Raw genomic sequence first — 72,089 nt, 5'->3', positions numbered from 1 at the left:
CCCATGTCATCTCTGGGTCAACCTTTCTCGGGACGCCTTTTTTCTTAATGGGCTCTACTTCTCCTCCGGGGAGGGTTTTTGGTTTTAAAGCTTTGAAGAAGGGAGCCCCTTTGTCCGAGGCTTTCGATATGAATCGCGACAGTGCGGTTAACCTACCTGTTAGCCTTAGCACGTCTCTCTTTGTCCTCGGCTCGGGCAAATCCAACGCTGCCTGGACTTTGTCCGGGTTTGCATCGATTCCTCTTTCGCTTACCATGAATCCGAGGAACTTTCCTGACTTGACCCCGAAGACACACTTCTTCGGGTTCAGTTTTATGTTGTATTTCCTCAGATTGCCGAAGGTCTCGGCCAAGTCTTTGACATGGTCTTCTTCGTTGATGCTTTTCACTATGGAATCGTCCACATAAACTTTGACGTTCCTTCCCTTTTGATCAGCGAAGACGTGATCAACTAGCCTTTGGTAGGTTGCTCCAGCATTTTTCAAGCCGAAGGGCATCATTTTGTAGTTGAACACTCATGCACTTGTGATAAATGTTGTCTTCGCCCTGTCATTGGGGTGCATGAATACTTGATGGTACCCTCAAAAGGCGTCAATGAAGCTGAGCAGTGCATGGCCACTCGTGGAGTCTACCAATTGATCTATCCTCGGCAGGGGATAGCCGTCCTTGGGGCAGGCTGGATTCAGATCAGTGAAATCCACGCACATGCGCCATGTGCCGTTCGCTTTTTTGACCATCACCACGTTGGCTAACCACTTGGGGTACATGCATGGCTCGATGAATCCAACTTCTTGCAGCTTTTTCACCTCTTCGGCGATGGCTTTGTTTTTCTCCAAGGAGTAATTCCTCTTTTTCTGCTTGATCGGTCGAGCTTCGACGTTGACATCCAATTTGTGACAAACCATCTTCGGATCTATCCCTGGCATGTCGGCTGCCGACCATGCAAAAATTTCTTTGTGATCCCTGAGCAGTTGGATCAGATCGATTCGGAGTCCCGAGCTTAGGCCTTTGCCTATTCGGACACTCCTGTCTGAATCGTCTTCGAGGAAGATATCCTCCGTTTCCTAGTCTGGCTCGGGAGATAGGGTTTCGGGCCGAGCATCGACTTCTGCGGGTTTCACCAGACTGCCCGTGACTGCCTTTCTCCTCTTCACCTCGCTCGAGGGATCCTTCTTTCCTTCTTCATCTTCAGAGCCGTCCCCTAGCCTTGGCTTTCGGATGGAGGTGTGGCAGGTTCTTCTTGCGACCTCTTGGTCACCCTTAACCCGCTCGGCGAAGCCTGCGTCCGAGACATATATCATCATTTGGTGGTACGTGGATGGGATTGCTTGCATCTTGTGGATCATGGTTCGTCCCATGATTACATTGTATACTGAATCGCAATCCATCACTAGAAATTCATCTCGGAGGGTTCTTGCTGCTTGGCCTTTGCCAACCGTGACTGGTAGGGTGATTTTCCCTCGGGGAATCGCTGCGGATCCGATCAGGGGATAGCTGTCTTTCGTCAGCGACTATTCTGATTCTTTGAGGATCAGCTGCTCGAAGCAGTTTCTGAAGATGATGTTAACGGCGCTTCCTCCGTCAACTAGTACTCTGTGAACGTTTTGATTGTTGAGATCCATGGAGATTACCAGGGGATCATCATGCTTGTACTAGACTCCGAGGCAATCGTCGGCAGTGAAAGTCATGTTTGGAGGGTGAGGCTGGTTTTCTCCCACGACGCTGAAGTTGACTCGATGGGAGAGAGCTCTCAGGTTTTTCTTGCTGGCGTGGCCAGACTTCTGCCCTCCGAACACCACTAGGATGTCATTCTTCTTTTGCCCTGTCGCCTCGTAGACCCTTTCTTGGGGTTACTCCTGTGGTTTGCCGCTCGCGGCTTTTTCCTTTTCCTCCCTTCGGTCTAACAAGTATTATTTCAGGTAGCCTCGCCGGACGAGGTCCTCTATGTTATCCTTTAGAAAGTTGCATTCCTCGGTGTGATGGTCGAAGTCATCATGGAACTCGCACCACTTGTTCTTGTTTCTCCGATTCGGGTTAGACCGGAGCTTTCCTGGTAGCTTCCACTTTTCGTCGTTCCTATGGAGGCTGAAAATTTCTTTTTGGGGCAGATTTAGTGGGGTGTAGTTAGTGTACTTGGATTGAAGTTCACCTTTTCTCCCGTCTTTCTTCGGGCTCGCATCTCTTGCACCCACTTTCTCTTTACATGTCCTTGAGCTGCCCTCGGGCTTGCTCTGATTTGTTCTTGTGTCCCTCGGGTCCGAAGATCCTTTCAACCTTGCAGCGGCTTTGTTGAACTCCTCCGTTCTGATGAACACATCTACCATTTGGAGCACGCCAACTATTTATGAGGGGTTCTTCATTGACAGTTTATCACGGAACCTCCCCTCCTGGAGTACGTGCTTCAAGGCGAAGATTGCCACGTCAGGCTGCAGGTTTGGGATGTTGGTTGATTCCTTTATGAACCTGGCCATGAAGTCTCGTAGTCTCTCGTCTCTTTCTTGTTGGATGGAGGTCAATTCTGCGGTGGTTCGTTCGGGGCGATTATTGCTCACGAATTGCACGCAGAATCTTTTCTTCAATTTCTTCCAACTTTTGATCGATCCCTTTGGCAGCGATCTGAACCACTCTCCCGCCACTCCGGTTAGCGTGGTTGGGAAGTACTTGCACCAAAAAGCTTCAGAGTAGGGGCTCAGAAACATTTTCTTCTCGTAGGAGATGACATGATCCCTCGGATCCGTGGTCCCGTTGTATGTTAGATGCGCTGGCAGCCTAACCTTTGGGATCTCCTCCATGACCAGCTCCTCTGTGAATGGGGAAGACGTAGGGGTCATGATTCTCCTCCCTAGCCTCGCCCTGATGCCTCCACTTGTCGAGGTTCTGTTGTTAGAACGCTCGGGTGTGCATCGGGGGCTAGGGGTTCGATCACTCCTCCTATCTCTCCTTCTCGCCGATCGGCTACTGACCTCGGGTCGCTCGCCAGACCTGCTTGACTCACCTAGCCTGCCGTGAACCGACGGTCTCAATCTGCTGAGTACCGAACTTCGGATCCGAGTGTTTGGGGCGGTCGTTTTCCTTTGGAGAGCTGATGGAGTAGGTGTTGGCCTTGCAAACCAATCTGGCTGCTGCTGAGCCCTTTTTTGAGTATCCCATATGCTTTCCATCCACCTCGATGTTAGATGAGTTCCTGTCATGGAAGGAAGCTCTTGTTCGGGTCTGGAAACCTCTTCATTAGGCGGCATGTTCGGTCGTCGCCTAGTTCTCCTTTCCTCTCGGCGGTCGTTTGCCAATCCCTACTTCTTCTCGTTGAAGAGGAAGTTTTGCATGATGGTCATGGCCGCGTTGAGCTCTTTCCGGGATGGAATTGAGGGTCTTGCGATCGTGGCGGTCGTAGCCCTGCTTGGCTGTGACCTCGCCACCGACCGCGGTTGCAGCTCCGCTTTAGATTCTGAATCTGTGCGGACTATCATGTCATTATCACCGTTATTATCCATTTTCGGAGCGAAGATGGTTGATTTTTTCAAGACTTTGAAGTGTTCTTCCCCATAGACGTCGCCAAATTGTTCCGGTGTTAAAACAATGGGCTTCGTATGAAGGCCCTTTTGGTTGTGTTGAAGATCTTGCTTGCTTGAATGTGTTCTGTCCGAATTCACCTCCAGAATGACAAAGTCACTAGCCTCGGGGGTGTTTCCAAGGAAAGCCCCTCCGATGCCTAAGTAAGAACGATGCTCGGATTCTAGAGAAAAGTTCTCTACAGAGTAGTCTTAAGGCGATAAATTGGACGTACCTTGAGGTGTGAGCCTTGGCAGCTTATTTATAGTGTTTGTGTAATAAATGCCCATAGGTCATTTATTGCTATTGGGCCTTGGGCCTTTGTTGATGGCTGACCAGCCATGTTGAGTGGAAATGAGTTTGATGTTGTTGTATTGAGCCATTGGGCTTTGGACTTAGTGGCCCAATTGGTATCCAATTGGGAGCCCAAACAGTCTTTATTTTTATGTTGTTTTTAGGCGCGGTCTTTGTAATAGTGGGAAGATGTTGGTGAATATGTAAAGAATGGAAAATCAAGGTCGCTGGAGGGTTTTGTATTACGCGGTAGTGAATGTTTGTATACAATTGTTAAGTTGGACGTTTTCATTTTGTTTTCTATGGATTTAAGAAACAATTGCAAGTAGGGGAAGGTATTGAAGCATTAATTTAGAGAATACACCAAGCTACAGAAATAAAAACACTAATGACCATTTGTAAGAATATATCCAATCATTTAGCATATCCAACTCAAAATTGTAACATGGGAACTTAAAATCTTTGAAACCCTGTCTAGTGTTTGTTGTGAACAAAGACTTGAATTTTTGGTGCTGTAAAAAGGAAAAAAGAGAGTTTTTGCATTTTACTTTTGTTCTTCGATCTTCATCGATCGAAGTGAAGGAAATATGTCCTTCATCCAAGGTGCATTGAGTCTAATACCAAGGTTCAGATTAATTGCGAACAATTAATTCAGTGAGATCAAGTGATCGGAATAGCTAGCTGGAGCAATGCTTCCGATCAGTGAGTTCTAATGGATATTAAGCTCGCAACTTACTCTTGACTAAACCTACAAGGTCACACCAATGGCATGTAACAGATCACCGGATTAAATGGATCGGAAATTCATTTAATAGCTTTTCGGGAATTAGTTTTGGAAAACGTATTATACGATACGACCTTGCATCGGTATCATATATCGTATCGCGAATATTCGTAAGCTGGGCGAAACAAATAATCGTATCGTACGACGGTGATTCGTCGTATACGATACGATAAATAATGGCCTTAAGGCATTAGTCGCGAATACGAATCGCATGGGAGCTGCCGACCCGTCGAGCCAAGCGCGCAAGCGCGCAAGGCCCAACGAGCCAGCGAGCTCGCGAGCAAGGCGAGCACGCCAGCCCTTGGCGTGGCACAAGCGCACAACAGCAACAACATCGCAGCAGCGAGCACGCGAGGCCCACGGCCCAGCTGCTCGGCTGCGCGCGTTGTGGGCTTCGGCCTGCAGCGTGTGGCTGGGCGCGGGTCTGTGAGGCCGTGTGTGCAAGTGTGGCCGGTCAAGGCCTTGTCTTGGCCGGTTACACTAATATAATATTAGGTTATTATATTTTTGCACACAACCCAACACAACATTCAGTTTTCCAGAAACCCTAAACCTAATTCCAATATTACGTTCTTCAGTTTTTCTCTCTATGAGAAAAACTGTTCATCCCGAAAAGCAAAAATCTTGTGCGTTGTCTAAGCTACAATAATCAAGACGGATCTGAATGTGTCGGTAAACCAAGTAGAGGAACGACAAGTGGAGTTCTTTGTTCGTGTTCGTTTATACAATACTCGGGAAAACACGCTTCGAATGTAAGTTGGCTTAATCTGTGCTTTATACATGTTTCCTGGCTTTGGGGATTTTTCCGCACATGTTATGTATGTTTAACTGTATTCCCCTACAGTGGTATCACGAGCCTTATGTATTCAAAGCATTTTTTAGCATGATTTTATTGTTTTTGCTGTTGTTGAATTTTTGGAATTTCTGTTGATTTTTTCGGAATTATTATGAAATATTGGATTAATTGCGTAATAGATTCTGAAATAAAAAAGATTCGTATTTTTGACTTTTCTGACCCTAATCTGATTGAAAACGATTTTCTAAACTCATGTGAACGAAATTGCAAAAACAGGCCTCGAAGTTGTGTTTTTTGGGCGTTTTTGTTAATTTTCGAATTAAAAATAATAAATCTGGAAAGTTTTTCAATTAATTGATCGACCTAAACTACTTAGAATTGATTGAAATTTGACACAATGTTTCTGGGTATATTCTTGAATTATGGTAAAAATTTCAGCCGTTTTCAATAAGTATAAACCCTAATTTTGCTTTCCCCAAATTCGTAAATTTTTGATCGCTAATTGATTTTTTAAATAATTTGGATCTAGTAATTTGGGAAAGGGAATATAATTTCATGGTCAGTGGCGAACTTTAAAAATTATTGGATTAAAATTTTGAATAGTTTCGTTAATTTTAATCGACACTTAAACCAAATTGATTAAAATCTGAAATTTAAATGTTTAGAACGATTTAAAGTTTTAGATTTGATTATTTAAAAGTTCAAATTTTCAGTTGAAATCGTTCGTTCTTAAAATTTGAATAAATTAGCCTTGATTTAATAATTTTAGCGAAATTGGATTGTTGTTAAATTAATTAAATCGTAAAAATCGTTGTTTTTCGAAAATAAAAATCGTAACTTTTTATGAAAAATAACTTAAATGCAAACGTTCGTGAAATTAATTTTTTTTTTAATTAAGTTGGTTTGTAGTACGAACCAAAGGCACGAACACAAGGGTGGGGTGGACGTGTGGCTCGTCGAGCCACGCGGGCTGCCACGCCTGTGCCGAGCCTCAGTGACGCGGGCAGCAGCAAGCGTGCTGCGTGCCGCGCGCGCGCTGGGCGAGGAAAGGGCGAGCAAGGCAGGCGCCTTGGCTTACGAGAGCTGCGAGCAAGCAAGGCACCTTGCCTTGCGCAGCGTCGAGCACAACAACACATAGGGGCAGCATTGCCGTGGGTACGTGGGGTGCGGGCTGCGGGGCATGGGCTTTGCTCGTGTGCCTCGTAGGCCACAACGTGCAATGCTGGGCTGGGCGCAAGCCTAGCCCGCACATGTACACGAACGAATTCTTTTTTGTTTTCGTTGGGCTTGACTTTTATGTTTGCATTAATTTGGGCTAACGGGATAATTCATAATTATTTTATTTAATTAGGCTGGGCCGCGAGTTTTAATTTAATATTTAAATAATTAATTATCCGGAATAATTATTGGTTTGAGTGGGAGCCACTAAATGAAATAATTATTTTAATTATTTTCGTAGGTCGCATTATTTTAATTAAATTCAATTTTATTTAGAATAAAGTCTAAGGATTAATAATTTGGAAATTGATTAATCTTTTAGGACGCGTTTATGTGAACGTGAATTTTTATTAATTCATGTAAATACTTTCATAATTAACATGGGCCATTCATTTTAGCATACGAATGGGTGAATGCATAGAATGTATATTTTATGTAATGCAGGTACTCCAAGTGACTAGTATGGCCATTTAGGATAGTTAAATACGGTCTGCGAACCGTTCTATCTTTGAATGTAAAGTTTTAAATATGGTCTGCGAACCATGGAAATTTTGATGTAATTTTATTATTTTCAAGTATTTCTAAGTTTAGAACTTTAAGTTAGCATTGAATGAAGATTCAAGACGATGCCAAGCTAACAAGATGGTGAAGAAGATTGGATGCTTCAAGACAAGAGTTTTGGGCCATACTAGTTCACCAATTTATTTATGCAGTTTTATATATATTATGCTTGAATGAATGTATATTATGCATGAATAGGTTGTTTGTATGACTCGATTAGATTAAGTTCACTAAATAATCGAACCAACATAGAAACAACTAGGTCCAAAGAAATATTGAGTCCAAAAGTTGCCTTCCAAATCAAGCACTTACAAAAATCTAAGGATCTAACGTAGTAGGTTTACGCCAAAGCGAGGTGCTATATTAGTTGACTTAGATGGTCAGGCGTCCCAAAGGAGCACGTTGATTGTGGTTTCAACTCAAACAACAATGGCATTATGTTGTGGCAATGGGATAAATTAAGGTATTAATTTATTAACCAAGAGTAATTTGGAATTACTAGCAATAGGTTTGGCTTACCTAGAATCTTAAACTACTTAAGACATCCCAAAGCTGCTTAAGGATTTAGGACTTTTAGGGTCTTGGGATCGTTTCATTCTTTTTTGGACCATGTTTTATTTTTGCATGAATGAAATGTTTAATAGCTTTAATGATTGCATGAATGCTTTTATTCTAGTAATTAAAGTATGATAAATGTTTTCTTTGCTAGTTCGTCCAGTAGAATAGTAAATCTTCAACCTTATTACGTCCGGACAATAGAACTGCGATATTTCCTCGATCGATCGGTAACTAATTTTGAGAGCGATTCTCAAAGAAAAGGAGAGTGAGAGTGTATCTTGAATGCTATTTTCTTATAGTGATCTTCATGGTTGTTTTCAAACTAAAATTTGAATGGTAGACCAATTGAACCTCAAATATTCAGAATACTGGGTAGTTTTGGAATAATGAAGTATTGAGTTAAAGACTCATGTATAACCAATGATTAACAACCAATTTTCTTTTGATTCGATAAATGAAATAGACTCATTGGGTGTTATCATTCATGTGAATAAAAGAAAAGAACTTTGTAAGCATAACAAAGTAAGTAGATCAAGCAAAGAGTAAAATCTTTTGGACTATAAGAAAACGTGCTAGAAAGGATAGGAAACGGGAACAAAAGAAATGAATTTAGATATTCGATTTTTACCTTGAAGTTTATGTTAAAGAGAAACGACTTAACATATAAACTATTATGGTATTAGATTACCACTTGAGGTTCTAACTCTTGTTAAGAACTCAAATTCCAGGAGCTAAGTCTGGTTATTGACCTACAAGTGGGAAATGAAGCAAAGTTGTGCTACATTAATTGTAGGGTCATCATGTTTGTTTTAAAGTCCTTCTAAAGGCTGGAACTTAATAGTATTATGTTCCATTAATCATCATAATCAATTTCTGTTTGGACAACGGAAAGGCTCACATTCAAAGTAAACAAAAGCATTCGCCGAGTGTTTATTTGAATGAAATGGTCATTTAAGGGTTGAGTCATATGATTGATTAATAAACAAACGAATCTCTTCACACTCAAACTTTAGAAGGTTAAAATGAAACATTTTGATTTGTGTTCCACATATCTTTGGCAATGTCATACGACCATATCAACAACGCATTATTCTAAGATTCCATGGCATGGATTTCTGAAAGTTGATTAATTTAAGACACGTGGGTCTTGCTTGTTGAACATGACATAGAAATGGACTATTGTTAGAAGTTTCTAGAAAATAAAGTTCATATGCCAAAGATGGATTTTATGACTTACCTATTTCACAAGAATTTGAGAAAATATGGCTATATTTACTCAACGTGAAATATATGAAATGCTTCAATACAATTCACAAAAGAGTATAAAATAAACTTGGCAAGAATTTTGGAACATCTAGGCCGGGTCAAGGTGATGTTTGCATGAGCCAAGAAAGATTATATAGATTGTTTATATGGCATTATGACAATCGAAGCTCCATAAGAATATAGTATGTCCAAATGGAGAAATTGGAATCTATTCGATTAACGATAATCACGACTATTTTCCTATATATTTTAGCCAAGGATAAAATGTCATAAGGATTGAACTTCGGTTCATTACATCTTTTCAATACATATATTTCTAGGGTTGTCAAACCTAGTGGGAGTTAGTGTTTACATCAAACAAACTAAAGAATAGATATATGTTTCTTTATGAGCGACTCATAGAAACAAAAGGTATTGATTCTACCACAAATCTGAGAACATATGGTTGTTTCTTAAGATAATATCTTTTAGGAAACCATCATATTTCCAAAAAGGCAAGTGGGAGAAAAATGGCCTCGAATGAACTTCGAGTCAAGTAACAAAAAAATGTAGGATACTTAGGAGTCTTTGGAAAAGCTCCGTACTTAGAAGCCTTTGGAAGAGCTTCAGGAAGACTTTAGAAGTGCTTCAAGAGAATCCTAATACTCAAAGTACTTGAGTAATGTCTTTATAGACACTAACGTTTGATGTTCAATACCTAGGTAAATCGTATAAGGAATAGAATTCAACCAAGATAGATACATAGATATCTTGAGGAATGAAAACTATGAAGACTTTGGAAAGTGCTTCAAGAACATACGACTTACAGGTTAGCTACGACGAATTAAAAATTCCCAAGTATGGTTTGAGGCCATCAGAAACAACAAGTATGGTTCGAGGCCATACAAAATGGTTTGAGGCCATTTTAATCCAAAGTATCTTCATCTTAAAGAATCAAATCTATGATTTGGTTGATTTGCATAAAGGGTTCACTCCCATTGGTTGCAAACATGTTTTCTAAACATACAAGGTTGATTAGCATAAAGGGTTCACTCCCATTGGTTGCAAACATGTTTTTAAAACATACAAAGATGATATTGTATACACATACAAAAGAAAAGCTAGATTGGTGGTTAAATATTATAAACAACTTCACGACGTTGATAATGTTGAAATCTTTTTCACCAAGTCGGAATGCTTGAACTATTTTGGATAAATCTAGCAATCATTGCATATGGCTATATGGCAATTGGAAAACGAAACACCTTCTTCAATTGGACTTGTAGAAAGGAATTGTGTACATTACACAATGTAAAAGTTTTGGATGCTAGATGAAAGAGCAAGCTTAAGAAATCTATTCGTAGATTAAAGCGTGCAAGTGGGAATTTGTAGACACCTACTTTTGTCCCCATTCCCGCAAGGGAAAGGTTCGATGATGAAAGCATAAAAACTCCACTTGACAACGCATCTCCTATAAAATAAACGAATCTCGATTCCCCATTTCATTTCACCCGAAACCTGCTATTTATGGAAACCTGCTAAAAATAGTAATTACCGTAAAAGGTAGCTTCTAAAAGTGGCAAATCATAAAAGATAGAAACCTGTCAGAATTAGGTGTTGCACTCCAACGTAAACCCTAAATGAGATAGAAAACCGCGGGAATCCTATTCCTAATAGGATTCGGAAATAAGACTTACGTATTAATTAAAATCCTAACGAGCCTAGAGTTCGTAACGGGCCCAGACGCATTCCGTCATAAAATTGATACGCGCTAAAAGACCCGAATTAATCTCAAACTCTACGGATTTTAGGAATCCGAATCTGACTAAACAAAACTGCCAGACCCTATTTTCAACGCCCAGCCCTGGGCGCCGAAAATTCAAGCGCCCAGAGCTGGGCGCCGAAAGTACCTGGGACGGATTCTTTTCCTAATCCGTTTCGTATTCAAAATCCTGAAAAACTATCTTTCTACGCCACTTTTTCCTATAAATAGACCCCTAAGTTCGACGTGAAAAGAACACACAACAACACATAATATTCTGACTATTGACTCTACACCCCTTAACCTAAGCCTCTCGCTGCGAAACTGTTCACGCGTTCTGTCGCAATCGATCCATAAATCGAACAGAACGTATCCTGTCCCATAATCGAGATTCGTTAAATAAAAAGGAGAAATAGCAAAGTCAAAGTGGTTAGTTTTCTGAGAACCCTGACGCACCTCTCAAGGGTGCGTCGTAATGTGTCCCTTTTCGATTATTTAACTGCTTTCCTCGCCCTTTTTATGAACTGTTAAGCTAACCTAATATGATTGTTCTATCACGCCTAATAAATATAATATTTTTGGGAAATCGGATTATCATGCTAGGTCCCTTAATGTTATTTAAATCAGATAATCACGATCGAATTAGTATTATATGCTGCATATTGCTAAAATCAATTCAGATTAGTTTAATAGTTAACGCATGTCCCATCAATTATTTATGCTGAGCTAGTAAGGATATCCTGCCTCTGGAGTTATCGACGAGCGAATTACTCCTCTCGGTAGTTACAGTCCCCCGAACCCTCAATCTCTACCTTGCGGGTGTATATTGAGAGATCCCCACACCAGGGATCACAAGGGAACCTACGGCCGTCGTGGTCAAACATAATTGCACTCCCTTTATGTCACGATAACCGGGTTTTGTCAGTTTTTCTCATTGTCGTTAAAAACTGAATGGCGACTCCTATATTACTAGTCAATTAGGTGTACACTCACAGGAAATCCAATTACACTTGATTGAACAAAAAGAATCGTCACACCCACGAGGGACAGGTCACGCATTAGCCTCGCGCTTTTTCGACCCCCTCACAGTGGCGACTCCACTAGGGATAGTGAGGGAAATACTCGTGCTTGTAGGTAATCAAAATAGCCGAAGGGTGAAACGATCCTGCCCCGCGTTTATTTCCCCATCAAGTTGGGACGACCTGAAAATCAGCATATTAATGTGAACGGGCAGAACATCATAACGAATCTCGGCTCCCTCGGGAGTTGGGACTAAGGATACCTTTTTCGCCAATAGGGGGGTGCATACGCCGCGCATGTTTCCCACTCGGTACTTGTGCAGGTAGTACACCTATCCCGAACCCAATCGCTCGCCCATTAGGTCCCTCTCGCCTGCATGCCCCCTTGGCTTGCACTTGCGGGTTGGCCTCTTGGGCGAAATTCGTCTGTTGAAGACACTACCTCGACCGGGGCATGTGTTGGATCTACGATAGAAGCGGTACCAAGCCAGGCGCAAATACTACCCATATCAGCCTATCATAAACTACGTGACATATTTAATTTTCAAATCCATGTTTGTAATGTAGTTATGTGTAGCGAACTATGTGACTATGTTATGATTGTGTGTACGAATAATGCTATACAAATAATGCTAGAAAACCAACGACCTTAAAAATTGCCCAAACATTCATAGACTAATTTGCCAAAGAGTTATACCAAAATACGTGTTCCGTAAGCCCGAACGATCGCCACAAAAATAAGCGAAGCTCGGGATGGCCTGTAACGAATCCCACGAACGCTGCACAACGCGTAAAGGACGTTATAAGACAAGCACGCAAAATTAAAGTCGCAAAAACAAAGTATACACAAACAGAAAACGAGAACCAGCCAGGGACGCATTTTCAACGCCCCTGGCTGGGCGCCGAAATTTCTCACGCCCACTGCTGGGCGCTGAAGTTGTTGCCTGGCCTTTTGGTCAGGCACAACAGCCTCAGTGCCCGTGCATGAAAAAAATATACGTAGCAAAAAAAAAACTTTTCAAAAAAATTGCTATGAGGGCGTATGAAAAGCACTCGATTCTAAAAGCGAGTTATAAAAAATAAATAACTCTTCGTGTCGTTGTTAGGCCTCCTACGACGACAATGCTCGGCAGCAAAACCGAGCATGCTAATTAAACGACTTTGAATGTCGCATGGGAAAAGTATTCAAAAAAAATGATGTTCGAATAAAGTTTTCAAAGAAAAAATAATGTTCAAATGAAAAAAAATAAATCCGAGTCTAGACTAGGCTATGCCGAAGTACAATCTAAATCCTAAGTGTTAGTTGTCTTATCCATAGAATCGGTCCTAATACTTGGTGTTGTTCTGCAAGCTAAAAGGTTAAACCATATTGAGTCTCCCTTCCTAAACATTTAATAAGCACCCATATGTAATTGTCATCCCTTGCTAGGAATCCACGGCCTCAATACTCTCTCACCCATAAAAAGAATATGTTATGTATTTGCAAAATGGAAACGGTTACATTCTGAAAATCATTCCCACTTAGTCGCACAACCCCCAAAGTGAACCTAAGGTATCAACACCATTGGCAAAGAAAAAATTAATGGCCTCAAGGATTATAATCACATTGGGTCACGACTATCATAGTCCTCTCGAGTCACTCACTCCTTGAAATACTACTAAGTACGGACTAAAAGATTTTCCATGAATGCAACATGACCAACCATGAAAATACCCAAATCGGCATACCAAAAAGCTACCATTGGGGTAAAGCAATACACACTAAGAGAGAAGCCGCACTAATGATTCTAGTCTTGCAAAAATAAAAATTCGATCTCCCCAATTAACTACTTTGCCAACATTAAACAAAATGGCGCATGACAAATGAACACCCAAGGGTTAAAATCTAAAGTGTCAACCAACGAAAGTTATGGTCCAATTAGCCTAAATCTTAGAGTCGCTTGGTCAAGTATTATAGGCTTACGCCACGTCACTATTTTGAGTCTAGGCCACCTCCTTGTATTCATACACGGGTTATAATCAGAAAGATTAATGAAAGTTGGAGTCTAAATCGCAACTTCCAATTAAATCCCAGAAACTGGAATCTGAAAAGAAGCAAAAAAGTTATTTTCGGTGTAATTCTTTCGTTAAATTTCAATAAGGTAAAAATAACATTTTGCATCTACGCTATTTGCACATTTTAAGAAACGACTAAATACGCTTGCAAAGTAAGACAATTAAAAGGTCCACCCTAGGCCTACTAAAATTAAAGTTCCACTATAGGCCTACCAAACGAGGCTCTTTCAGTCTCGCCTCGTGACTCAAAGACCACAACCATCTACCTTTTAGCCCAAATAAAAAATTTAATGTTGAGCGGGGAAATCCCGAGCAAGAAAGAAAAAAGAGAAAGAGAAGAGGGAAAGCGAAAAGAGCCATGAAATATTTAGCCCGTACCTCCCAAAGTGCGAAATCTACCCAAGTAAACGAAGGAAAAGAATTGAGTCGACAAATCCAAATCACAAAATTCTACGATGTCTACCCTTTCCAGTCCTTATGTTCTTAGACACCTTCACTCTGGGGTCCCTGTTCAGCTCATTTAACCCATCCATGTTCCCATTGGCATGACCCAAGAAACCATTACCTCGACTCTTATTCTTGAACTCGTTGTCAACCGCAAACCACGCACGGCCATTGACACGTGCGTCTTACCCATTATTTCCAAAACCCAAAACCTGTTCTTACACCACCATTAGCATAATGACCATATAACTTGTGTGGATACATCCTGTTGATATACCCTTGAGCCGTCCCCATGCTACTCGTTGTCCTTGGTCGATGTAAGCTCATGACACTAGCTTGAGGCCGTAAAATGTGAATCCTAGCAGATATAATCCTCATGCTTGACCAACACCTATACAAATTCTCCTATCTCATTCAACCCATCTTTCAAGCCGTCTTGAGTCACAAACAAAAAAAAAGGAAACAAATGAAAAGTGCAAAAAAAATAATAAAATGTGAATAATAAAAAAGAAACTTTGCAAAGCGCCTCTAAAGTTAGTCCAAAAAGAAAAATAAAGAAGCATTTAGCGCACCAAAAAAATATCCGCCCAGAAGCCATTTTCAGCGCCCAGAGCTGGGCGCCGAAATCTTTAGCGCCCAAGCCTGGGCGCCGATTCTCTATGCTCGCCAAATTTTGTCCAGAAGTGCTCGTCATTTTATCCGCACATGCACGGAAAAATAACGAACACTTGGAGGGGTACAACACGTATTCAGATATACGTACCACCAAAAAATACATGTACTCAAAAAAAATATATATATAAAACAAATTTTTGGCTTACGGCAAAGCAACAGATTAAAATAATAAAAAACTTCACTTATTCTACCGTTTCAAATAATATGTTTCCATCTCAGAACATACTTATCGAATTCGGCATTCTAAGAAACTATTTTCTAGGCTAAGAACTACGCAAGACCTGATTCCAAATTAAATCTTAAGGCGGATACGTAGGCAATCCATGATTCGGTCCAACCAATTTGACAAAAATATTAAAGCCTATAGAAAAACAAGAATAAAAATAGAAGTCCCTTATTGAAATTTAATTACTTGCAACCCAAGTCGAAAGAAAATTTGAGTCAAAGGAAGAATCCAAGTCGTCAAGATGCCAAAATGAGCACACATCGAAGAATAATAAGGGCACGTACCCTTGCCAGAAGGAGCACTCACACTCCTAGGCACTTAGCCAAGACTCAAAAGATCGCTGCGCCTCAATTGAATGGGGGCTAGCGCAAGCGTCCATGACCTCTAAAGTACTCGACTTGACCCTCCCTAAAGCGAACTAACTCACTTAAAGACTTTCTTTCACCACTAGACATAGTCGTCCGCTTAAAGACCTTCTTTCACCACTAGACACAGTCATGATCGCCAACAAGTAGTAAGGGAAGTAAGCTTGCAATAAAGAGGATTGTTCTACGGCATCGCCCCATCGTTCCTTCGAACTCAGGGCACCCGTTCATTCAAATGCTTGCTAATCCCCTTTGAAAAAAAAAGAAACAGACATTGTGAATAGGACTTGGCACTTAACCAAGGCTCACCCTACTCAGCCATATGACACAGGGCATCTAAAATCGAAATCTAAAAGCATCATTAATGGGAAGACATAACAGCAACTGGGGGCTAAAATTTGAAATGAAAGAGCTAAGGAAAGAACTAAGTATACCTTGACCTTTTGTACAGACATACACCAAGTAAATCGAAATCAATTTGAAAACGGTTTATATTCCCGCAATTCTGGAACGGACGGCCCTAAAAGCCTAAAGCATATGCCGAACGGGCACAAGTATATCTTGACGCCTGCACCCTGGCTTCCAGCAAATCCTTAGACAGCATTCGAAAAATCGTAACAGTATTTTGATTCACTCATGTAATCTTGTACGAACCCTTCTATAAGTCAACCTACTTAGGACACCTCGGATTGTACACAGTAGGATTCGGATTTTAAATAATTTTCAAATAATTTTCAAAGACTTTCTCGAACATAATAAAGTGTCGTTGGTTTAAGCTAAGTATGCGTTTATCTCAATGTTGCAAGTGAGTCAAAAGATTTCCAAATATGATTATGGGTAAAGAAAGACACCTAACTTTTGGTCAAGGCACACTTCAACATGTGGCTACCTTGACCATGGCAATGTCGCACAATACGACATTTACAAGAAAAGTAGCAAATTACTACTCGAACGTACCTCGCACTAAAACGAGTCTGGTTCAAACTATTCATGATCCATGTCACCATGAATGCATAAAAGCGTATGCCAAGCATTATAGCACCAAGCCAATCCCGTAGCTACAGTTGGGGGCTTGAGAAAAACACTCTAAAAATACTCGAAATGATGATTTTATCGCAAATTCTCGACGCTAATGCTATACATACATCATAGGGGCACAATCCTAAGCTTTAATCATGTAAAACGAACCTTAGAATGGCTGCAACCCCTCCCAAATTCTAAGCATTACTTAGAATATATATAAAGTCGCCACACTAACAAGGGTAACTGAAAATCGCGAGTAACCAAAACTCCGATCAAGCTACTGCACATAACGCTCGCCCTACAAGCGCCCGTTACACAGTTTACCTCGTTCCAAAGCAAAAGCGAAAGAAAAAAAATCATCAAAATATACCCAGAAATCGATTTCAACGCCCAGAGCTGGGCGCCGATATCTTTAACGCCCCAGCCTGGGCGCTGAATCTTTCTGCTAGCCAAGTTTTGCCCAGATATAAAAATAAGGGAAGAAACACCTATGAATCCTCGCATCGAACGAAGTAATAAGCCGTGCAAACCCACGCAGAAGGTGCTAAACTTGTTCGAACACCTGAACGAGGCATGATGAAGTACTCCAATAATAATGTTATATCCCAACACTTGGAGGAATGTTCTAAGATACGCCGTTGGGCCACACAAGCCTACGTCGCACCATAAGATCAACCGTCCCACGGTACAAGTCTAAAATAGGAGTAAGGCATATTGCACTAATGTAGGCACGACCAAAGAGCATGTGTAAAAGAGGCAAAGACTACTTATCGCCCAAATTCAAAATGCAAGCCACACGACTTCTACATTAAGGATTAAAGGTAGCAAAACATTACCTACCACGGAAGGGATAGCTCGCACCTACACGAGCGAAACCCCAAGGCATCTTTCTCGAAAGAACCTACAAAATCGTACGCCAAAAGGAAGCATCCCAACATGCATACTTGGGGGCTCCAAGCTACTTAACAACCATAACAAAATAAAAAATCTCGAAGCAAATGTTTGAACAATCGAAAGGGCACGATGTTTGAGCCCACTTCATGAATGAGCCTGAACCCTATCAAGCTTCTAAGCAAACTATTCAAAATCAGTCGTTGCTCAAAAGAAAAAAATGAAACAATTCAAGCAATCTGATTAATGGACCGCACACAACGGCCATTCTATGAACGCTTGTTCGCACATACATATCATCATTCACGAACACGTTCAAAAAATATAAGAGCGATCAAAGTCTTACACCTCAAGGTATGTTCCTCAGGCCATATAGACTCGCCCAACTATTGCAATAACTGTACGCCTTAAGGGCAACAGTTCCTTAAAATGATCGCCCCAAAGCGACAAGCACCGTAGTCCACCAATCGGCTACGGCTCCTTAAGGAAATCATCACGTTCTAAAAATAAAGAAAAAAGAACTTCCAAGTGAAATAGACGAATGAACAAGAGGCCGACTGTGTCATCAAAAGACCAGCCCAAACAACACTTTCAACGCCCAGGCCTGGGCGCCGAAAATGAACCCAGGCTCAAAAAGGCCCTAACTTCTATTGGGCCCTGCCATATTCATTCGGCTTGAAAATTGCCGATTTCTTCACTGAAAGTCGCACCCCACGGCTTCGCTAAAGTAGCACACTACCGTAGAAGGTCGCTCGCACATACAAGCATGACCCCAAACATGATTACAAGATGCGAAAAACAACCGACGAGCCCCAGTGCTTGGGGGCTCGCAAAAAAATAGACTCCAACGAGGAGCGCGCGATCAAAATCACATTCCCGGACTGCGCCATACACCATATCATGTTTGGATATCTCAAAAAATATATTGTTAAACAAAAATATACACAGTGTGGACCCACTTATAGGACACATCTAATCAGGAAATATTACGACCCACCAACAGGTTGTAATCACAAAAGCCCTTCTACATAGGCAAAATAAGAAATTCAAAATGGGCTCGCCCACCCTCAGCGGGCGGGGTCTGCGTCACTAGCCGCGCAGGTCCTCAGTTTTCGAAAGAAATAAAAACTTCAAATTTAAAATAGGCTCGCCACCTTCAGTGGGCGGGGTCTACGTCACAAACCGCGTAGGTCCTTATTTTCAAAAAATTTCAAACAGATTCGTCCACTTCAGCGGATGGGGTGTCCACCCTCAGCGGACAAGGTTCGCCACCTTCAGCGGGCGGGGTCTACGTCACAAACCGCGTAGGTCCTTATTTTCAAAAACATCAAACAGATTCGTTCACTTCTATCGGACGGGGGGTCCCCCTCAGAGGACAGGCTCGCCCACCTTCAGCGGGCGGGGTCTGTCACTAACAGCGCAGGTCCTTAGTCGCTGCAGCGATAACTTTTACTGGATTTTCCTTCGTTTTACTTCCTATAAAAACAAGGGTACTGGATTTTCCTTCGTTTTACTTCCTATAAAAACAAGGGGGTTTTCTCGTTTAGCCAGCCCTAAAAATGAGAATCTTTAAAAACGTTTTACCTCGTGATTGGGCTTGGCCAGGCCCAATTACACTTTACATCTTTAATTTCGAAAACATCTGTAGTTACTCCCAATGACAAAGTGAGGGAGTTTCTACGCATCTTTAGATCCTTCCAATGACAAAGTGAGGAAGTTTCAATACTATCAGTTGACAAATCCCAATGACACGTGAGGGATATGTCGACAATTCAAGTGATGACCCTTAAGTCAAATGTTATCACTCGGGGGCTCATGAGACCCTCGCAAAACAGGTCACATACACCATGGCTTGTGCGACGCGCTCTGTCTAATACTTTGACCATCGTCTTACTCCAAGACTCAGTCAAAGTGGGGGCTAACTGTAGACACCTACTTTTGTCCCCATTCCCGCAAGGGAAAGGTTCGATGATAAAAGCATAAAAACTTCACTTGACAACGCATCTCCTATAAAATAAACGAATCTCGATTCCCCATTTCATTTAACCCGAAACCTGCTATTTATGGAAACCTGCTAAAAATAGTAATTGCCGTAAAAGGTAGCTTCTAAAAGTGGAAAATCATAAAAGATAGAAACCTGTCAGAATTATGTGTTGCACTCCAACGTAAACCCTAAATGAGATAGAAAACCGCGGGAATCCTATTCTTAATAGGATTCGGAAATAAGAGTTACGTATTAATTAAAATCCTAACAAGCCTAGAGTTCGTAACGGGCCCAGACGCATTCCGTCATAAAATTGATACGCGCTAAAAGACTCGAATTAATCTCAAACTCTACGGATTTTAGGAATCCGAATCTGACTAAACAAAACTGCCAGACCCTATTTTCAACGCCCAGCCCTGGGCGCCGAAAATTCAAGCGCCCAGAGCTGGGCGCCGAAAGTACCTGGGACGGATTCTTTTCCTAATCCGTCTCGTATTCAAAATCCTGAAAAACTATCTTTCTACGCCACTTTTTCCTATAAATAGACCCCTAAGTTCAACGTGAAAAGAACACACAACAACACATAATATTCTGAGTATTGACTCTAAACCCCTTAACCTAAGCCTCTCGCTGCGAAACTGTTCACGCGTTCTGTCGCAATCGATCCATAAATCGAACAGAACGTATCCTGTCCCATAATCGAGATTCGTTAAATAAAAAGGAGAAATAGCAAAGTCAAAGTGGTTAGTTTTCTTAGAACCCTGACGCACCTCTCAAGGGTGCGTCGTAATGTGTCCCTTTTCGATGATTTAACTGCTTTCCTCGCCCTTTTTATGAACTGTTAAACTAACCTAATATGATTGTTCTATCACGCCTAATAAATATAATATTTTTGGGAAATCGGATTATCATGCTAGGTCCCTTAATATTATTTAAATCAGATAATCACGATCGAATTAGTATTATATGCTGCATATTGCTAAAATCAATTCAGATTAGTTTAATAGTTAACGCATGTCCCATCAATTATTTATGCTGAGCTAGTAAGGATATCCTGCCTCTGGAGTTATCGACGAGCGAATTACTCCTCTCGGTAGTTACAGTCCCCCGAACCCTCAATCTCTACCTTGCGGGTGTATATTGAGAGATCCCCACACCAGGGATCACAAGGGAACCTACGGCCGTCGTGGTCAAACATAATTGCACTCCCTTTATGTCACGATAACCGGGTTTTGTCAGTTTTTCTCATTGTCGTTAAAAACTGAATGGCGACTCCTATATTACTAGTCAATTGGGTGTACACTCACAGGAAATCCAATTACACTTGATTGAACAAAAAGAATCGTCACACCCACGAGGGACAGGTCACGCATTAGCCTCGCGCTTTTTCGACCCCCTCACAGAATTGGACCATATTTTTCAACAAGGCTATTGAGCAATCATAGCTTTATGAAAACATGGATCATCTTGTAGATGATGAGTTTAGTGGGAGCTAAGTCAAGTTTATTGGTTCTATATATGAGATACATATCTCTCTATTGAAAATGACATTCAAACTTTAAATGATTAAATTTGAAAGTATTTGTCAATATTAGAACCATGGCGAAACTTAGAGCATACTGGGTTAAAGATCTATTTGATAGGGTCTAAAGCGTTGTTTGGATTCTGTAAAAGTAATTACTAAATCAAACAAAATTGAGAGACTCAAAAAAGACTCTCAACCCATATGAGTAAGTCTAAGTAATGAATGCTTTAACCAAAGTATAAAGCTAGGCTGTTATCACTAAAGTTAAACATGAAGGACGTTGAAGAGGTGCATTCACCTTATATCACATGGCAATGCCAAGATTTTAGCAAGATTCAGTATCTCTTGAAACAGAATAAAGCTAAAAGTTACATGGATAGATTTTAAAATGCGAATGGTTTTTGCATTACAATCAATCATGTATAATGTGATATATAGATCGCCAAGATAACTCGTGAACATTGGATCGTGACGAGTTTATACCAATCTCTATTGATCTAGATCAAAGATCATTGGAATAGTATCAAGAACATCCAATACATTTGGATATGTAGGATGAGCACTTGATAAGAGGAAGTGAAGATAACTAAAGTTTTGATGCTACATGCATTTGCCTAAGCAAAAGTTGAATCTTGTTGTTAGGCAAACCACAAACAAATACAGGCAATTAGGCGTCGTGATTAAAAGGTGGTTACATAGGTTCTAAACCATATGTGATGCATGGGAAACTGAATCAATGATTAGTTTCCAAGTTCTCAGTTGAAAGATGTATCTCCCACATCTTTGTGAACTGGTTGGAGCATTCCAAAAGGGAAGCATCATTTGAAATTCTACATAATGAAATGAATTCATTGGTTCCTAAGAAGCAATAAAAGGGAATTGTTTTTAGTGGGAGTTCTTCAATGAACTCAGGTTGATCAGAAGTCTGCTATCTAGATAATTTTCTATTTTGAATATGAGAATCATTCTAACAACAATGAAAGACTAGATCATTCTATAAACATATTCAAAGATCTTTTCATCTTACATTGAAAGGCTTTTGATAGAAAGGATGCTAAGCTAAACCTCTGCATTGAATGAGACACAAAATTCATATGCAGAAATGTAATTAAGTTTGAGTTCCATGAATGTTTTAAGTATTGGGTGAAAGGCCTATATCTGTAAAACATTAAATGCTTGATATTGGGGTAGAGGCCCACAAATTGGTAAGCATTTGGTTTGAACATTTATCATTTATGAAATTACATTTCATAGATCATTTAATCTTGGTTTAGTATTAAATGATGAAGTCCAAGTGATTCAAAACATTCAAATGGGATGTCAAGATGGATTCTTCGACAAAGAAACACCCATAAGTGAACTTGAATATTGAAATCACAAAAGGATCCCTAATCCAGGTCATTGAAAGGTTTGACGACCAATTACTAATGAAGATTAGATTGCAAGTTGATTTACAGTTCTGTTTCTTAACCTAGATTGACTGGATGTCAGAATCTTTTGCATAGATACTTATTGGATCTTGTATCGGATTGACCATGAGAACACTTCAAGAGATTGAAGTTATGTCATAAGTAGTTCTCATTTGTGGTGATTAGAACCGTTCCTCTGAACATGAGCGATTATGTCTGCTCGTTTGAGAATTAGTTCGCTTTGATGCTAGCTAAATGTCGCACCGTAAAAGGAGGCTATAAAAGCAGTTATTGGGCGTACTATGAATCAAAGTGAGTGTTCATAGATTGCAAGAATGGATTGTCCTCCTATCTTTGATAGGATATGGTGTTGTTTTGTACCAAGGCCTCTCGGAGAGTTAGACACTATGAAAATGCATGGCCGTGCTCAGAATGGGTAAGGCTTAACCTTCTGTAACAGTTTAACAGTTGAGCTCTGTAATCCGAGAAACACGTATGGACCTAATAAGGATGGCTTGTATCTTACCTTATGTTCAGCAAGTAACACTAAGTGACAAAGGAATGTGAATGCACACTTGTCTGAATGACAAGTGGGAGACTGAAAGAAATATGTCCTTCATCCAAGGTGCATTAAGTCTAATACCAAGGTTTAGATTAATTGCGAACAACTAATTCAGTGAGATCAAGTGATCGGAATAGCTAGGTGGAGCAATGCTTCCGATCAGTGAGTTGTAATGGATATTAAGCTCACAACTTACTCTTGACTGAACCTACAAGGTCACACCAATGGCATGTAACAGATCACCGGATTAAATGAATCGGAAATTCATTTAATAACTTTTTGGGAATTAGTTTTGGAAAACGTATTATACGGTACGACCTTGCATCGGAATCGTATATCGTATCGTGCATATTCGTAAGCTGGGAAAAATGAATAATCGTATCGTACGACGGTGATTCGTCGTATACGATACGATAAATAATGGTCGTAAGGCATTAGTCGCGAATACGAATCGCATCGGAGCTGCCGGCCCGTCGAGCCAAGCGCGCAAGCGCGCAAGGCCCAACGAGCCAGCGAGCTCGCGAGCAAGGCGAGCAGGCCAGCCTGTGGCGTGGCACAAGCGCGCAACAGCAACAACATCGCAGCAGTGAGAACGCGAGGCCCACGGCCCATCTGCTCGGCTGCGCGCGCTGTGGGCTTCGGCCTGCAGCGTGTGGCTGGGCGCGGGTCTGTGAGGCCGTGCGTGTAAGTGTGGCCGGTCAAGTCCTTGTGTTGGCCGGTTACACTAATATAATATTACGTTATTATATTTTTGCACACAACTCAACACAACATTCAGTTTTCCAGAAAACCTAAACCTAATTCCAATATTACGTTCTTCAGTTTTTCTCTCTCTGTGAAAAACTGTTCATCCCGAAAAGCAAAAATCTTGTGCGTTGTCTAAGCTACAATAATCAAGACGGATCTGAAGGTGTCGCTGAACCAAGTAGAGGAACGACAAGTGGAGTTCTTTGTTCGTGTTCGTTGATACAGTACTTAGGAAAACACGCTTCGAATGTAAGTTTGCTTAATCTGTGCTTTATACATGTTTCATGGATTTGGGGATTGTTCCGCACATGTTATGTATGTTTAACTGTATTCCCCTACGCGAAGCTACAAACTCCCTGGCATGTCCATCCTGCCACATTAGAGTTCTACCTATTTTGCTTAACAAAACATTCCTTTTTAGTAATTTTATTTAAAAAACTTAACAAAGGTCCCTAACCCATAGACTAAAATATTTGTAGTGTCTTCTTGTTGTTTTTTCATGAGCTTGGTCCCTGGTCGAGAAGTTGGTCGAGAAGTTGGACTGGTTCTTGATTAGTGTTTGTGCTTGCTGTTGTTATGGGTGTTTCCTCTGTTGTTGTTATGCTGTTATTAAAAGGGTATTTTCTATTAGTGTAGGGTATAATAATATTAATAGTAGTATGTACATAGGTATTTGATAATTTCGTAACCTGTGCATTTTGTGCTTCTTGGTTGGTTGTCCCTCTTTTTTTTATTTCTCTTAGTATCTCTTTTCCTCGTCATTGTTGTGTTGTCTTTTCTTCTGTTTCAATACGGAATACCTTTATAGCCGTTAGTTTTTGTATGTATCCTTTGTCGTTGACTTTTAGTTTGATTGTACATTTCTTCCCAATGCATTGTTGGATATTTTTTGCGACCTTTTCTGGTCCATTATCCTGCATATGCAATGTAGTCAATTTTAAAAATCAAATTAGGTAGTTGTGTAGTTTGTTTGTAAGTAACGTAATGATTCCTGGTTATAAATCTTCACCATTGATGTTATTGGTTTGCCAATGATTTTTTCCACATCTTTGTCGGAAATTCCCACAGTCATTGTTGCAATGCCATCATCATTTGTGGCAATTAATCGGTACATGTTAATGGTATTGTAAGAAAGTAGGTATATTAATGCAAGGGTGGGACAATATGGTTAGTTCATGTATCCCACTTGTCAATTGGAAACTCTGGGACGTTTTCGCATTTGTTGCAGTATTGATTCTCATCAATCTTTGATTTGCAATTGTTACATGAAGTGTACATCCAGTCACACTCTTGGTCATGTATGGATGCTATTTTTACCACGCATGTACAAGTATTCTTTTCTTCCTGTATACAATGTTACAATCATGTCATCCTCCCTCTTTTTTGTGGATTAATTTTATTTTTTTGGTATGTTGTAAATTTATTGCAGTTGTACTTGGTTTTCTTCTCCTTCCATGTATAGTTGTTGTAATTCTGTGATTGTTCTTTGATTCTTGGTCATCGCCTCTTCTAAGCTATATGGCTGAGTGATTTCAATATGGAGTATTCCTTGTAGTGCATGGGACATAATCATGCTTTACAAAATTGAAAATAATTAATGTTTGAAGAAATGACTTAGTTGATAATAATGAATTGCATTTTATATTGTACTTACTTTTTTTGAAGTTTTCGACTTCAGGTGTTTCTAAATTGATGTAGAGATTTGTTCCTCCTGTAGAGTTGAGTTGATAATATCCTGCATTTACATTGCTTTTTTTTTTTCTAAGTATTTGCAAATCAGAGTTTTTAGAATGTAGTATTCTATAGTGTTTTGTGTTTGCACTCACCCTTGAACATTGTTATCCGAGTAGTTGTCATTATTACTATTTTTGGTTGGGCACCATTTTCTGCTACGTTATCCACCACCAGATCTGCTTGTTTTCCTCATAGAGTTACTGCAATCTTGTTGGTCCTGTGGTGAAGCATATGATTCCGATAAATGGGGATGACAATGACGCTTGTTTGTTAATTTTATTGCTTACCTTTCATCTTGGATGTGTATCTTCCTTCACTGATCCGTTATAGTGTCCTGATTTCGATTGATTTTATTTTCTACACCAATTAGTTGTCCAATTACCTCTACACAGTTAGTCAGAACACACGAGTTAGTTTTCTGTGTTAGCAGATTATTAGTTAGACGTTATTTATATGTATTTTTCAGTGGTTTTCTTGATATAGGGCATGTGTTTACTATACATATCAATTGCACATGTGGTTGGTGTTCAGAGCTTTGTCCTGGATTTTTTTGAATAGATTGAAATTATACAATGAATTATTGTGTACCTGTAAGGACATCGATCTTGTTAGTTCGCGCAGATAGGTCGTCGATGGGGCGTAAGTTAAATTTGTGAAATGGGATTGCTGTTGAAGTTTCTTCTTGCAACGTGACTGATGTGAATGAAGTGAACCATATGGTATACTCATTCACCACTTGTAGTCGTGCCCTGTGGTTTTTTCCCACACTGAAATGAGTCAATGTATATATTCTTACTTCTTGTAGTCCGTCCTTGAAATGACTGACTATTTCCTTTTTTTTATTTTTTTTATTTTTTTATCAATGCTTGTATTTATGTTTCCTGTCAGTTGCATGTGTTAGTAACTTTTTTTTATTAAATATAAAGTAGTTTTTGGTAGTTCCATACCTGTTCATCTAGAAGCACCATGTCTATAGTATCCGGTGTTGGATTTGTCGGTTTATACCGTACTTCCCACACGTGTGTTATTCGAGTTATTATTGTCCAGTCTCTTTTTGTTGTATCCAGTTCTGCAATATAGTTTTTCGTGGCTTCCATATCCCGCAATTCACAAGAGGTGATACTATTTTTCTACAATTAATCTTGCAAGGAACATACCTGAATTCTTTGTGTTGATGTGAGATTAGTTTGTCCTTGCGATTTATCATGTGAAGGTTGTAGACAAATTACCTAGGTGTCTTTGGATAGTGGTTGAGTTCTTTTTGCAGTGTACTTTTTAATGGTTGTTGTTGATTGTGGTGTGTTTTATATTTCGTTCTATTCTTTTCATACTAGTTGTTTGTATTATTTCTTTAACTATGTTATTGATTATCCTTTGGGGTGGGTAGTTTATTGGGTTTTTGGTTTTGGTTGTTGTTTTGGGAAAATTCTTCTTAGAGACGAACTTGCCTTGATGATGGTGCTAACAATCGATTGAGCAAGATAGTTTAGAGTAATGAGAGCAAGTCGTAAGAGCATGGAATGAGAGTAGTATTAGTGCTTAATATTTCATATCTCTAAACTAAAATAGCTGAGCCATTTTATAGGCATTACAAAGTAAGAGTGTAACGTTTATACTTAAATGTACATAATTAGGCATTAAATGAGTAATGATGGCTTGCTTATCAACGGTTCGTAACCGCTGCCTTCCTCTTAGCTGTTGAGAGCAAGTTTGAAGGGTGCTACATTACGCCCTGTTGGCAGCCACGTAGGCTCCACTTGTCGTATCTGTCCATGTCACCTAGAGGGTATTTTCCCCCCTAACAATTGTCCCCAAAACCCATTTTGAATTTATTCCGGGAAGTTCTAAAGGAGAAATGGGTTTTACGAGAAAAGGGTGGAAACTACCTCTTGATCGGCGGTGATTCGGTTGCCGCAGCCCGACGAACGGGCCGATTGGACATCGGACGACTGGGTGTGCTTCTATGACTACCCTTTCAGAATTGGGTACACTTACCCTTTTACGCCGCTGGTGAGGGGGGTTCTGAAAGCCCCGGCGGTGCCGCCGGCGCAATTGATGCCTCAGGTTTGGCGAGTAATGCATCTAGTTGACCATTTGGCCGGTCAATTGGACATGGAGTTCCGGGTTGAAGACCTGGTTTATACTTACAAGGTCCAGAATTATGGGGCTGGTAGGTATTTGCTGCATGTTAAGGATGACAGGGAGGCTCTCCTTGGTGCGGACAAGTCAAACGACCGCTGGTGGATGGGTCGGTTCTTTTTTGTGGAGTTGGCTAGTTTAGGGTCCGACTCCGACTTCCTGACGGGGGAGTGGATGGCCAGAGGTATTTTTTGTTGCTTTAACTTCTTTTACCTGCCGTCTTCAAGTCGTTGTACAGTGGCTTAGAGTTCCTTTTCTTTTTCTTCTCTTTCTTGTTTAACATAGGCCCTGCAATCTGCTTTGGCTACGCGCCATCATGTCATAATGTTAGAGGATCAAATAGTAAAAATGAGAAACGAAATGAAGAAAGCTAGGCAGGAGGTTGGCCGACTTGGCGGTGTGGCCAAGGAGGCAACGACCATGGCTGAGATGCTGGAGGCAGAGCAGGAAAAAGGGGCTGCTGAGATTGCTGCGTTGAATGCCGAGAAGGAGACGTTGGCTGCTGAGGTCGACGAGCTGAAGACGTCTCTTTCCAAAGTCAAGGCGAGGATTTTCGAGTGTGCTAGTTACTATACTTGGAAAATGAAGGCTGAGATGATGGAAGACTTCAAGGCGGGCAAACATGTGAACTAGACTCCTGAGGAAGATATTGCCTAGTTCAACGCTGCATTCCCCGAGGACTATGTCCCCCTGGTGCCGTTAGCGATGAAGAAGACGTTGAGGAGGGTGCAACAGCAACCAACCCCAATGCCGAGACGGTGGCGGCACCAGGCGATGGCGAAAAAGGGGAGAATGCAGGTCCAGCAGACCCCCAGGAGTAGTTCTGTCCCCCCTCCCTAAAAAATTAAAATTTCATTGGTGAATTGGTTTCTTAAACAATGGTTTTTGTGTTTGGCCTTTGGAGAGGTCAAAAAATATTGTGGTTGTGTTTCGTCTTAATGGCGGCAGCCTTTTGTGTGTGTTTTGGGCTTGTCCAAGGGGACAAGTCATGTAAATATTCGTGGAGTTTTTAATTTCAAGTGTTTGGTTGTGTGAATTGTTTGTGTTTTTGGGAGAAAATGTGTTAGGGTTGTGTTTGTTTTGCAGGTAGTGTGCGTACCTCGAGTTTGACTTTGGCGACGCCTCCAGTTCGTCAGAGGAGATGCTGCAGAGTGTATACTGTAGCAAAATGTAAATCTGTATTCCAATGTATATGTAATGTACAATGTAATGTGTCAGGCGTTTTTGTTATGGCCTAAATTGTGTTTTGTGATTTGTAAAGTTGTAAGATGTAATTTGTACAAGTGTGTTTGCAATTCGCGAGGAATATGAAATAAAATTGACGAAGTTTCCTTGCATTCATTCCTTTGAACATGTTTTGTCGTGTATGACTTCAAATTTATCTTCTTTGTGTTTTGTTTGTCAACTTTGTCCAATCCATCCTCTTCTTGTCGGTTTCGTCATCATGTGGGCATCATACTGTCAACGTAGCAGAGCGTGAGGATTGGTCGTTGGTGGAGCCAACGGCCCTCCGGTGCTTAAGTCAGTATAGAGCGTCATGAAATGAAACGAAGTTACGACAAGAAGAGGAAAAGAAAAGAGTTTAGATGAAATACTAGACGAAGTCGTGTCATATGTGTATGTTCGCCACCCCTTCACCGTGTTGTGATCTGCAAAACGAGATGATGCGCCAACGGCCCTCCGATACCTAAGTCAGTAATGATAATGAAGAACAAAAAAGAATCGAAAAAGTAAAAAAAGACAAAGATATGGGACTTATCTGATAGGTTGTCGTCGCAGTTGTGTTTTATCACGATTGCGTCCAAGATCGTCTTGGGTTCTGAATTCGTCATGTTTTCCCCAGCTCAGGAGCGTCGACACGAAGTCGGGGAATACCAGTTTCCCTGTGTGTTAGAAAAAAAACTAAAAAAAAAGATTCAAAGTGTTTTGAAATGGTACAATTTTAAGTGCGTTGCGTTCCAGCTCCTTGGGATGGATGTACCGTCTCTATCGACCAACTCGTATGCGCCATGACCTGTTCGTCTTACGATCTGATAGCGACCTTCCCAGGTCGGGGCCAGCTTGCCGTGTCGAGGATCCTTGTTGTTTGGGAAAACTTTGCGCATAACCTAATCTCCTTGTTGGAACACTCAAACTCTCACATTCTTGTTGTAGCTATTTGCGACTGCTTGTTGGTAAGACGCCATTCTGACCAGTGCTGCTTCTCTGAGTTCGTCAACAGTGTCGATGTCGTAGGATAGGACTGAGTCGTTCATTCCTGGTGTCGTGAAACTGCTTCTTGCTGTGGGGAGCTCGACTTCGGGAGGAATGACTGCTTCGCAACCGAAAACCAAAGAGAAAGGAGTATGATTGGTTGCCGTTTTGGGTGTTGTCCTATCAGCCCAAAGGATCATAGGTAGTTCGTCTGCCCATCTACCTTTGGCGCCGTCAAGGCGGTTCTTAAGGTTGTTGATGATGATTTTGTTACTTGATTCAGCTTGGCCATTTGCTTGAGGGTAACTTGGTGTTGAGGTATGTAAGGTGATGTTGTAATTGATGCAGAATTCTTTGGTTTTGTTGCTGATGAACTGGGAACCATTGTCGCAGACGACCTCAGAGGGGATTCCGAACCGACAGAGGATGTTTCGCTTGATGAATGAAATGACCTCAGTGTCTCGGACTCGTTTGAATGCTTCTGCCTCAATTCACTTGGAGAAGTAATCAGTCATTGCCAACATGAAGACGCGTTGTCCTGACGCCTGCTGTAAGGGGCCTACTATGTCCATCCCGCACTTCATGAAGGGCCAGGGGGACAAAATGGGATGGAGCTCCTCACATGGCTGGTGAGAGATGGATGCGAACCGCTGGCAAGAGTCACATTTCTTGGCGAAGATAATTGCATCTTTCTTCATAGTGGGCCAAAAATATCCCATGGTTAGAGTCTTGTGGGCGAAGCTTCGTCCTCCAGAGTGATTTCTACATTCGCCATCATGTATGTTACGCAATGTCGACTCGGTCTCATCGTGATCTAAGCATCTCAGGTACGGACCTGCAACTGATTTCCTGAACAGTACCCCATGGATTAAAATGAATCTGGAAGCTTTCATTCGGAAGGATTTTTCGTGGGTGATTCCAGGTGGGATGGTATGGTGTTTGAGCCAATGTATATAGGGGTCGTGCCATGATGAGGGCATTTGAGTTGGTGGAGTTTGTTCGGTGATGGGTAGGCTGTCTTTGGTGATGGCTGGGTACATTAAGTGGACTACGGGGATGGAGGTGAGCTTAGGTTTGATGTTTGAGCGAAGATTGGCTAAGACGTCGTCCTGGGTGTTCTGGTCTCTTGGTATTTGCTGTAGGGTGCATGAGTCGAACTTGCTGACGAGCCTTTTGCTATTTCCAAGTAGGCCTGCATCTTAGAATCTTTTGATGCATACGAACCGTTAATTTGACTTATAATTAATAATGAATCACAACGTACCTCGAGTCGATGGATACTCATGTCGAGTGCTAGTGATACTCCTAAGATTAAGGCTTCGTACTCCGCCTCGTTGTTGGTAGCTTTGAACTCGCAGCAGACAGATTGCACTATGGTGTCCCCTTGTGGCGACTTTAGCACAATACCTAAACCTGTCCCCCGTATGTTGGAGAAGCCGTCAGTATGCAGAGTCCATGTTGACGAGAGTCCATCGTCAGTTAGGACGTTGACTTCTTTGTCGACTTCGTGTTGGAGACTTGGGCTGAAGTCAGCCATAAAATCCGCTAGAGCTTGTGACTTGATGGCTGTGCGAGGTTCGTATTTGATGTCGTAACAACCTAACTGTATTGTCCATTTGGACATCCTGCCAGACAACTCGGGCTTCCTCATGATTGACTTCATGGGATAGTTAGTTCTAACAATTATTGGATGACACTCGAAATAAGGGCGTAGTTTAGTAGAAGCAACAATTAGTGCAAGGACAAGTTTTTCAAGATGGGAGTACCTTGTTTCGGCGCTAAGTAAGGACTTACTGACGTAATAAATAGGTAACTGTCTGCCGTCTTCTTCTCTTACTAGTACTGCACTGATGGTCGACTCTGTGACTGCGAGGTATATTTGTAATTCCTCATTGTCTTTTGGTTTGGACAGCAGTAGAGGGTGTGACAAGTACTTTTTGAGTTGTTGTAGCGCAACTTCGTGTTGGTCGGTCCAACTGAACTTCTCGTTCTTCCTGAGGATTTCGTAAAATAACTTGCATTTGTCGGACGACCTGGAGATGAAACGGTTGAGAGCAGCCACTCTGCCTGCTAGTTTTTGAACGTCCTTTTGGTTTCTAGGTGATTACAGGTTGATGATTGCACGGATTTGGTCGGGACTAGATTCGATGCCTCTTTGAGTGATCATGTAACCTAGAAATTTTCCAGAGGAGACCCCAAACGAGCACTTGGTGGGGTTGAGTTTCATGTCGTATTCTCGCAGGACGTCGAAGGCTTGTTGGAGGTGTGAGATGTGATCTGAGGCTTTTTTGGACTTTACCAACATGTCGTCGATATTGACTTCCATCGTGTCGCCTAACTGTTTTCTGAAAATTTTGTTGACTAGGCGCTGATAGGTGGCACCAGCATTCCTCAAGCAGAACGGCATGACTTTGTAACAGTAGGTTCCACGTTCCGTGATGAAGGCGGTCTTCTCCTGACCGTCCGGGTGCATCATAATCTGGTTGTATCCAATGAATGCATCCATAAATGTGAGCATCTCATGCCCAGCAGTAGCATCAACCATGGCGTCGATGTGGGGTAAGGGAAAGGAGTCTTTGGGGCATGCTTTATTGATGTCGGTGAAGTCTATGCAAACATGCCATTTCCCATTCTTCTTTCTAACCACGACGACGTTGGCCAGGCAATCTGGATATTTGACTTCCCTTATCTTCCCGGTGTCTAACAACTGTTGCACCTCGTCGTTGATGATTTGGTTGCGTTTTGGAGCGAACTTCCGTCATTTCTGTTTGACGGGCTTGTGATAAGGATCAACGCTTAGTTTGTGAGTGATGACGTCTGGACTGATACCTGGCATATCTTCATGGGACCATGCGAAACAATCTGCATTGGCTTTGAGAAATGTGATAAGTTCGACCTGATGTTGTCAGGTACGTCACATCCAATGAAGACGACTTGTTCTGGCTTTGTAGGATCCAAGATGACTTCGTGGAGCTGCTCGGATTTGGGCTCTTTGTCGCCTGATGGGTCGTAACCGGACTGTAGTTGCTATAAAGAAGATTTATTGGTGGCTGAGGGCTTTAAGGCTGCCTTGTAAGATTCTTTGGATTCTTGGTGATCCCCTTTGATTTCCGAGTTGGGAATTTGATGGTTTGATGGTATGTCGATGGGATGGCCTTCATGTCGTGAATCCAAGGCCTGCCCAAAAAAATGTTGTAAGACGAAGGGTAATCAATAACACAAAATTTTACCTGTTGGTTGACCCCTTGGGCATAAACAGTTAGACTGACTTCTCCAAAGGTAGTCTTCGCCTCGCCGCTGAATCCTATCAACACCGTGGATTTTTTGACGACATCTATATCTGGGTTGAGCACCATCTCCTTAAGGGCGTCGAGCATCATAACATTGGTGGAGCTATCGTTGTCGACTAGGACTCGTTTGATCATGCAGTTTCCAAAAGGGATGGATATCACCAAACCGTCGTGATGTTTATCCGAGATGTCCCCTGCGTCAGATTCATCAAAAGTAATAGGGGTTAGGTATTTTGTGGCGACAACTCGGGTAGGTCTGTCTATCTCGTTCTCTCGAGCGTGTCTCTTCGCTGCAGAATAAGTCAAACCACAAACGTCAGAACCTCTAGCAATAAAATTTACAGTTTTAGTATGAGGGGGAGGTGGAGGAGGTCGAGAAGGAGAGTTGGAGTTGTCTTTATTGACGACGCCACGAGCTTTGTCTGACATAACGTCCTTGAGGTATCCGTTCTTATTCAAGTATGCCACTTCTCTTCTTAATGCCACGCACTCGTTGGTAGTATGACCAATGTCGGCATGAAAGTCACACCATTTTGAGGGATCCTTCTTTGACTCGGGTTTACTGGACTTCGGTGCCACTGCACCGCTTTCCCCATCTTTGAGAGGTGGTTCATCTAACCTACAGTGTCAACACAAAAAGAATATTCGTTAATCCTTGGGGGCAGGTCCGGACTGTTCTTCCAGTCAGAGTCGTCATCCTCTTCCACCATTGCTACATGTTGAGGTCGGGAATAAGGGGCAGGACGATCGTTGCTTCTCTTGGGATAGGGTAGTCGCCTTTCCATCTTGGTGTAGTCGTTAGCTCCCTTCCTGGAGTAGAGAGTTTCCTCCAACCTGACTTGAGCCGTTGCTTTGGCTTGGGCGTCTTCGAACGTCTTGTAGGGGTATTTGATCAGATCCGTCCATAGGTCGGTTTCGCCATACAACCCTTGCCTGAATGCTTCGATTCCCGTGGGGACGTCACACTCAGGTACAGTCACCTTCTCCTTGATGAAGCGAGCTATGTAATCCTTCAGAGGTTCGTCTGGACGTTGAGCCACACGGTATAGGTCGCTTGTTTGTTTCTCCAAACACCTGCTGCTGGCGAATTGCTGATTGAACATGTTGTCGAGGTGAGCAAAGGAAGTGATGCATCCGTTTGGCAGGCTGGTTAACCACTTCAAGGAGGGTCCAATCAATGTCGAACCGAATCCTTTGCAAAGACTAGCCTCCCTCATGTACTTGGGAACTGGGATTGTCATCATCCGCTGCTTGTAGGTCAAGATATGCTCCCTTGGGTTTGTCGTTCCGTCGTACATAGGCATATTGGGTGGGATGAACCACTTCGGGATGTCAATTGCGTCGATGGGGTCGGCATATGGTGAGTCAACATAACTGTCTAGGCTGGCTTCTTTTATTGGTGTTGGCACTCCCGGAATTTTATTTATCATGGTCATAATTGTTTTGGGCAAATTCTTCTTAGAGATGAACTTGCCTTGATGATGGTACTAACAATCGATTGAGCAAGATAATTTAGAGTAATGAGAGCAAGTCGTAAGAGCATGGAATGAGAGTAGTAATATTGCTTAATATTTCGTATCTCTAAACTAACATAGCTGAGCCATTTTATAAGCATTAAATAGTAAGAGTGTAACGTTTATACTTAAATGTACATAATTAGGCATTAAATGCACTAGTAGAAAAAACCCTAATTGCAGCGGGCTTTTAGACCCCTGTTGCAGCGTACATCGTATGCTGCAACTGGGGGGCCTGCAACAAGTCTGAACTTGTTGCAGCGTACAATGTTCGCTGCTAAAAGGTGTTTTTTGCAGCGTACATATGTATGTACGCTGCAACAAGTGCCAAAAAATTGGCAAAAATTTGGACTTGTTGCAGCGTACATATATATGTACGCTGCAAAAGACTCAACTTTTTGCAGCGTACATTTATTTGTACGCTGCAACAAGTCTGAATTTTTGCGAATTTTTTTTCCCTTGTTGCAGCGTACAACATATATGTACGCTGCAACAAAGCACTTTTGGCGGGAAAATTCTAATTTTGTTTAGGGATACCTAGAGTGCCTTGCACCAAATATAGAAACCTGTCAAAACAATAATAGAATAACGCAACCTGTATAACAAATATAAAAACAACAACTGGAGTTTTGTATATATCCCAAAACCAAAAGTGCACATACCGATACATTTAAATATATTTACGTTCCAATTTCAACGTACGCATACATTTTAACATAAAATATTGTTCTATAACATCTAAACCAACACGATCAAGCGCCCTCAGGTCAATAATAAATACTTGGTGGTAAAAAACTTCCCCAATTCCTCACGAACCACATCAATTTCCTCACTAGCATAAGGCGCAGTCCTCGGAGTATAGACCTTACAAAAACAAAAATTTGATGGAGCATTAGATCGATTAAATGCAAATGAAATTACTAGTATAGTACGGAGTAGTATGTAAGTTAGATCGTAAAATGAAATTACTTGATTGAGTTTCACTTAAACTCAGGCAACAATGATTAAGAAACTTAATGAGGAAATCTGACAATCTCACTTCTCTTATATCATGAAATCATATACTCATATGAGATAAGTCTAGAAAACACCATTTATGCTAAAATGAGGCTAATATGACCTAAGAACTCATTTTTAGGCTAATATGACACTTCCGCTCCCAACTTTGAACTAAAGAACCTAAGGACTCATTTGATTCTTATTACACGACTAATATGCATAGTTTTAAGTTTCTAAAACTCATTCGAACCTATTTATGCACATTTATGGCTCGTTGGGTCGTTATAGGTCATATATAGAGCTAAAATGACATTTTCGCTCCCAACTTTGAACTAAAGAACCTAAACACTCATTTTAATCCTATTACATGACTAATATGCATAGTTTTAAGTTTCTAAAACTCATTCCAACCTATTTATGCACATTTATGGCTCGTTGGGTCGTTATAGGTCATATATAAAGCTAAAATGACATTTTCGCTCCCAACTTTGAACTAAAGAACCTAATGACTCATTTTATTCTTATTACATGACTAATATGCATAGATTTAAGTTTCTAAAACTCATTCCAACCTATTTATGCACATTTATGGCTCGTTGGGTCGTTATAGGTCATATATAGAGCTAAAATGACATTTTCGCTCCCAACTTTGAACTAAAGAACCTAATGACTCATTTCATTCTTATTACATGACTAATATGCATAGTTTTAAGTTTCTAAAACTCATTCCAACCTATTTATGCACATTTATGGCTCGTTGGGTCGTTATATGTCATATATAGAGCTAAAATGACATTTCCGCTCCCAACTTTGAACTAAAGAACCTAAACACTCATTTTAATCCTTTTAAATGATTAGTATGATTAGTTTTAACTTACCTAGACTCAATCCAATCAATTTATGCCATTTGAGACTTGTTTGGTCGTTATGGTTCATATTTATGCTAATTTAGTCAACTAAGGTCAATTTAGGTCAATTTATTCAACTAAGGTCAATTTAAGCCCGCTCGTTTTGATTTAGGTCATTCTAGCTCAAGATTAGGAGACATGTTAATTAGCGCAACACTAGGAGAAAACGCACAACTCACCAAAAGTAAATAAGAATTAAAGATGTGGAATGCACTGATCTGTGCAGATCAGATCAGCACAGATCAGTGCTGATCAGATCAGCACTGATCTGTGCTGATCTGTTCTGCACTGATCTGTGCTGATACGTTCTGCACTGATCAGATCTGCAGAACAGATCAGCACAGATCAGTGCTACCCTCATCTGATCTGCACTGATCTGTGCTGATCTGATCTGCAATGTTCTTTGTCATTCTTGGTGTGTTTGTTGAGGCAATATGAGAATGCAGGGCAGCTAACTCATTCTATAAACAAGTTCTATTAATCTAGTATAGTACGGAGTAGTATGTAAGTTAGATCGTAAAATGAAATTACTTGATTGTGTTTCACTTAAACTCAAGCAACAATGATTAAGAAACTTAATAACGAAATCTGACAATCTCACTTCTCTTATATCATGAAATCATATACTCATATGAGATAAGTCTAGAAAACACCACTTATGCTAAAATGAGGCATTTTCGCTCCCAGCTATGAACTAACGAACATAAGGACTCATTTTAACCTTTTAAATGATTAATATGATTAATTTTAACTTTCCAAGACTCGATCCGATCTATTTATTCACATTAGAGACTTGTTTGGTCGTTGTGGTTCATATTTATGATAAAATGAGGCATTTTTGCTCCCAACTATGAACTAAAGAACCTAAGAACTCATTTTTAGGCTAATATGACACTTTCGCTCCCAACTTTGAACTAACAAACCTAAACACTCATTTTAATCCTTTTAAATGATTAATATGATTAGTTTTAACTTTCCTAGACTCAATCCAATCAATTTATGCCATTTGAGACTTGTTTGGTCGTTATGGTTCATATTTATGCTAAAATAAGACATTTTCGCTCCCAACTTTGAACTAACAAACCTAAACACTCATTTTAATCCTATTACATGACTAATATGCATATTTTTAAGTTTCTAAAACTCATTCCAACCTATTTATGCACATTTAAGGCTCGTTGGGTGGTTATAGGTCATATATAGAGCTAAAATGACATTTCCGCTCCCAACTTTGAACTAAAGAACCTAAACACTCATTTTAATCCTATTACATGACTAATATGCATAGTTTTAAGTTTCTAAAACTCATTCCAACCTATTTATGCACATTTAAGGCTCGTTGGGTCGTTATAGGTCATATATAGAGCTAAAATGACATTTCTGCTCCCAACTTTGAACTAAAGAACCTAAGGACTCATTTGATTCTTATTACACGACTAATATGCATAGGTTTAAGTTTCTAAAACTCATTCCAACCTATTTATGCACATTTAAGGCTCGTTGGGTCGTTATAGGTCATATATAGAGCTAAAATGACATTTTCGCTCCCAACTTTGAACTAAAGAACCTAAACACTCATTTTAATCCTATTACATGACTAATATGCATAGTTTTAAGTTTCTAAAACTCATTCCAACCTATTTATGCACATTTATGGCTCGTTGGGTCGTTATAGGTCATATATAGAGCTAAAATGACATTTTCGCTCCCAAGTTTGAACTAAAGAACCTAATGACTCATTTTATTCTTATTACATGACTAATATGCATAGTTTTAAGTTTCTAAAACTCATTCCAACCTATTTATGCACATTTATGGCTCGTTGGGTCGTTATATGTCATATATAGAGCTAAAATGACATTTCCGCTCCCAACTTTGAACTAAAGAACCTAAACACTCATTTTAATCCTTTTAAATGATTAATATGATTAGTTTTAACTTACCTAGACTCAATCCAATCAATTTATGCCATTTGAGACTTGTTTTGTAGTTATGGTTCATATTTATGCTAATTTAGTCAACTAAGGTCAATTTAGGTCAATTTAGTCAACTAAGGTCAATTTAGGTCAATTTATTCAACTAAGGTCAATATGCACTTACTGTACTATTGATTTCAACTTTCAAAAGAGGAAAAGAGAAATTTTATGAAGATAATTAGATATATCAATACCTTATGCAATTGTTGAAATTCGAACAAGCACGATGATAGATTATGCTGGCAGTACGATCATCGCCCCTCTCTTCAACCATATGCGTATCTACCCATCTTCACAATTAACTGCAAATTAAAGAAATAATTGAAAAACAGCCAAAAAAATCAAAATAAAAACGAAAATCAAAACGAAAATCAAAACGAAAATCAAAAACGAAAATCAAAACGAAAATCAAAACGAAAATCAAAAACGAAAATCAAAAACAATAACAAAACGAAAATCAAAAACTAAAATTGAACCCTAATCTGAAAACGAAAATAAAAAACGAAAATAAAAATTGAACACACCATACCGAAACCACCGGAACCACGACGCCGAGCAACCACCGGAACCACGACGCGACGGGGAGATGCTGAACCCCCGGCCGACCAAGAATATATCTTTCAGTGACAGGCCGCGCGAGAATTGAACGGGATGGGGGAGATGAGGCGAGAACACCACACACCGGCGAAGACAGCGACGCAGGGCTGAGCAACGCTTGGGTTCGACGGCGACGCAGGGCTGAGTTCGACGGCGACGCAGGGCTGAGTTCGACGGCTGAGTTCGACGGCTTGCTTGGATATTTGTTTAAGGGAAAAAGCTTGGAGCTAGCAGAGAAGGAACAACGTACGTTTGAGCCCGCTCGTTTGAGCGCGGTTTGTTGCAACCTAGGAAAGTAAAATTTTTTGAAACGCGGACTTGTTGCAGCGGGCAATAACATGTACGCTGCAATAAAGTCGGGTTGTTGCTGCGGGCTTTTATTTTGTACGCTGCAACAAACACATTTGCTGCGAACAACTAAAATGTACGTTGCGATAACCCTTTAAAGGGTTTGACCCGCGTTGACCGACTGGTTGTTGAAGCGTATTTATACATGTACGCTGCAACAAGGGGGCTGCAACAGGGGTTTTTTCTACTAGTGATGAGTAATGATGGCTTGCTTATCAACTGTTTGTAACCACTGCCTTCCTCTTAGCCGTTGAGAGCAAGTTTGAAGGGTGCTACATTACGCGCTGCTGGCAGCCACGTAGGTTCCACTTGTCGTATCTGTCCATGTCACCTAAAGGGTATTTCCCCCCTAACAGTTGTTTTATTTTTCAATTTTGTATTTTTTTAATGACGGTCTTACTTTTGTTATTTTCTTGCAGTTTTTTTGTGCAGTTATGGGGGGGGGGGTTGTACATTGTAACTGGCCTATCTATTAAGTATTTAGCTATTTAAAATGTTATTATTTGTCAGTTACAATAGTTATTGATTGGTTTGTTTAATGTCATGTTAATTTGTTTTGAATTATGTTTTTATTGTGATGTAGTTAATATGCCATTTATTATTATGTTTTGACCGTTTTTGGTGTAATGGTTAATGATAATTAAAGGGGACATTGTTATAAGTTATGGGATTTTACTTGGGCTGAGGTGGGGTTTTGCACTGTAATAACTTAGATGGATGGAACCACGGTCAGTAGGATTGTTTTTAGGGTGGGTTAATTGATTTGATGGGGTTATCATATGGGCCATTTATATTATAGAAATATTTAAATTTGAAACTCGAGTCGCATAAATGCTAGCCCTGGGTTGGCATTTTACAGATGTGCTATTTTGCAGCCTTAGTGTTTTAAATAGTGTCATTGATTTCAGAGATCAACAGATTCAGGAGCTGTGTTTATGTGTTTATTACAGGTAGGCCTTTAAAATTATATTACGTACTAATCAATAGCAAAATAAGCATGCATGCATTAGGGAGTTTTTAGAAGGGAAGTTTTATACCTTTATGTTAAGGATTGAAGGATCGGCTAGGTGCACAAGGTTTGAGTATCCTCATTCTTGAATGGATACCACCTTAGAGGAGTACTTTATTGTACCAAGTGTTAGTTGTTTTGCTAGGGCTTCTGGTTGGACCTTCTATATGTGTGAACGAACTTCAAGTCTTCACTACATTTTCTCATATTTTCAGTTATCCAGACACTGTATTGGACGAATTAGAAAGAATAGAGTGACAATTCTAGAAAGTATTTACTCTAGTCACTATTTTACTTTGGTTGTTATTATAACATATGAAGTGAAATCACCTGTAAGTGTGGATAAAGAGTGGATGAAGAAGATATCTTGCACCAAATAAATTGTGGAATGATGAGTGATGGTTGAGATCTTGAGGAAAACAGATGTTAATTAGACCTTCCTATGTTACTCAGACTCAAAACCAATTAATTTGGCCTTTTGTCAAACTATGTGGGGTTTCTGATTAAGTTTACCGTTAGCCGGAAAAACAACTACAGTTATATGCAGATGATCATTAAGGAGTAACTTACATTATCCCTGATGGAAGGGTTCTTCACCAAAGGGAATAATCATTTTTCTCCATCATTGTTTGTCTTATGTGCCTGTACAACCATAAACATTAAGGATGTGGCTCAAGATGGGCTCTGGCAAATATATACCCGCACGGTTTAATGTTTGTCCTTGGCTCTTGTTTATTTTCATTGCAAAACATACCTTGACAGGGAATTGTCCGCGCTTCATAGTGAATGGTGGTGTGTAATTAACCGGTGTCCTCTCTACCCGCGGAATAGATACTCGTCATCCCACATTTGTTCTAGTCACCACTTGTGCTTCAATCACAATTTTTTCCAACCGTGTTATGGTGAGCCTTCTTCCTTTGCATAATCCTTCTACCTGGTTGATGTTTCTAAGTAGTACGATTGGGCACCCTACTTTTAGACGTATTTCACGATTTGGGATTCCGGGGAATTGGAGAGTGTTTAGAAACTTTGTTGGGTATAGATTTTCATCAACTGATGTTCTATTTGCAAGTGGGCTTACTCTATCAACAGTTTTATGCACTCCTTCAATTCTCTATGGATCATAGAGAGTATGTAGTTATTGAAATTGTAACAAACAACTCTCAAAGCTGTGGGGTATGGGCCCAAGATGATGCAGCTTGTAAAGCTTCATACCATTCAGTATCTCCTTCTAATAAACCCATAGCATTGTAAGCTTCCTTGAAAGTGGCATACTTTATCCCGTTTACCATTCTTATTTCCCCAAAGGTTGTGGATCCTATAACTATATTCAGGAGTATGCGCAAGATGTAAAGTTCCTCTGATGCTAGGTGCACAAATTATATTCTCCATATCTTGAACCTATCATCTCTTCCCTTCCATCTCTTTTCCTTTCTTAGCCATACCCATTTACTTGGGAATTCGTTGTATGTCAGTGTTCTTGCTTATGGATACTTCTTGTTTGCTTCCATCCACCCGATGAGAGGTGTCTTGGCTGGTCCTACTCTTTCGAGGACTTCATCCAGGTGCTCATTATCTTCAAACATCACTGTTTGTTCTTCCTCGAGGTGAAAACTTAGGCGTTGTATTGGAGGGTATTTGTATTGTCTGGGAAGCCGAAAACCCTCCAACACTCCTCTGCAGTAGATACGTATTGAAGGAAATATGTCCTTCACCCAAGGTGCATTAATTCTAATACCAAGGTTCAGATTAATTGCGAACAATTAATTCAGTGAGATCAAGTGATCGGAACAGCTAGTTGGAGCAATACTTCCGATCAGTGAGTTCTAATGAATATTAAGCTCACAACTTAATCTTGAGTGAACCTACAAGGTCACACCAATGACACGTAACAGATTACCGGATTAAATGAATCGGATATTCATTTAATAGCTTTTCGGGAATTAGTTTTGGAAAACGTATTATACGATACGACCTTGCGTCGGAATCGTATATCGTATCGCGAATATTCGTAAGCTAGGCGAAACGAATAAATCGTATCGTTCGACGATAATTCGTCGTATACGAAACGATAAATAATATCCGGGACGAAATTAAGTCACGACTACGAGGAGTGGCCCACGAGCCGAGTGCGCGAAGCACTCAAGGCCCATGGGCACTCGGCACGCAAGCAAGGCAACGACACAGCAGCGCTGGCCCATGGCCGAGCAGCTGCGTGTGTGTGCGCGGGGGCCAAGGCAACGACACAGCAGCAGCAGCGCGGCCCACGACCCAGCTCGCTATGTGTGCTCGTGTACGCTTGCGCGGGCTTGCTGGCCGGTCTTGCCCTTGTGGCTTGGCCAGTTAGTAAGGTTATGTTAATAACCTTATAACCCTTTTTCCAACAACACAATTCACTAATACTCAAACCCTAGAGACTCAGAGAACCCTAATTCTCTATGTGCCTCCAAAGTGAGTTCTTCACAAAAGCAAACTATCTTGATCGATTGTCTAAGCTACGATAATCAAGACGGATCTGATCGTGTCGGTGAACCAAGTAGAGGAACGACAAGTGGAGTTCTAAGTTCGTGTTCGCTGACAGATTTGTGGAAAACACGCTTCAAACGTAAGTATGCTTAATCTGTGCTTTATACATGCTTCATGGCTTTGGGGATTGTTTCCGCACATGTTATTATGTTTAACTGTATTCCCCTACAGTGGTATCATGAGCCTTATGTATTCAAAGCATATTTTAGCATGTTTTATTTGTTTTTGCATCTGTCGAAATTTTGGAATTTTTTGTGAATTTTTCGGATTTATTATGAATTTTTGGATGAATTGCGTAATAAGGTCTTATTTCAAAAAGATTCGCCTTTTCGATTTTGCAAACCCTAATCTGATTGAAAACGATTTTCTAAGATCAACTCATGAGAATGAAATTGCAAAAACAGGCCTCGAAGTGTCGTTTTTTGGGCGTTTTTGTTAATTTTTTAATAAAAATTAAAAGTGTCGGAAAGTAATTCAATTAATAGGTGGACCTAAACTACTCGGAATTGTTTGAAATTTTGACACAATGTTTCTGGGTATATTCTTGATCTATGGTAAAAGTTTCAGATTTTTTCGATAAGTATAAACCCTAATTTTTCTTTTCCCCAATTCGTAGAATTTAGAACCCTAAGTTTTTGATTTTATTATTTAAAAGTTCAAATTTTACAAGTTGATTCGTTCGTTCTTAAAAAATTTGAATAATTTTAGCCTTGATTTAATATTACGAAATTAGATTGTCGTTAAAGTTTCTTAAATCGTTAAAAATCGTTGTTTTTCGAAAATAAAAATCGTATCTTTTTTAATGAAAAATAACATTATTGCAAAGTTTGTGAAATTAAAATTTATTTTAATTAAGTTGGTCCGTAGGCACGAACCAAAGGCACGAACACGATGTGTGGTGGACGTGTGGCTGGACGAGCCATGCGGGCTACTATGCGACTGCCGAGCCGCAGCGACACGGGCAGCAGCAAGCGAGCTGCGTGCCTCGTGCGCGTTGGGCGAGGAAAGGGAAAGCAAGGCAGTGCCTTGGATTGTGAGTGCTGCGACGAAGCAAGGCACAAGGCCTGCGACGTGCAGCGCTGCGATGGGCACGACGATGAGCGCGCAGGGGCAGCTAGCGCTGTGGGCACGCATGCTCGGCTGCGGGGTGTGCGAGCATTGCTCGTATTAAAATGAAATTATTGGTTTGAGTGGGAGTCGCTTAATGAAATTAAAATGAAATAATTAATTTTAATTATTTTCGTAGGTCACATTATTTTAATTAAATTTGATTTTAATTAGAATAGAGTGTAAGGATTAATAATTTGGAAATTGATTAATCTTTTAGGACGCGTTTATGTGAACGTGAATTTTAATTAATTCACGTAAATACTTGCATAATTATATGAGCCATTTGTTTTAGCACACGAATGGATGAATGCATAGAATATATATTTTATGTAATGCAGGTACTCCAAGTGACTAGTATGGCCATTTAGGATAGTTAAATACGGTCTGCGAACCGTTCTATGTTTGAATGTAAAGTTTTAAATGTGGTCTGCGTACCATGGAAATTTTGATGTAATTTTATTATTTTCAAGTATTTCTAAGTTTACAACTTTAAGTTAACATTTGAACGAAGATTCAAGACGATGCCAAGCTAACAAGGAGGTGATGAAGATTGGATGCTTCAAGACAAGATGTTTTGGGCCATACTAGATCACCATTTATATACATATATATATATATATATATATATATATATATATATATATATATATATATATATATATATATATATATATATATATGTATATGTATATATACATCTATATGTATATATACATATATATACATATACATATATATATATATATATATATATATATATATATATATATATATATATATATATATATATATATATATATATATATATATATTATGCATGAATGTATGAATGTATGTATGCTTTGCATGAATAGGTTGTTTCATATGACTCGATTAGATTAAGTTCACTAAATAATCGAACCAACATAGAAACAACTAGGTCCAAAATAATATTGAGTTTAAAAATTTCCTTCCAAATCAAGCACTTACAAAAATCTAAGGATCTAAGGTAGTAGGTTTACACCAAAGCGAGGTGCTATTTTAGTTGACTTAGGTGGTAAGGCGTTCCAAAGGAGCACGTTGATTGTGGTTTCAACTCAAACAACTATGGCATTATGTTGTGGCAATGGGATAAATTATGGTATTAATTTATTAACCAAGAGTAATTTGGAGATTACTAGCAATAGGTTTTGCTTACCTAGAATCTTAAACTACTTAAGACATGCTAAAGCTGCTTAAGGATTTAGGACTTTTGGGATCTTGGAATCGTTTCATTCTTTTTGGACCATGTTTTGCTTTTTGCATGAATGAAATGTTTAATAGTTTTAATGATTGCATGCTAGCTTTTATTTCAAAGTTATTAAAGTTTATGAATGGTTATTTATTGCAAATTCTTTTCGATTGTAGTAATCAAATGGCCGCAAACAATAACAATACTTTCAACCTGCGTTCAATTCTCGACAAAGAGAAGTTGAATGGCAACAATTTTCTCGACTGGCAAAGGAACTTGCAAATAGTTCTTATGCATGAGGAAAAAGAATATGTCCTTGTGGAAGAGTTAACGGAAGAGGCTGGGCCGCAGGTAACTCAAGCTGCCCTTAATCATTGGATCCAGGCCAACAGGGATGTCAAATGTGTGATGCTTGCATCCATGAGTCCTGAACTTCAGAAAACATTCATTAACTCGGATGCTTATCAAATCATCTCGGAGTTGAAGAACATGTTTCAGGACCAAGCCAGAATCGAAAGATTCGAGACTCAGAGGTTGATCCTTGAGACTAAGCTCAAGAAAGGAGAACCAGTGAGCCCACATGTTCTTAAAATGATTGGACTCTTTGAGAACATGAGAGCTCTAGATTTTGACGTCTCAAACGAAATGGCTATTGACATCATTCTCCATTCGCTTCATAGTGGATATGGTCAATTCAAGTTGAATTACAACATGAACAGCATGGAGACGCTCAAGCAAGAGAATAAGCACGATGCTTATGGTGCGTAAGGGCAAGAAATTCAAGAAATCAGGCAAGAATAAGGGCAAGAAGGGTAAGGGCAAGGCTACACCCTCATCCAAGTCCAACGGCACCAGTTCTGGTAAACAGAGGAGGGTAACTCGTTCTCCTGCCGACTCTGAATGCTTCTACTGCTAGAAGAAGGGGCATTGGAAGAGGGATTGCTTGAAGAAAAAGGAAGATGAGAAGAACGGGAATGTTGCTTCTACTTCAGGTATATATGTTATACATTGTAATCTTGCTAATTCTACTTGTTGGGTATTAGATACTGGTTGTGGCTCACACTTATGTTCCAATTCGCTGGGACTAAGGAGAAGTAGAAAGCTTTATAAAGGCGAGATGGATCTACGAGTGGGAAATGAAGCACGGATTGCTGCATTAGCCGTAGGATCTTATTTTATTTCTTTGCCTAGTGGTTTTGTTCTGGAACTAGAAAACTGTTACTATGTTCCTAGTATCACCAAAACATTATTTCAGTTTCAAGTTTGGATTCTAAAGGTTTTAGTTTTCAATTTAAAGACAATAGTTGTTCTTTTTCTTTGAATGGAATGTTTTATGGTTCAGCACAACAAGAAAACGGTCTATATGTGCTAGATACGAGCAAACACATTTATAACATAAATACCAAAAAGGCTAAAACTGGTGATTCAGATCTCACATTTCTGTGGCATTGTCGATTAGGCCATATAAACACAAAGCGCATGGAATTACTTCAACGCAAAGGAATTCCAGAATCATTCGACTTAGAGAAGATTGATCAATGCGAATCTTGTTTACTTGGCAAAATGACAAAGCAACCTTTCTCAAAGGTGGGAGAAAGAGCAAGAAAACTACTAGGGCTAATACATACGGAAGTATGTGGGCCTATGAGTACGAAAGCTAGAGGTGAGTTCAGCTATTTCATAACGTTTACGAACGACTTCAGTAGATATGGCTATATTTACTTAATGAAGCACAAGTCTGAATCGTTTGAGAAATTCCGAGAATTTCAAAATGAAGTAGAGAATCAACATGGCAAGAAAATCAAAGCTCTATGATCGGATCGAGGAGGTGAATATCTTAGCCACGAGTTTGATGACCATCTAAAAGAATGCGGTATTCTTTCTAAATTGACTGCTCCAGGGACACCTCAATGGAATGGAGTGTCGGAACGGAGAAACAGGACCTTACTCGATATGGTCAGGTCAATGATGGGTCAGGCCGAACTTCCTTTACAGTTCTGGGGACATGCGTTGCAAACTGCAACACTCACACTAAATCGTGTTCCGTCAAAAGCTGTTGAAAAGACTCCATACGAATTATGGACTGGGAAACTTCCAAAGTTTTCTTTTCTGAAGATTTGGGGTTGCGAAGCATATGTCAAGCGATTAATTTCGGACAAGCTCGAACCAAAATCTGACAAATATTTCTTCGTTGGGTATCCAAAAGAAACAAAGGGGTATTATTTCTACAACTAGTCAGACAACAAGGTTTTCGTTTCTCGTGACGGTGTCTTTTTGGAAAGAAATCATATTTCCAAATTGACAAGTGGGAGAACAATAGACCTCGAAGAGATTCGAGACGAACAACGAACTCAGAACTCTTTAGAAGCAGTTTAGGTTGATGAACCTCCAAGGTCTTTAGAGGAGCCAGTGGGAGTTGTTCCTCAAAATGTTGTTGCCCCTCGTAAGTCAAGTAGAACTATTTTTCAGCCGGACAAATGGACATGCGTCCTCTTGACTGAAAACTTAGACGTTCTTGAAGGAAATAATGCCCTTGGTCCAAGTATGCATATAATATTAAGTCTAATAAATGCGGTTCAATATTAATTGACAAGTTAATAATTCAGTGAGATCCAGTGAGCTGAATGCCTAGCTAGAGGCCGCTTCAGTTCAAGTGGAATTAATGATATTAATCCACAGCTTACTCTTGACTGAACCCGTAGGGTCACACAAATAGCACGTAAACGGATCAAGTATTTTATGGTATTAAATACTCCATCTATGGATATTCGGAATCGACGGATCTTGGTTTCAGTGGGAGCTGAGATCGTCATAAGCAAGAAATGAATACTCCGGAAACGATGATATTTCCGGAAACGGAAATATGGATCGTATCGGAAATATGAATATTATCCAAGTCGTAGATGTTGCCGGAAACGGAAACATGGTACATATCGGAAAATATTATTGGAAATGGAAATATTGACGGTATCGGAAATATTGCCGGAAACGGAAATATTGTCAGAATTGGAAATATTATAGGAATCGGAAAATAATTCCGGAAACGGAAATATTAAATATTTGTTCGAAACTGAAATTAATTCCGGAATCGGAAATATTAAATATTGGTCGTATCGGAAATGAATTCCGGAACCGGGAATTTAATCGAAAGCGCATCGTACGAATTAGCATCGGACGAGGCTTGCCATACGAAGGCCCAGCACGAAGCCAGGCCCACGCCCAACAAGCCAAGCGCCCAACACGAAGGCCACAGCCTCGCCAGGCCCAGCAAGGCTGTAGGCGCGCGCGCTGGAGCGTATGCTAGTGGGCTGCGACGCAGCGCCCACTCGTGTGGGCAGCAAGGCCTGCGCGGGTGCGTGCGTCCCTCGTGGTCGTGCGACACTCGCGTTCGTAACGAATCCTAATCCTATCGGAATTCATGCAATGATTAAATCCTAATCCTAATAGATTAAATTTATTATTTAGAGTTCAAATAGGATTCTAATTAATAAATCCATATCCTAGTAGGATTATATTTCCTTTCCATAAACTCTATAAATATAGGCCTAGGGTCACATATTTAACAGACGATTATTGAAGTATTCAAGGTAAGATTTTTAAGCAAAAAATCAGCCAAACACTTGCACCCAAATAGCCGAAAATCTAAGGAACCTTAAGGGCGATTCTAGTTGGTCAAGCTTAAGGCGGATCCGGACGTGCTGTGGACTATCTACGGAGGGACGACACTTGGAGTCCTAAAGACTTGTTCTTCTTCGGTTCGGGCGCAGCTAGGGAGGGCACGCTACAAAGTGTATGCATCTGAATTATGCTAAATGATTATGTGTTAATAATATGTTTCCTAGCTTTATGGTTTTTCCGCATGATTTATGTTTATTCATATGTATCATAACCTAACAGTGGTATCACGAGCCTCTTATCATTTTCATAATCTAAATTGCATGAACATGGTTAAATTTTACAAATTTGCAAAGAATTAAAGGGGTGATTAATTTTCGCAATTAATTGCAAATTGCGTTTATTTAATTATATGTACGCAGTTTTTCGGCAGTTTCTTAGTTACTCATCCAAATCGAGTGATTTTTGTGTCAATTCCGCATGTAAAAGACATTCTAAAATTTTGACAAAAATATATTTTTCGGCCGAACCCAGAATTCTCAAAATCGAAGCATAACTATGACTTTTCGGAGGTTTTAGTTTTTCGAACGCAAAAGTTTGTAAATTTAAGATGTTAAATTGAATATTTGCGATTCTTGTTGATAAATCTTGAGTTTTTGATTGACCTACAGTATATGTTTAACAATTATGAATGCCTAGACTTGTTAATTATACAACCTAATTTGTAATTATGATTAATTTGTTGAAATTCGAATAATTTAGAATTGATTTGATTTTCATGATTAATTAATAATTTAATTAGGTACCAATGATTAAAATCCACCATAAAAATTGTTAATTTATGTTAAATTTTAAATTTTTATGACCTAGATTTGAATCCACGTTAATCGGAAATTAATTGATTAATAATTTTTCGATTTTTCGCCCTAAAATTATGAAATTAATATGATTTATTAATTTGTCATTAATTTTAAATTAAATTTTTTTAATTTTTATGCAATTCGCTCATAAAACTTGCACGCACAAGGGGTGTTGTATAGTGCGGGCATGCGACGACGAGCAATGGAGCTCGTCGCCCATGCGGTACGATGCAACGAGCAAGAGCCATGGCACACGAGCACAAGGCAGCACGTTGCCCTGTGTCGAGTGCTGTGCGCATATGGGCGAGTGGGCAAGGGCAAAGGGCCAAGGTGCAAGCCATCGGGCAAACGCATGTGGGCAGCAAGCTTGCTGCGCCACAGCGCGCGCTGCCACACCCAGCAAGCAAGCAAGCTAGCGCGACGAGCGAGCGGGCGCGCGCAGCGTGGCCTGCACTGCTGCGTTGCGTGTGGCCTGCTTGCGTATTCCTATACGAACCGTCGAGGGGCGCTAAGCCTCGTGCACTCGACGGGGCTTGGGCGCAAGCCCAAGTGCCTCGTCGTGTTACGATTGAGTCGTTCTTAAATTTAATATTGAATTTTCAGTTCGGAAACGTTTTAATTAATTTTAAAATTAATAATTTAAAATGTTTTCTCGGGTTTTAATTTTGAATATTATAATTATTATAAATTCTATTTATACTAATTATTTTACTAAAATTAAACCTTGAATTAATTTAAATTCATTTAATTCAACTGAAAATAAATTAAATAAAATGGAATCAATTATAAATTTATATGAGCTTTAAATTTTAATTAAATTTGTATGTTTCCAGTTAGACTAGAAATACATTTTTATGTTTAAAATTAGTAAAGCATATGAATTTATTGGTTTAAGTGGGAGCAATTTTAGTCATAAACTCTTGATTAGGTCTACAAATCCTTTAAGGTTAAACATCTTGATTAGAATTAATAAGGACTGAATAATTGGTAGATTATTGGTGCCCTTGATTAATTGCTGCAAATATTTATGTGATGCATAACGTGTTTTACTAACCAGCTATGTGGGCCATTCATGATAATGAATGGGTAAATGGTATATATTGTATATGTACTGTTTTGCAGGTTATGGAGTGACTAGTATGGCCCAAATAGGATAGAAAATATGGTCTGCGTACCAAATTGGTCTAACGCACCAAATTTGTTTTTCAATTAAAATATGGTCTGCGTACCATCATATGGGCGAGTGGCCTCCCACGGAGATTTTCAAGACGGACTTTGAAGTTGAAGCTTCAAGATGAAGTCGGGCCATACTAGATCACATTTCTTATGCATGTTTTAAGTTATTTATTGCTTTAAATATGTCTTAAATATGCATGAGATCGAAGCTTGATTATGTTGCATGATTAAGGATTTTAGTTCACTTAAAATCTAACCAACATAGTAAGAGCCTTAAGTTCCAAACTTAAAAATTGAGTTAAAAGGTGCCATGCCAAAATAACACTTACTTGGATATCTTTTTTCCATCGATCTTAGTAATAGTTTTCCGCCATAGCGAGGTGTTACTTATCGATACTAAAGGGGTAAGGTACACAAATAATTGTGAATACATGTTAGTTTTGGTGAAACTCAACGATATAAGTAAGGAGTCCTTTTATGTCGTGGAAAAATCGATAGGTTTACCTAATAAGTTCTTAGACGTACCTATCAACCAAGAGTAGTTTCTAGACTATTAGCAAAAGGCTTTTGCTTACCTAAAAGATTTTAGAACTAAGTCTAAATACATAATGTGCTTAATTCTTCAATGGTTTTTAGGATCTTGGAATCATTTTATTCACAACCGCCGGAACACATAACTTGAATAAAATGCTTAATGAACATTGAATTATGCATGTATGCTAAAATTTAAGTTTATTAAGAGAAACTGTGAATGATTATTTATTTGTTTATTCTTTTTCAATTGTAGTCTTAATTATGGCAAACAACAATTCATTCAACATTCGATCAATTCTCGAAAAGGAGAAGTTGAGCGGGAAAAACTTCCTTGACTGGCAAAGGAACTTGCAAATAGTTTTTATGCAGGAAGAAAAGGAGTATGTCCTGGAAGAGGCGATGCCCGAAGCCGCAGGCGAAGGGGTCACTCAGGCAGCCCTCAATCGTTGGATTGATGCCAACAAGGATGTGAAATGTCTAATGCTTGGAACCATGAGTGCAGATCTACAGAAAACGTTCATCAACTCAGATGCTTTCACAATCATCAGTGAGTTAAAGAACATGTTCCAAGATCTAGCTCGGGTCGAAAGATTCGAGACTCATAGGCAAGTTCTTGAGACCAAGCTTAAGAAAGGCGAGCCCGTAAGTCCACATGTTCTCAAAATTATTGGACTCATTGAGAATATGAGTCGGCTGGATCAGCAATTCTCTCAGGAAATGGCTGTAGACACCATCCTCCATTCTCTTCATAACGGGTATGATCAGTTCAAACTGAACTACAGTATGAATAGTATAGACAAAACGCTCACTGAGCTTCACGGTATGCTGAAGACCGCTGAAAAGACGCTCAAAAGTGATAAGCAAGATGTGCTTATGGTGCGTGGGGGCAAGTTCAAGAAATCTGGAAAGAACAGGAATGCTAAGAAAGGTGGCAACAAGGCCAGCCCAACTAAGCAAACTGGCGCCAAATCTGAAAAGAGGAAGGTCAGTCAACCCACTTCTGAATCCGAATGCTTCTACTGCAAGAAGAAGGGGCATTGGAAGAGAGATTGCTTGAAGCTAAAGGAAGATCAGAAGAACGGAACAGTCGTTCCATCTTCAGGTATTTTCATTATAGACTGTACACTTGTTAATTCAACTTCTTGGGTATTAGATACAGGTTGTGGCTCACACTTATGTTCCAATTCACAGGGACTAAGAAGAAGTAGAAAGTTAAGCAAGGGTGAAGTCGACCTACGAGTGGGAAATGGAGCACGGATTACTGCATTAGCTGTAGGAACTTATTATTTGTCGTTGCCCTCTGGGATAGTTTTGGAAATGGAAGAGTGTTTCCATGTTCCAAGTCTTACTAAAAACATCATTTCTGTTTCTTGCTTAGATGCTAAGGGATTTTCCTTTTTAATAAAAGACAATAGTTGTTCGTTTTATTTTAAAGAGATGTTATATGGATCTGCTAGATTAGTCAATGGACTTTATTTATTAGATCATGACAAACAAGTTTATAACATAAATACCAAATAGGCCAAAAAGGATGATTCAGATCTCACCTATCTGTGGCATAGTCGATTGGGCCATATGAACTTGAAATGCATTGAAAGACTTCAAAAGGAAGGAATTCTAGAACCGTTTGACTTAGAGGATTATAGTAAGTGCGAATCATGTTTACTTGGCAAAATGACAAAGAAACCTTTCTCTAAAGTTGGAGAAAGAGCAATTGAACTATTGGGTTTAATCCATACAGATGAATGTGGACCAATGAGTACAAATGCTAGGGGTGGTTTGAGCTATTTTATCACTTTCACTGATGACTTCAGTAGATATGGTATGTCTACCTAATGAAGCATAAGTCTGAATCCTTTGTCAAATTCAAGAAATTTCAGAGTGAAGTAGAGAATCAATTAGGCAAGATGATTAAGGCCTTGCGGTCTGATAGAGGCGGTGAATATCTTAGCTTTGAATTTGATGACCATCTGAAAGAATGTGGAATTCTATCAGAATTGACTCCTCTTGGAACACCACAATGGAACGGTGTGTCGGAACGGAGGAACAGAACCTTGCTAGACATGGTTAGATTAATGATGGGTCAGGCCGAACTTCCAATAGAATTTTGGGGACATGCACTAAATACAGCCGCACTCACTATAAATAGAGCTCCGTCTAAAGCTGTTGAAAAGACTCCATATGAGTTATGGTTTGGAAAGCCTCCAAAAGTGTCTTTTCTTAAGATTTGGGGATGTGAAGTATACGTCAAACGATTAATTTCAGATAAACTTCATCCAAAATCTGACAAATGTATCCTTGTGGGCTATCCAAAGGAAACAAAGGGGTATTACTTCTACAATACATCTGAGAACAAGGTGTTTGTTGCTCGAGATGGTATCTTTTTGGAAAAGAATCACATTTCCAAAATGACAAGTGGGAGAAAAGTAGACCTCGAAGAAATTCGAGGCGAACAACAAACTCTAGAGAATGCTCAAGATGACATTCAAGATGAAACTCAGAGATCTTTAGAAGTTTCTGGTGAGAATCATGGACAATCTAGAGATGTAACCCCGCGTAGATCGCAGAGATATAGGTCTCAACCGGAAAGGTATTTAGGTATTTTGACGAACGAGAGCTATGATGTTCTATTACTTGAAAGTGATGAACCTGCGACTTACAAACAAGCTATGACGAGCCCTAGCTCCAAGCAATGGCATGAAGCCATGCAATCTGAATTAGACTCCATGTCTGAAAAGCAAGTATGGGATTTGGTCGATTTTCCAGATGGCTACCAAGCCATTGGAAGCAAATGGGTTTTCAAACTGAAAAAGGACAAGGATGGGAAACTTGAAGTTTTCAAAGCTAGATTGGTTGGAAAAGGTTACAGGCAAGTCCACGGTGTGGATTACGTTGAAACCTTTTCACCAGTTGCAATGCTAAAGTCTATTCGTATAATGTTAGCAATCACTGCATATTACGATTACGAAATATGGCAGATGGATGTCAAAACCGCTTTCTTAAACAGCGTTCTAACAGAAACTGTGTTTATGACACAGCCTGAAGGTTTTGAGGATCCAAAGAATGCTAAAAAGGTATGCAAGCTAAAGAAATCAATCTACGGATTAAAGCAAGCATCCAGGAGCTGGAATATACGTTTTGATGAAGCAGTAAGTAACTTTTGTTTCATCAAGAATGCAGATGAATCTTGTGTATACAAGAAGTTAAGTGGGAGAAAAATTGCTCTTCTAGTATTATATGTCGACGACATATTTTATCGGAAATGACATTCCTATGTTGAACTCTGTCAAGATTTGGCTTGGGAAATGTTTTTCGATGAAGGATCTAGGAGAAGCACAGTACATATTGGGCATCAAGATTTACAGAGATAGATCTAAAAAGATGATTGGACTTAGTCAAAGCACTTATATCAATAAAGTACTTGATAGGTTCAAGATGGCAGACTCCAAGCGAGGCTACCTACCCATGTCTCATGGAATGACTCTAAGCAAGACTCAGTGCCCAAAAACACTTGTTGAGCGTAGACGAATGAATGGGATTCCGTATGCATCATTGATTGGTTCAATAATGTATGCTATGATAGGTACACGCTCGGATGTTGCGTACGCACTTAGTGCTACGAGCAGATACCAGTCAGACCCAGGAGAGGCACATTGGACTGCTGCCAAGAATATTCTGAAGTACCTGAAAAGGCACAAAGAAGACTTCCTGGTCTATGGTGGAGATGATGAATTAATTATTAAAGGCTATACGGACGCAAGTTTCCAAACCGACAAAGATGATTTCAGATCACAGTCTAGGTTTGTCTTCTGCCTCAACGGAGGTGTAGTAAGCTGGAAAAGTTCTAAGCAAAGCACCATTGCGGATTCTACAACTGAAGCGGAGTACATTGCTGCACATGAAGCAGCAAAGGAAGCTATATGGCTAAGGAAGTTCATAGGTGAACTTGGTGTAGTCCCCTCCATCAAAGGACCAATAGCCCTGTATTGTGATAATAACGGAACTATTGCACAGGCAAAGGAGCCTAGACACCACCAAAGAGTCAAGCATGTACTTCGTAGATTTCACCTTCTACGAGAGTTCGTTGAAAGAAAAGAAGTCGACAAAAGCATGATTGGAACTGATGAGAACATATCAGATCCATTGACTAAACCTCTGCCGCAGGCGAAGCACAACTCGCACACTGCAGCTATGGGAATCAAGCATATTGGAGAATGGCTTTGATGTCCTTGTTTGATGTTTTAAAGTTTTAGAGTTTAATACTTTGTAAAACATTATTGGTTAATCATTCACAATAGATGAATAGAATTCATTTTTCCATTTAAATTGTGGTTTATTAAATGATGAGTCCCTTCAATTTGACGAAATATTCAAGATAGACTGTCAGGACCAGTCCTGTGACAAAGAAATGTCTATCAAGTGAACTTGAATGTCAAAAGTTGAAAATGGTCCCTGGTCGGAGTTTTCTATAAAATTGGACGCATAGAAAACGTTAGACGACTAGAATGCAAGATGACTAGTAGTTCTGTTTCTTGAACTATGTGGACATGGCAATGTCATAATCATTTGCATAAATACTTACTTTGGGAAGACTAGTATCGGACAGACCTATGAAACTTTACTGTAAGAGATGAAAATCTGTCATAAGTAAATTTCATAAAATTATTAGAGACTAAATCCTCAATACCTGAGTGATTTGAGATTACTTGTTTGAGAACTGGTTACTTTGACGTTGACCAACCGTCACACCGTAAAAGGAGGGTATTAAGGCAACGCTCAGGTAATCACCTATCAAACGAAGTCTAATCTCAAGATCGCAAGATTGGGATTGTCCTCCCATAAATCGGGATGAGATGCTTAAAAGTTATACAAGGCCACTTGGAGAGCTAGAAACTGTAAAATGCATGGCCGTGCTCGGATGAATCATAGGCTATGATTATCTGTTTATTTGATCAGTTGAACTCTGAAACTGAGAAACACCTCTGGACATAATAAGGATGACAACTCTTACCTTATGTTCAAGAGCAAGCATCGAGCGACAAAGGAATTAGGAAATGCACACTTGTCCCTAAGGACAAGTGGGAGACTGAAGTAAATAATGCCCTTGGTCCAAGTATGCATATAATATTAAGTCTAATAAATGCGGTTCAGTATTAATTGACAAGTTAATAATTCAGTGAGATCAAGTGAGCTAAATGCCTAGCTAGAGGCCGCTTCAGTTCAAGTGGAATTAATGATATTAATCCACAGCTTACTCTTGACTGAACCCGTAGGGTCACACAAATAGTACGTAAACGGATCAAGTATTTAATGGCATTAAATACTCCATCTATGGATATTCTGAATCGACGAATCTTGGTTTCAGTGGGAGCTGAGATCGTCATAAGCAAGAAATGAATACTCCGGAAACGATGATATTGCCGAAAACGGAAATATGGATCGTATCGGAAATATGAATATTATCCAAGTCGTAGATGTTGCCGGAAACAGAAACATGGTACGTATCGGAAAATATTATTGGAAATGGAAATATTGCCGGTATCGGAAATATTGCCGGAAACGGAAATATTGTCAGAATCGGAAATAATATCGGAATCGGAAAATAATTCCGGAAACGGAAATATTAAATATTTTTTCGAAACGGAAATTAATTCCGGAATCGGAAATATTAAATATTGGTCGTATCGGAAATGAATTCCGGAACCGGGAATTTAATCGGAAGCGCATCGTACGAATTAGCATCGGACGAGGCTTGCCAGACGAAGGCCCAACACGAAGCCAGGCCCGCGCCCAACAAGCCAAGCGCCCAACACGAAGGCCACAGCCTCTCCAGGCCCAACAAGGCCGTAGGCGCGCGCGCTGGAACGTATGCTCGTGGGGTGCGAGGCAGCGCCCACTCGTGTGGGCCGCAAGGCCTGCGCGGGTGCATGCGTCCCTCGTGGTCGTGCGACACTCGTGTTCGTAACGAATCCTAATCCTATCGGAATTCGTGGAATGATTAAATCCTATTCCTAATAGATTAAATTTATTATGTAGAGTTCACATAGGATTCTAATTAATAAATCCATATCCTAGTAGGATTATAATTCCTTTCCATAAACTCTATAAATATAGGCCAAGGTCACATATTTAACAGACGATTATTGAAGTATTCAAGGTAAGATTTTTAAGCAAAAAATCAGCCAAACACTTGCACCCAAATAACCGAAAATCTAAGGAACCTTAAGGGCGATTCTAGTTGGTCAAGCTTAAGGCGGATTCGAACTTGCCGTGAACTATCTACGGAGGGACGACACTTGGAGTCCTAAAGACTTGTTCTTGTTCGGTTCGGGCGCAGCTAGGGAGGGCACGCTACAAAGTGTATGCATCTGAACTATGCTAAATGATTATGTGTTAATAATATGTTTCCTGGCTTTATGGTTTTTCCGCATGATTTATGTTTATTCATATGTATCATAACCTAACAGTTCTCATATTGGATAGTGATGAACCTATGACTTACAAGCAAGCTATGACGAGCCCAAGCTCCACTAAATGGTTAGAGGCCATGAAATCTGAAATAGACTCCATGTCTGAAAATCAAGTCTGGGATTTGGTTGATTTGCCGGATGGGTTTACACCTATCGGATGCAAATGGGACTTCAAGTTGAAGAAAGACAAAGATGGAATTGTATACATATACAAGGCTAGATTGGTAGCAAAAGGTTACATGCAAGTTCACGACGTTGACTACGATGAAACCTTTTCTCTAAGCGCGATGCTTAAGTCTATTCGGATAATCCTTGCGATTGCCGCTTTTCATGACTATGAAATATGGCAAATGGATGTCAAAAATGCCTTCTTGGAAGAGGTTGCTCAACCCAAATATCCTAGACTTTGCATATTGAACTTGAACTTGAAAACTTGAATATTGAAGTATTGAATCTTGAAATACTTGAAATTAAGAGACTTGAATCTCAAAAGTCGGGCCTTTTAATGTTGAAAAGGTTAGACCTTTGATATGCTCTCACTTGAAAGGATCCTAGTTTAGGGAAGTAGTCATGAGCAACCCTAAACATGGTGGGATCTTGAAATTGAAAACTTGAACTTGTATGTTGAAAAATGGAGTTTTGAATCTCAAAAGACTAAACCTTTAAGAGTGAAAAAGGTGTCATCTTTGATTACTCCATACTTGAAGGTGATTCTAGTTCAAGGAGGTGATTGCAAACAACTTTGAACATCCTTGAATCTTGAAAGTTTGTATTTTGTATTTTGAAAAGTTTTGATTTTGGAAAAATGTATGATTGTTGCAAGTGACATTTTTAATAATAAAAATGCCAACTTGCTAATCATTTGGAAATCAAAACAACATGATTGAATGGGGTGGGATTCGGAATTACCTATTTAGTAGGCAATAATTCCTTTTGGAGCTCCCAATTGCTTAGAATTAGAAATTTTGTATGTGTTTTGGAGGGTTTTTGATTTGTATTTTGAGGCGTAATGTCAGTATTACGACGTTGTATTTCGTTTTTCCTCCCCTTTTGATGCTGAAAATGAGGGGTATTTATAGGAGGAATGGGTGCAAGACGCCATCACACGCCAGCGCAGCACGCCGAGGCAGCGCTGGGCGCTGGTGACGTGGCGTGAATGCTGCCAAAGCAAGGACGCGGGCTCCGTCCTTGTTTCGTCTTGTAGTGATGTACCTTTGTACGAATAGTACTAGGCTTGGCGTTTTGTGTTTTCTTGGAGGTGAAGGCATTATTTTGCGTCTAAAAACAAGCCTTTCTCGGGTTTTGAATTCCGATTTTACGGGGCGGGGCCCGGCATGCTCGGTTTTGTGGGTCGGCGCCCGAACTTGACTTGCCTTATATGATTTTGAGTGGAAAAGGCCTAGTAAAACCAATGGGATGGTTTACTAGATGAGATTGTACTTGGATTTTGAAATTGGATTTTGAAGTTGTATTTTGTATCCAGTTCATGGAGGGGAACGGCCTCGGGGATTGGATTTTGGATTTTGAATTTTGGAAATGTTCTTAGCAATTGGGATTTCCTCCTGGAGTTATAACAACCGCCTAGTAAGGATAATGGTATTGTCATCATCGCAGAGGGGAGACACAAATTAGGTGTCTACAGAAGCCCCCACTTTGACTGAGCTTTCGGTTAGGAAAGCGCAAGTCAAAGTATTTCGAAAGGGACGGAGAATGATCAAGATGTTCTGCAATCGAGACCACTCTTTGTACGCCGGTACCTGCATAAAACAGGCGTTAGAAAAAAGGATAGAGTCTACCTCGGTGTGGTTGTGACGACTCCGATTTGTACTAGTACTTTTCCGCCTTCAGTTGAGGACGGAGCTTGGCATCGAAAATTTTGAATCTTGAATTTTGGAATCTTGAATTTTTGAATTTGAACACCCGGAGTTGATCCGTTGGCGATGTGCTTTGCTGGGGATAAGAGCTTTTTACTAGCCCTTAGAATTTTGAAATTTCGACTGACTTTCCCGGAGCTTGGGTCCGTTGGGAGTTGAACGCCTGAGTCGTTGTATTTTTTGGACTTTGCATTCTTGAAATATTCATCTGTTTGTACTTGGAGATACATGTGTATACCCGTATTTTGGATGGACGGCCTGATGCGATGTTTGATGCTTGGTACGGAAGACCGTAGCAGCAAAGGACGTGCAATCAGCACGGGAGACCGCGCGCGCTGAAGATTCGCGCATGCAGCGGGCAGCACTGGGCGCTAGGCCGGCGTACGGCGTGGGGAAGCGCTATATAAGCGCCCCTTGCCGTGCCATTTTGAGGAGCAATCTCTTGCTTTCTTGCTCTTTTTCTCTCTCAAAGGTCGAATTGTCTTCCCTTGGTCTTGTTCTTGCCTTATCCATGTAAGTATTTCATGTTTTGCTTATGAAATAACTCTAGGATTGCATGTAATTTTGATGCTTCTATGCTTAAGCTTCTAGAATCTTGTAGAAGATTGTTTGATAGCACTTGAACATGAACTGTTGGAACCTGTAGTTTTGAATTTTTTTGAAAGTTTTCTTGAATGTATTACCTGGTAGTTGTAGATAGTAGTCTCACTGGTGACCTAGCGGGGTCTCAGGTAGAGAAATAGGCTAGGATGCCTTGATGTTGTTTTGTAGAGTTTTGAAATGACGGCTTCGGCATGGGTATCTTAGGCGTTGATGTTGAACTTGTATACCTGCTTCGGCGTGGGTAGCCTAGGCGTTGGTGTTGAACTTGTATACCTGCTTCGTCATGGGTAGCCTAGGCGTTGGTGTTGAACTTGTATACCTGCTTCGGCGTGGGTAGCCTAGGCGTTGGTGTAGAACTTGAACTTTGAATTAGAGGTACACTGGGGATTTGTTTTGAATTTTTTTTTTTTGACTTTGTATAGGCTAGTATAGGATAGCCCCCAGTTTAGAATTTTGACACTTTGTACTTCACTTGATTTAGTATGCCTCGTCACACTCGGAGAAAGCTCGCCGAATCGTCTGTGGTTCGAGCTGCTGAGGAGGATGCTTCGGATGATGAAGCAGCTGCAATAAACGCGCCAGGTGGGGATATGGTTCCCCGGGAGGTGCCCACTTTTGCTGGCACTCGTTGGAGCCCTTCCAACCTGGTTTTTCGGCCGGAGTGGCACTTGTCTCAACGGCCTCGCGCTGGCTTGGTTAGTCTTGTACTGTGTTTTGAGTTTGTATCTTGTACTTGTATAGGTTTGGAATTGACTCGTTTACCTGTATCATATGATGCTGTACCTGAGCATTATGCTGCTGTAAGTACTGTTGCACTTTCTTGAAACTGATTGTAATCTTGTATTTGGAAATTAATCTTGAATTTTGTATGCAGGCGCCTCGGGTGAGAGTGCGTCGCTGGATGCTTTTGCTTGATTCCTGGAAGAGGCATCGTGACAAGCTGACCCGGAAGCTTTCTGGCCGGGACAGAGAGGTGCCTTACTTGATCTTGAAATTTGTATTCTGGAAATCCGAACTTGGATGTTGACTCTTGAAATTGTATTTTGTATAGGAGCGCCTTCGAGATCGTAGAGGATCCGTTGACAGATAACACCAGGTGGAGACGTCCTTGAGGCAGGAGGGACCGAGCTTGGAGCTCGGATAGGGGTCTGGTGCTAGTGCTCATCAGAGGCATTCTGATGCTGATGCTCGGATACATGTTGATCCTACCAGGCATTCGTTTTGAGGCGCAGGCAGTTCACGGCCCTTCGTTTCTTCCCCTGGTTACTACTTCAGAAGGAGTGGTCCTCAGCCTTGGGGTGCAGATTCCTGGGCTTACTATGCAGAGATGGAGAGGATACCCCAAGCTCACATGTTTGCGCCATACCAGTACATGGCGATGCCGCCGCCTTATCAGTATTCCTCTCCTCAGCAGGGAGTTTGAAGGAAATTATGCCCTTGGTCCAAGTATGCATTCTATGTTAAGTCTAATAAATGCGGTTCCGTATTAATTAACAAGTTAATAATTCAGTGAGATCAAGTGAGCTGAATGCCTAGCTAGAGGCCGCTTCAGTTCAAGTGGAATTAATGATATTAATCCACAGCTTACTCTTGACTGAACCTGTAGGGTCACACAAATAGCACGTAAACGGATCAAGTATTTAATGGCATTCAATACTCCATCTATGGATATTCGGAATCGACGGATCTTGGTTTCAGTGGGAGCTGAGATCGTCACAGGCAAGAAATGAATACTCCGGAAACGATGATATTGCCGGAAACGGAAATATGGATCGTATCAGAAATATAAATATTATCCAAGTCGTAGATGTTGCCGGAAACGGAAACATGGTACGTATCGGAAAATATTATCGGAAATGGAAATATTTCCGGAATCGGAAATATTGCCGGAAACGTAAATTTTGTCAGAAACGGAAATATTATCGGAATCGGAAAATAATTCCGGAAACGGAAATATTAAATATTTGTTCGAAACGGAAATTAATTCCGGAATCGAAAATATTAAATGTTGTTCGTATCGGAAATGAATTCCGGAATCGGGAATTTAATCGGAAGCGTATCGTACGAATTAGCATCGGACGAGGCCCGCTAGACGAAGGCCCAGCACGAAGCCAGGCCATCGCCCAGCGAGCCGCACGCAACGCACCCCTCGACCAGGCCCAGCGCAAGGCCAGGCCCAGCCAAGGGCGCGCGCGCGCACGCAGCACCGCACATGGGCTGTGCGCTTGTCGTGGGCCGCAAGGCCTGCGCGGGTGCACGGCTTGTGCGATGCGTATGCCGGAAATCCTAATTCTATTGGGATTCGTGCGAAGATTAAAATCCTAATCTTATTAGAATTGCTTTGTTATTTAGAGTCCTAATAAAGTTCTAATTAACAAATCCACATCCTAGTAGGAATACAATTCCTTTTCCATACCTCTATAAATAAGGGCCTAGGGGTCATTATTTATATATAAGTTTTCAAGTATTCAAAACTAGGATTTTTAAGCAGAAAAATCAGCCATAACTCTTACCCATTTAGCCGAAAATAATAGTACCTTAAGGGGGATTCTAGTTGGTCAATCTTAAGGCGGATCCGGACGTGCTGTGGACTATCTACGGAGGGACGACACTTGGAGTCCTAAAGACTTGTTCTTGTTCGGTTCGGGCGCAGCTAGGGAAGGCACGCAACAAAGAGTATGCATCTAAATTATGCTATATGATTATGTGTAAATAATATGTATTCCTGGCTTAATGGTTTTTTCCGCATGATTTATGAATTGTCATATGTATCATAACCTAACAGTGGTATCACGAGCCTCTTATTATTTTCATAATCTAAATTGCATGAACATGGTTAAATATTACAAATTTGCAAGAATTAAAAGGGGTGATTAATTTTCGTAATTGTTAATTAATTGCAAATTGCGTTTATTTAATTATACGTACGCAGTTTTTCGGCAGTTTCTTCGTTACTCATCCAAATCGAGTGATTTTTGTGTCAATTCCGCATGTAAAAGGCATTCTATAATTTTGACAAAAATAATGTTTTTCTGCCGAACCCAGAATTCTCAAATTCGAAGCCTAACTATGACTTTTCGAAGGTTTTAGTTTTTCGAATGCAAAATTTCGTAAATTTAAGATGTTAAATTAAATATTTGCGATTCTTGTTGATAAATCTTGAATTTTTAATTGACCTACTGTATATGTTTAACAAGTTTGAATGCCTAGCCTTGTTAATTATGCAATCTAATTTGTAATTATGATTAATTTGTTGAAAATTAGAATAATTTAGAATTAATTTGATTTTCATAATTAATCATAATTTAATTAGAAATCTATGATTAAAAACCACCATAAAAATTGTAAATTTATGATAAATTTTAAATTTTTATGACCTAGGCTTGAATCCATGATAATCGGAAATCAATTGAATAATAAATTTTCGATTTTTTCGCCCTAAAATTGTGAAATTAATATTAATTTATTAATTTGTCATTAATTTTAAATATAAATTTTAAATTTTTATGCGATTCGTTCATATAACTTGCACGCACAAAGCAATGGACGCTTCGTGTTACCCTTAAGGGGTGTTGTATAATGCGGGCATGCGACGACGAGCAAGGGAGCTCGTCGCCCGTGCGGCACGAATGCAATGAGCAGGGGCATGGTGCACGAGCACAAGGCAGCAGCCCTGCCTTGTGTCGTGGGCCACGAGCTATGGATGAATGGGCATGGGCGAAGGCAAGGCATGGCAGTCGCGTGTGGGCAGCAAGCGAGCTGCGCCACAATGCGCACTGCCTCGCGCAAGCGCGCGCAGCCTCGCGCGCAGCGAGCGCAAGGTCGCGTGCCACGAGCGCTGCGCCCAGCGCTGATCGCGCGCAGCGCGCAATTGCTCGCGCACAGCGAGCGATGGCTCGCGTGCATCAAGCGCTGGAGCGCGCGCAGCAAGCGCTGGCGAGCGCGCACAGCGAGCGATGGCTCGCGTGCGTCGAGCGCTGGCGCGCGCGCAGCGAGCACCACTTGTGCGATGGCTTGCGATGGGAAAATGCAGCAGCTATGCGACGAGCGCATGGGCTGCGCGCACATGGCCAGCGATGGCTGTGTGCGTGTGGCCCATGGACGTGCGATGCGTAGGGTGTTTGCGTTGCGATTAGATCGTTTTGAATGTTTAATTTGAAATTTTCAGTTTACGTAATTTTAATTAATTTTAAAATTAATAATTTAAATTATTTTCTTGGATTTTAATTTTGAATATTGTAATTATAATAAATTTTATTTATTCTAATTATTTTACTAAAATTAAAATCATGAATTAATTTAAATACGACTGAAATTAAATTAAACTTTTTGGATTCAATTATGAATTTATATGAGCTTTAAATTTTAATTAAATTTGTATATTTCCGGTTAGACTAGAAATACATTTTTATGTTTAAAATTAGTAAAGCATATGAATTTATTGGTTTAAGTGGGAGCCCTTTTAGTCATAAACTCTTGATTAGGTCTACAAATCCTTAAGGTTAAAACAACTTGATTAGAATTAATAAGGACTGAATAATTGGTAGATTATTGGTGCCCTTGATTAATTGCTGCAAATGTTTACGTGATGCATAATGTGTTTTAACTAACCAGCTATGTGGGCCATTCATGATAATGAATGGGTGAATGGTATATATTGTATATGTACTGTTTTGCAGGTTATGAAGTGACTAGTATGGCCCAAATAGGATAGAAAATATGGTCTGCGTACCATTAATTTGAATGTAATTGGTCTAAAGTACCAAAGTTGTTTTTCAAATTCAAATATGGTCTGCGTACCATCAAATAGTTGTAATTAGTTTTAATTATAGCTTATCCTATTTGAAGAAAATGGTGCCTCCCACGGAGATTTTCAAGACGGACTTTGAAGTCAAAGCTTCAAGATGAAGTCGCGCGGGCCATACTAGATCACATTTATCTTATGCATGCTTTAAGTTATTTATTGCTTTAAATATGTCTTAATTATGCATAAGATTGTGGCTTGATTATGTTGCATGATTAAGGATTTTAGTTCACTTAAAATCTAACCAACATAGTAAGAGCCTTAAGTTCCAAACTTAAAAATTGAGTTAAAAGGTGCCATGCCAAAATATACACTTGCTTGGATATCCTTTACATCAATCTAGTAATAGTTTTCGCTCAGCGAGGTGTTACTTATTGGTCCTAAAGGGGCAAAGTACACAAATAATTGTGAGTACATGTTAGTTTTGGTGAAACTCAACGATATAAGTAAGGAGTCCTTTTATGTCGTGGCAAAATCGATAGGTTTACCTAATAAGTTCTTAGACGTACCTATCAACCAAGAGTAGTTTCTAGACTATTAGCAAAAGGCTTTTGCTTACCTAAAATGTTTTAGAATTGAGTCGACAAACTGTGCTTAATTCTTCAATGATTTTAGGATCTTGGAATCATTTTATTCACACCTGCCGGAACAATAAATTCGAATAAAATGCTAATAACTTGTTGAAATTGCATGATTGCTTTAATTTTCAAGTTATTACTCATGATAAATGTTTAGACTTTGCATGCTTCAATGTATGTTTTAATTATTGTTTATAATTAAATATCTTGCACTGCAATAAATCCTTTTAGAAAGGTAACAGTAAATTTCCTCGATTGGTAGTGAATTCAAGAACGATTCACGGAAATGAGAGAAAATGAGCGATTTAAAATGTACGTTTCTTTTAGCGACTTTTATGGTTGTTTTCGATTTTCAAAGTCGAATGGCAAACCGATTGGTGCTTGTGAATTCAAAATACAATGTAGTTTTGAGATCATAAAGCATTGAGTTTAAACACTCAGCTTTACCAATGGTTAACAACCTAATATCTTTGTCCATTTAATTCTCGAAATAGTCTAGTCCCTAGACAGTCGAATAAGATTGATGCTTAGAGAACTTTAGAAGCTTCTGGTAAGATCATCTAGTTGAAACAGAATATTCAACATAAATAAAATGGTAAGAACCTTGTTGGAGTGACATTGGACATGTCTAACAAAGTATAAAAGTCAACACTAATGAATTCAATTCTTAAGACTATAAGAAAGGGTACAAGAAATAGGAAAACAAGGAACAAATGAAAGGAATTTACGATTCCGTTTCTACCTATAAGTTTATGTTTAAAGAGAAGTGACCTAGCAATCAAACTTCCTTGGTATCATATACCGCTTGAGGTTCTTACTTCGGTAATAACTCAAATAATGGAAGCTAGGCTACACTAATGGCCTATAAGTGGGAAATGAAGCATGGCAATGCTACATTAGCTGTAGGGTCATCTAGGTTGTTTTAAGTCCTTTCAAGGCAGGAACTAAATGGCTATTTTGTTCCATAATCAACATACCTAAATTTCTGTTTCAAACACAGAAAGACTCACATTCAGAAGAACAAAAACAATGTTTGTTTGTTTATTTGAATGAAATGGTCATTTACGGGTTGAGTCAATATGCTTGATTAAAACAAACAACTCTTTAACAATAAGAACTTTACTAGGTTCAAATCAATCTCTTGATTTGAGTTCCACTAACCTTTAGCATTGATTGCTTAGACCATATCAACAAGTTAACATTCATAAGCTCTATTTTGATGGACTTTTGAAAGTTGGTTGATTTCTAGATCAACTTAAGACAAGCTAGTCTTACTTGTTGAAAGTAACAAAGAATATGAACTATTGTTAGAACGCCTAGACAATAGAGTTCAAAGCTAAAGAAAGATTTTATGACTTTATTATTTCACATGGATTTGAGTGAATATAGGTTTATTTACTCAAATGTGATATAAATTGAATCTGTTTGGCTAGTTCAAAGATTCAGAAGTATAAAATCCACTTGGCAAGAAATCATAAAGATCTAGGTTAGATCATGTTGATGATTACTTGAGACCAAATATGATCATCAATGGTTGTGTGTTGTAATTTCACAATCTAGGTCCATAAGATATGGCATATCTTAGTTGGAATAATCGAAGTCAATAAGTACTTGATTCGATTAATGAAGAATCATAAAGACTTTTCCTATAATTTCTAAAACAAAATGCTCAACTACCACCAAACTAAACCAAATTCGTCAAAGCTATTGAAAAGTAATTTCAAAATAACTTTTCATAAAATATATCTAGAGAGTTGCAAAACTCAGTGGGAGCTTAGTGTTTGTCATTCGACAAACTAAGGCCCAAGTATAGATATATGTTTCATTATGATTTATTCAAATGAGACACAAAGGGTATTGTTTCTACCACGAATTTTTGAGAACATAATGTTTGTTTGCTCGAAATAATGTCCTTTTGGAGATTCGTTTCCAAAATGACAAGTGGGAGAAAATAGACCTCGAAAGTATTCGAGGCGAACAAAAAACATAAAACGGACAATCTGGAGGCTTTTCGAAGTTCTTTAGAAAATCCGAACACGTATTCTTTAAGGACTTTAGAAGTGGCTTTTAAAGAATAGACATCTCTTAGAAGACTTTACAAGTGCTTCAAGGAGAACAGAATATTCAAAGGACTTTTAAGTGGCTATTGATATTCTATTGTTTGATATTCTATACCCAAGTAGGCATAGAGTTCAAGTCACTGAAACTATGAGATTCTTCTATTAGATAGTGAAGAAACATGGAGTTCAGGTCACTGAAGCTATGCAATTCTTCTATTAGATAGTAAAGAAACCTACAACTTGCAGTCAAACTATTAATGAGTTTGTGACCTGTAAGAAAGCTATGACGAAACCCAGATTCCCTAAAATGGTTAGAGGCCATATATAGACTCAAATGTTTTAAATGGTTAGAGGCCATAAAACATACTCAATGTTTTGATGACAAAATTGAAATTTTGTTCATTTGCAAGAATAGTTTCACACCTATTGGTTGTAAGTTTGTTTTAAGGATAAAAAACCATCAAACATGAAATTGTGTTCACACAAAAAGCTAGATTAGTTGCTAAAGGTTACAAGCAAATTCATGGCATGGATTGTGTTGAAACCTCATGCATAATCGTAATACACAAGTCTATAAATCAAGCAATGATTGCATATTGGTACATATGGCAATTGGCTGACAAAACGTATTCCTCAATCAAATGATGGAATAAACTATGTGGATCCAAATAAATGCTTGAAAAAGAAAGCTAGCTTATGAAATCTAAATACAGATTTAAGCAAGCAATTGGGAATTGGAAATGTATCTTAGTGAAGCTAATAAGTATTTTAGTTTCATAAAATGTACATAATTCTTATAGATATATAAGAAGTTTAGTGGGAGTACGTAAAACTTAATTGGTCCTATGTGTATCACACACATATCTCTCTATTGTGAAATAACATTCAAATGCTATAGACTTAGATTTGAAATTATTCATCAATGACGGACCATGGCGAAACTTAGTACATACTGGGTATTAAGATCTGGTTACAAAGATCTTATAATATTGTTTTGGATTAAGTAATGGCATTTACTAAATCAAGCACGAAAGACTCCATTGGAGATATTCGACCCATATAAATCTAAGTAATGAATGTTTGAACTATGTATAAGCATTTACTAAGTTAAACATCAAAGAATCTAATGAGATTCATCACCTATATTATATGTCAAAGAATTTAGTTGGATTCAGTATCTACTGAAATTGAATGAGCTAAAATTACATGAATAGAATTCAATTGAGAATTATTCTGCAAAAGAATTTATCATGTAATGATATAATATGAGGATCGCCAAAAATGTATCGTATGACTTTAGGCATGACGAACATATACGAATCTCTATTGATCTAAGTGAAGATTAACTAGATTGAGATCAAGAAAAACTTATGGTACTTGAAAAGGTACATAAGATTAGTTCTTGACTTAAGGAAATAAAGATATGCTAAACTTTGATGCTACACGCATAAACACTGGCAAAGGATCAAGCAAGATCCCTTTGGAGTTAACCATTGATAAGGACGAGCTATAGAGCATCGTGTTTTGAAATGGCAACATGGATTGAAGACCATGAGTTGTTGCGTGGGAAATTAAAATAATAATTTCTATGTTCTAAGATATAGTTGGAGAGTCTTCCACATATCTGTGAACTGCTTGGATAAGTAGATCCAAACAGAGCATCACTAGCAAACTATACATTTGAAGTAAAAGTAATTATTGCCTAAGAAGCAATAAAATAGAGTTGTTTATATGTGTTCTTCATTGAACTTGGGAAGATCACATGTTTGTTGACTTAATGGTTCTTCATTGCAAAATGCGTAGAACCACTAATGTAGCAAGAAAGACTAGATCACAAAATAAACATACTCAAAAGTTCTTATCATCATATCTCGAAGAACATTCGATGAAAAGGATGTTAAGATTGGCAAAGCGTGATAACTAAACCTATGCAACAAGTGAGAAGCAACACTCACGTTGTAGCACTGGAAATCAAGCATAGCTTTGAATTCCATGAACTGTTTTAAAGATGGGTTTGAGGCCCATGGTTGTAAAACAATGGGGTTGAACATTTATCATATATGAAATGTATTTTCATATTCCATTTAATCTTGGTTTAGTATTAAATGATGAGTCCCTTCAATTTGACGATATATTCAAGATAGACTGTCAGGACCAGTCCTGTGACTAAGAAATGTCTATCAAGTGAACTTGAATGTCAAAGGTTGAAAATGGTCCCTAGTTGGAGTTTTCTATAAAATTGGACGCATAGAAAACGTTAGACGATTAGAATGCAAGATGACTAGTAGTTCTGTTTCTTGAACTATGTGGACATGGCAATGTCATAATCATTTGCATAGATACTTACTTTGGGAAGACTAGTATCGGACAAGACCTATGAAACTTTACTGTAAGAGATGAAAATCTGTCATAAGTAAATTTCATTAAAATTATTAGACACTAAATCCTCAATACCTGAGTGATTTGAGATTACTTGTTTGAGAACTGGTTGCTTTGACGTTGACCAACCGTCGCACCGTAAAAGGAGGCTATAAAGGCAACGCTCAGGTAATCACCTATCAAACGAAGTCTAATCTCAAGATCGCAAGATTGGGATTGTCCTCCCATAAATCGGGATGAGATGCTTAAAAGTTGTACAAGGCCACTCGGAGAGCTAGAAACTGTGAAATGCATGGCCGTGCTCGGATGAATCATAGGCTATGATTATCTGTTTATTTGATCAGTTGAACTCTGAAACCGAGAAACACCTCTGGACATAATAAGGATGACAACTCTTACCTTATGTTCAAGAGCAAGCATCGAGCGACAAAGAAATTAGGAAATGCACACTTGTCCCTAAGGACAAGTGGGAGACTGAAGGAAATAATTCCCTTGGTCCAAGTATGCATATAATATTAAGTCTAATAAATGCGGTTCAGTATTAATTAACAAGTTAATAATTCAGTGAGATCAAGTGAGCTGAATGCCTAGCTAGAGGCCACTTCAGTTCAAGTGGAATTAATGATATTAATCCACAGCTTACTCTTGACTGAACCCGTAGGGTCACACAAATAGCACGTAAACGGATCAAGTATTTAATGGCATTAAATACTCCATCTATGGATATTCGGAATCGACGGATCTTGGTTTCAGTGGGAGCTGAGATCGTCACAGGCAAGAAATGAATACTCCGGAAACGATGATATTGCCGGAAACGGAAATATGGATCGTATCGGAAATATAAATATTATCCAAGTCGTAGATGTTGCCGGAAACGGAAACATGGTACGTATCGGAAAATATTATCGGAAATGGAAATATTTCCGGAATCGGAAATATTGCCGGAAACGGAAATATTGTCAGAAACGGAAATATTATCGAAATCGGAAAATAATTCCGGAAACGGAAATATTAAATATTTGTTCGAAACGGAAATTAATTCCGGAATCGGAAATATTAAATGTTGTTCGTATCGGAAATGAATTCCGGAATCGGGAATTTAATCGGAAGCGTATCGTACGAATTAGCATCGGACGAGGCCCGCTAGACGAAGGCCCAGCACGAAGCCAGGCCATCGCCCAGCGAGCCGCACGCAACGCACGCCTCGACCAGGCCCAGCGCAAGGCCAGGCCCAGCCAAGGGCGCGCGCGCGCACGCAGCACCGCACATGGGCTGTGCGCTTGTCGTGGGCCGCAAGGCCTGCGCGGGTGCACGGCTTGTGCGATGCGTATGCCGGAAATCCTAATTCTATTGGGATTAGTGCGAAGATTAAAATCCTAATCTTATTAGAATTGCTTTGTTATTTAGAGTCCTAATAAAGTTCTAATTAACAAATCCACATCCTAGTAGGATTACAATTCCTTTTCCATACCTCTATAAATAAGGGCCTAGGGGTCATTATTTATATATAAGTTTTCAAGTATTCAAAACTAGGATTTTTAAGCAGAAAAATCAGCCATAACTCTTGCCCATTTAGCCGAAAATAATAGTACCTTAAGGGCGATTCTAGTTGGTCAATCTTAAGGCGGATCCGGACGTGCTGTGGACTATCTACGGAGGGACGACACTTGGAGTCCTAAAGACTTGTTCTTGTTCGGTTCGGGCGCAGCTAGGGAAGGCACGCAACAAAGAGTATGCATCTAAATTATGCTATATGATTATGTGTAAATAATATGTATTCCTGGCTTAATGGTTTTTTCCGCATGATTTATGAATTGTCATATGTATCATAACCTAACAGAGTTCATCCCTCTCCTAGCACACTTCGTATCTCGGAGCTGGATCAGTATCTG

At 39.7% G+C, this 72,089-nt stretch overlaps 1 protein-coding gene across 1 annotated transcript; it reads right to left on the bottom strand.

The window, feature by feature from the left end:
- Positions 1–32,784: 32,784 nt before the first annotated feature.
- LOC130471881 (uncharacterized) lies at positions 32,785–34,477 on the bottom strand. Its single transcript, XM_056842221.1, has 3 exons — positions 33,882–34,477; positions 32,988–33,666; positions 32,785–32,934 (listed from the first exon to the last, which is right to left on the bottom strand). The coding sequence occupies exons 1-3, from the start codon at positions 34,475–34,477 to the stop codon at positions 32,785–32,787; spliced, it is 1,425 nt and encodes a 474-aa protein (XP_056698199.1).
- Positions 34,478–72,089: the final 37,612 nt, after the last annotated feature.

This window comes from Spinacia oleracea, chromosome 4 (genome assembly GCF_020520425.1).
Source record: "Spinacia oleracea cultivar Varoflay chromosome 4, BTI_SOV_V1, whole genome shotgun sequence".
Lineage (NCBI taxonomy): Eukaryota > Viridiplantae > Streptophyta > Magnoliopsida > Caryophyllales > Amaranthaceae > Spinacia > Spinacia oleracea.
This window is presented reverse-complemented; position numbering and strand designations above follow the sequence as displayed.

Bases quoted from the DNA above. Each gene is read 5' to 3' on its own strand.
- LOC130471881 (XM_056842221.1), bottom strand. From the start codon at position 34,477: ATGATAAATAAAATTCCGGGAGTGCCAACACCAATAAAAGAAGCCAGC. The intron at 33,667-33,881 runs GTTGGAGGAAAC...TTGACACTGTAG, and splicing joins AAAGCAACGGCTCAAGTCAG to GTTAGATGAACCACCTCTCA. The intron at 32,935-32,987 runs GTAAAATTTTGT...TTTTTTGGGCAG, and splicing joins CCCAAGGGGTCAACCAACAG to GCCTTGGATTCACGACATGA.